The sequence below is a fragment of the Aphelocoma coerulescens genome, chromosome 7 (assembly GCF_041296385.1).
Source record: "Aphelocoma coerulescens isolate FSJ_1873_10779 chromosome 7, UR_Acoe_1.0, whole genome shotgun sequence".
Lineage (NCBI taxonomy): Eukaryota > Metazoa > Chordata > Aves > Passeriformes > Corvidae > Aphelocoma > Aphelocoma coerulescens.
This window is the reverse complement of record NC_091021.1, coordinates 36656526-36728614: the sequence shown is the minus strand read 5'-3', so window position 1 is coordinate 36728614 and position 72089 is coordinate 36656526. Positions and strand designations below refer to the sequence as shown.

The 72089-nt window shown below is 42.1% G+C and overlaps 1 long non-coding RNA gene across 6 annotated transcripts; it reads right to left on the bottom strand.

Moving 5' to 3' along the window:
• Positions 1 to 35851: 35851 nt before the first annotated feature.
• Positions 35852 to 64680, bottom strand: LOC138113408 (uncharacterized). Of its 6 annotated transcripts, XR_011152150.1 has the most exons (10): positions 64610 to 64680; positions 64214 to 64273; positions 59268 to 59439; positions 57696 to 57826; positions 56340 to 56398; positions 55907 to 56240; positions 55623 to 55816; positions 55111 to 55270; positions 46734 to 46839; positions 35852 to 36712 (listed from the first exon to the last, which is right to left on the bottom strand). It is a non-coding gene; the product is annotated as an uncharacterized lncRNA (long non-coding RNA). The 6 variants fall into 6 exon arrangements; XR_011152148.1 differs by having other exon boundaries at positions 55907 to 56398; XR_011152149.1 differs by lacking the exon at positions 64610 to 64680 and adding an exon at positions 64442 to 64510 and having other exon boundaries at positions 55907 to 56398.
• Positions 64681 to 72089: the final 7409 nt, after the last annotated feature.

The following is a 72089-nucleotide window of genomic DNA, read 5'->3' as shown; positions in this document are numbered from 1 at the left end:
AATCGTTATTCCCATCGCAGACGCGTTCACTGCCCACTCCAGTCAGAGCTCATTCCTCTTACATCAGTGACTCCACAGCAAGATTAGACAGACATGCAGCAGGGAAAAAGTCCAGCTCAGGACAGTGTAATCCCCGCTTTCCCAACAAACTTGTTTGTGCCAGGGCAGCCCAAAGCCCTGCAGGAGAAACGATGTGTATCCAGGCTGGCGGCCGAGGACAAACCGTGGGACACTCAGAGTACCCAAGATAGGGGGAAAGTTACTCCAGACATAACAAAATACAGCCTATAGGGACATGCCACTGGGATGGTCTTTAATGTGCAGCTTCTAGAAGTTGATTTATTAGCAACTAATTACAGAAAATACTGGGGGGTTTCTTCGCATCGCACAGGCCACAATAGATGCTCCATCCCTCAGTGCCTATGACACAGGCACCCTGTCAGAGCTGAATAGCTGCCTACTGACCCCTCCTCTTCATCAAGGGGGACTTGCTAATGTCCTGGGCTAAAACTGTGCCAGCACCAGCTGGCAGGCACGCTCGTGAACCCACGAAACCCACCCCGAAGACAAGCGAGACCTCTGCAACCTGCAGAGGCAGGACCAGAATTTCTCCTTCCTCCCAAGATTAACTGCAGGAGAGTGCTCCAACAGCTATTCATCACCAGCAGCACCTAAAGCCTTCCTTACTGCATATATCAACGTGTCGAGGGCTGTGACTAATGGAAAAGGCACCACCCTATAAAAAGGAATAAAAATGAAGGAACCATCAGTAACAAGCAGCAAGTCAGCTGTATCAAGCTAATTTTTTTTTAATGTAAAGATTTGAAGTAAATACACACTCAAAAAAAAAAAAAAATCAGCCTTCTTATTAATCTCCTGATAAAGAAATGCAAAATATTAGATCAGTTTAGGTTTATTTCAAGCAGCCTTAAAGAGATAAATAAAAATAAGCTTCCAAGACACCCAGGGAAGTGACACGAGCTTGTGATCCCACAGAGGCTATGAGGATGCTGAGCCACACATAAAATACTGTTTGCATATGTGAAGTTCAGCACACAACAGACTTCTGGGGAGAGGGTGATGTCAAATAAAAGAATAGCTGTATTAATAGCTATATTTACATTTGCTGGTGCTCTCCTGTAAGACTATGTATAGGTAGAGAAATTAATTTTCAGGGTGCTGGCGGGGGAGAGCCCACCTTCTGTAATGACCCACCCAACTGGGTCAGCCTGAGCCTGATGGCAGAAATGAGCAATAAAAAGTTTAACACCGTCTGAAATAATCCCGGATTTCATTTAATCTCCCTCCTAGTACTAAAAATAACAGAAAGCAATAAAATCTCAGATGGTGCATATTGCAAGAGCCCGCGTTTAATCTCGCTGATGAGAAAAAGAAAAAGCGACAGACCCCTTTCTCAGCTTCCCAAAACTCCCAATTTTGATTCTTTTCCTGCAGTGCTGGAATATGCACCTACTTCCTTGAATTAGCAGATCTCCAAATAACACTCATAGGGACTATTTTCCTACACATAAAGTTGCTTTCTCTGTTCAGAAGAGTATAACTGGCTTCGGGAAGAAATATAAAAGAGTTGCTAAAGCCAGTAATTTCCTCAGCCACACATATGGCTTCTAAGTTTAATAGCAATTATGTCATTTTTATATATGATTCACTTGATGTTGTTTTCATGTGAATCATTTGACATATATAACTCTGGCAGATTTCTTAAATAAGCATATCACCAGAGACTAAATTACTAATCAATTAACCAATTTCTCCCCCCCCCCCCCCCCCCCCTTTCCCCCATCTTGGCATGCAATTAGGAGAGAAAACTAAACTTAGAAAGGCACTTAGAGAAAATGAGGTTTGATAAACCATGAGGTTTTTATTCTGGGGGGAGGAAGAGGATGGCAGAGTGATAAACTGGGGCCTACAGCAAGCAAACAAATGCAAAGACTTTGCATTCAATGTCTCCCTGCTGCGACCTGAAGAACATCTCTGCAGCACCCAAGGTTTTGCCAGAACCCCAAATATTGTGCAGCCACCCTGGGCACGGCTCATGGAGCTGTAGCCCTTCATCCCTTCCTTGCAGGAACACAAACGTGGCCACAAACACCTGCTGTTCAGCACTTGAGCAGGTGCAGCAGGGACACCAACACCCCCAAATGCACAAGGTTTTAATTCTCACTTCTCTTCTTGCTGGGGATAACAGGGGAGGCCAGTGCTGCGGAGGGAACAGGGAAGGAAGCAGCCCGGTTGGAGAGGTGTTTACAGTTTCCTTGCCCGACCTCCCTGTGCTCTCACCGCAATACACACCCTTCTTTCCAGAAGAAATTTCATACCCTGCAACACCCCTTCCTCATTTTCAAACCGTTCACCACCCTGGTGCTCAGCAACCTGTGCCTCGGCCACAGGCACAGAGCAGCCCTTCCTCCCCTCTCCTGGGGACACACAGCTGGGCATCCCCTTCCAGCCCCACACCACCTCAGCTCCCCGTGCTCTCAGGAACAATGAGCACAGGGGGTTTATTTGACCAGCTTAGCTGTTTTTAACATATTTCCATTAGCTCCCAGCTCAGCATATAAATGCAAAATACCTGACTCATTGTATTTATGGGCCTCAAGTGAACCAGCCACAGGCATTTTCCACACCCTTCTTGTTACTCTGCTCGGGGACCAGGCATCTTTCAGAAGGATATCTGCTTCTCTTGCTATAAAAAAAGCCTTGAAAACTGGTTGTCACATCTTCAGCTGTAATTGCATGCAAAGGCTCTATACATACAGCAAATTTCCACCAATATTTTGTTTCCCTCTTATAAACGCCACTAGTCCTCACTCACAAATGTAAAGCAAAGATAGCTGCTCTGAGCAGTTTCTGAGAGCTGATATCTGTGTACTTTGGCTGGTATCAAAAGAACAATTAAACACACACTTAACATAATCACCCAAGTAAATGCACTAACTCCCTTAAGACAACCTTATTTGCTTGTTTTATTTAAGAACACATTCAAGAGATTTGTTTGAAGAAACCAAAGCAAACAGCCAGACCAGGGCTCAACCACTAAACATCCACAAGACCAACCACTCCAAATCTCTTCCAACACAAAAAAATGAAATTCAGTTTTCACTGGCCAGCTTTCAAACACAAAAAGTTCATAAGCCACCACGAGGTAGAACCCCAACTTTGTTTTCCCACCTCCCATAGCCAATTTTACCTTAAAAATGAACATATCCTCTCTGCTCTGCTTCCTTCTTTCTGTCCTTCACCCAAGAAAGTGGCCAGCCCAGCTCCTCTAATATAGCCATCTCCCTGCAGCCAGGTCCAAGTGAAGGCACCTGTGCCCTCTGGGGCAGCCAGAGCACACCTGGGAGCAAGGAAGGAGGTGAATGAAGGCATGAAAGGCAAGTCAAGCCATCTAAACTGGCAAGTGACAAGTGTGAGGTTTACACACCTACTGAGAGAGTAATAATCCTCCTGAGCAGGTGCCCTAATCACCTCTCTCTGTTATCCATGGTATTCACATAGAGTTTTTGTCTCCAGGATCCCCAGGACAGTGGTCACAGCACCAAGGCTGACAGAGCTCAAGAAGTGTTTGGACAGTGCTCTGGGGCACTTGGTGTGACTCCTGGAGATGGTGCTATGCAAGGCCAGGAGTTGGACTTGGTGACCCTGGTGGGTCCCTTTCAACCCAGCACCTTCTGTGATTCTGTGACACATATAATGTCCCTTGTTTTTTACAGCTGAAACACCCGAAGGATGAGATTAACTTCCCTGGTGAAAACACCCCAGAGACACCAGGATAAGTCAGCTTAGAGGTGAGCTGTGTTCACACTGATGTGAGCAAGCCCATGGGGTTTTTTTTCTCACAGCAGTGGTCCAACCTCCTTCTGTTCACTCATTATTTCAGGTGCCTATCCCAGCTGCTTGTACTCAGATGTTGCAGATTATCACTGATAGGAGCTCTTCACTCCTAGAAGTTTTGTTCATTTTCATTCAAAACCTGTTTTTTCTCCCTTTTCCCTTTGCTGTACAGATCTGGCAATCTGGTTTTATAAAACAAACGATTCCCCAAAGACAAGTGTGCTGACAGGAATCAGTAGAGTTGGTTTGACTCCCCTGAGACATGGCTCGTTCAAGGCAAAAAGCCTGCTGGGTTTTCTTTATCTGGCTGGTTAACAACTGTTATAAATAAGGAAGTTCTGAGCAACAGAGTTCATAGAATCACAGAATGACTCAAAGGGACCTTAAAGACCATGGGCAAGGATATTTTCTGCTAGTCCAGGTTGCTCAAAACCCCATCCAGCCTGGCCATGAATACTTCCAGGGATGGAGCAGCCACAGCTTCTCTGGGCAACCTGTGCCAGGGCCTCACTGTCTCCTTCCTGTGCAAACCTGGCAGGACCATCTTCCTTACCCAGGAAAGAGGAACTTCAGCTTCCAAGATGTGTCTGTATCATGGGGTACGAGCTTCAGAGCACCTGCCCAGCTCCTGGCCATGACACTCCTCCCAGCATTTTCCAGCAGGGTGTTGCATAACTCTGCCATCTTTCCCCCACATCATGGACATTATCTGTGCTGGTCTGGGTGCTTCTGGTCCAGCGTTCATCCAGAACCCTACCTTTGTTTTGTGAACACTCAGTTCCCTTTGCAGAGTGCCCAAAGACCTGCTGCCATCAGCTGTAGCTTCCAGGCAACCGCGTGCGCTTCCCCAAAGCCTCAGAAAACACCGAAGCTTAAGCACTTCTCAAAAGTGAATCCCCCTGCCTCCTTTTTTGATCCTGTTTACTCTGTGCACTTGATTAATACAACCACATTCTGAGGATGCATGTTATCAGCACCACATGCCCTGGCCTAACAGAAATCATGGCAAAGTATTAGTAATAAAAACCCTGCTCTGCAGAAAAAGTAACAGCAAAACGCTCCTACACCACGTACCAAATGGCACGTCTTCTGTGGCATCCCCACCTTCCTCGCCTCCCTCTTCCTGTGGCTGGTCCATCTGTCCTCACTTGGGAGCTCTGATTTCACACATCTTTCCCCATCACATCTCCCCAGCTCGCTGAGTGCTCCTCAGCCACTCTGTGATTTGCAATCCTGCAGTAGTTGCACTGTGTGGTTTCCCATCGCTCCCGGGCTGCCCTGACTTCTGTATTTCCTGCTGCCAACAAACCCACCTTGCACTCATTGCCAGGCCCCCCCAGGGCACTGCTCCCACTGCTTCCACCTCATGTGGTCTGTGCTCTGGTTGTTGGCAGTGTGAGCTCCTCACACGCTCTGCCTGCTGAGTTCCACTCACCCATTCCCTGCCATAACCAAATGGAATAATCCTGCAGGCAGGAGGACGGAGACAATTTTGCAGAGTGGCCAAATCCTTCCTCTGTTCCCCTGCCCATCTGCCCCTGTAGACTCTCCACACCAGGAAGGCTGCTGCTGATGCTCTGAGCTGTACCACCGTGGACATCCAGCTCGGGATCTCCCACTCTAGTTAACCTTAAGAAACTTTCCCAAACCCAGGTGAGTCCTGAGAAACATGGACTAAAAGAAGACTTCCCAGCTTCAGAATTCTCGGTGCCAGCAATCTCTGCAGTCCCAAACCTGATGTGATACAAGCTCGGGGTGGACCTGTCAGATCTGCTCTGAAAAATTCACAGGATAACAACTCAGTAGAAAAGAAGCAGAGCAGCTCTTTTGTTATCAGAGCAAAACAACATAAAAACATTTATGTTTTTTATCCTTGCTCCCCCATGAATTACTTGGCCAACCAGGAAACAACTAACCTGGTTCCCTTTAAAAGTTGTGGTACACTCTGTAACAAAGGTATTAAAATTTTCTAGGTTTTTCTCTTCCTCAGATTGACTGACACTGAAAAAGGACAGACAAAGCTTGGGCAAGAGGAATTTTCAGGAGTCTTTCTAAAGTAAATTTCCTACATTTAGTGAAATTGCATGCTGCTGATACATATTATTGGCCTACAGAATGAGACTCATCCACCCAAGGAAAAGAATTAACTGAAATACTGCCATTTCTAGGAATTAAAGTTATTGGAATTCAAGCCGAAGCCCATTTCCTATACGCAATCTTAATGTGATCCTCAGGGAGCTCTGAAATTATCATCTTCAAGTAAGTGATCTTTTCATGCAATTTTATTCTAGCACTATATCTAGGTATCTTCTCCATAACTTCTATGTCCACAAGCTTATTTATCTCCTTGCTAAAGTTCAAAATCTAATTTCCAACACAGGTTACTTACTGTAATAAACTGTACAAGCTTTAAAGTGACAAGTTGAAAGATACAATTTTTTAGAGTTATGAATTAATAGCCATATATGTCAAAGAAAGTGCCAACTTTTTCATATTTATAGATATATTATTGAAATGATAAAAAATGAACTGAGGAAAGAGAAAAGAAGTGAGGAGAACTACATATAATGAATCAAACATACTTAACAAGACATGTACAGACACTTTAGTGTGCATCTCTTTTATTACATTACATTAATCAAATTCTGCTAAAGACATCCATCTAAGCGAAGTGTCACAGTGATATTCTATAAAAACATTCTTTTGAAAAAGAGTCTTCCCTGACAGCAGTATCAACTCCACTGTCTTAAGTGATTGTCAGGACTGCATTACTCAGAAATTAAGAGAATTTATGTAAGTGCCTCATGAGATCCCCTGAAGAAAAAAAAATAATTTAATTGGAGGAAGTGTACAAACTCTGATAAAGGCTGGTAAAACAGGGATAAGTGATTTCACTTAGGGAAGCATGAATGGGAGTTTTTTTCTGCTTCTTCCTCCTTTGGTTCACAGCACCGACAGACTTTCTTAGTCTGGAAAATCCTGGAAGAAATTCCTCCCTTCTGCTAAAGCGGGCAGAATATGTGCACTTTTGCTAAATTATCCAGCAAGACCTGATCTTTTTTTCTTCCTCCATGTATTTATTTATTTATTTATTCTAATGAGCCTACAAACAGCCCTCAGGAAGGCAATGGAGGTTCCTTTGCCATGCAGATGTGAGGCCCAGATGTGGCACTGCTTGGCATGGCCCGGCTCTGGGGAGCAGAGATGGCTCTGGCAGGTTGGGCACTTGGGTCTTGGCCACATGTGAGCTCAGGTTTGCATCAGGCACAATCTTCTGCCTCCCTACTGCCAGTCAGATGCTGCAAACCCAAAGGAACTCAGCATTTTTTGCAACCTATTGTACCTGTGTGTTTCATAGTGGGGTTTATAACAGGTCTTCATTTGTTGCTTAAGAGGAAAAAAGTGTGGAGTTAAAATTTTGGTTTAGCTCCTGCATTATTTCATCTCCTTCTTTAAAACAGTCTAACCCAGGATTTCTTAACTTTGACAATATCTAGAAAAAAATATGAATGCTAAAATTCCCATCAAACAGAGAATTTGGATGAGAAGAAACTACTTTCAGACCCCAGTGCCAGCAAGCCACAAAGAACAAGGGGTGAAGGGTATTGCATCACTTCTCCTCCATTATTTAGATGCAGTGGGATTCATAAATCCACGGAGGTGACATCCATTAGGTAGCATTAAGGTAGTGCTGGTATTCCCACTCAGCCCTGGGCTTCCCACTGCATGTGGGGGGGTTGGTTTTACTTCCCTGCAAAGGAAGAGAAAGCTCCTCAGGGTAATCCCTGAATGATGTGGCATCAAGTGTCAAAATAGAAGACAAGGAAACGAGGCACAGGGAACGGTTTCATCTAAATGATTCACCAACAGATCACAAAAGCAATGATTTGCTCTTCCCAATTATTCTCTAATTTCACTAATCAAATTATTAAGCCTGGATGTTATTCAAAACTCAAAGTCAACACTACAAAAAATCCAAACATGAAATCCACCATTTGCATAGCTTATTAAGTGAAATATGGAATTCATGTGACAGACAGAACGTCAACTTCAAACTGTGTTTCCAGCCACAGCGAGAGCTGTTTGATCTACACGGGCTAGTTCCCTGCTCAGGCAAAAATCACACACACACACACACACACACACACACACACACACAAAATTTGCCAAACTAGTCAATGCAGTGCAATTTTGCAGTGAACTTCATAAATGCAGGAGGACTGTGAACACGCCGGATCAAAATTCTGCCACGAATTCAAACTAATATTTACCGAACATCCAGTTCGCTGCTCGCTCAGCTGCTCTTATCAATGTTATAATAAACTATAAATCCTAGCGAGCCCTGAGGCAACTTAACTGCTGTAGTGATGCTGGAGGGTGATTAGGAAAAAAACTAAAGATAAGATCCATTGTTTTTTTTCATGGTTGTGCACATCATTTCTCTATTTCTGATGCTTTATGTGTGATAATCTGAGCTTCCTCAGAGGTAAATTCTCATCTAATCATAAGTCCCCACACATCAACAGAACATATCCTATGTGGTCTAACAACAAAAAAAAACAGAGAGCAAGAAGTGCTTCATTAAAAACATGGATTTAACCTACCGTAAACTCATTTTTAGGCTGCAACAAAAGCCCTGGAAAAGGTGAAAATTAAAAGATGCCACCTAAAGAGCTCTCTAAAATTAGAATTAATTTTAATCTGCCTGAAAAAAAAAATCTGAATGGTGCTGAGAGCTATGAAGAGGAAGGGTTGTTTTAAAAATATATATAATATCAAACAAAAGGGACAAGCAAACCTGTTTTAAAAAAGCAGGGCAGACATCGTGTTTGGCAGGTCAGATTTATACTTAAACCACATGAAAAGGTTTTGCCCATCCTGTGGCATTTCTGATATGTACAATGTACAGGGATGGGATCCCAGGTGCAGCCAGGGTCAGCAAGAGGAGGAAGAGCACGAAGGGGTGGCAAAGGAGGTGCAGAGGGATCACCTCACATTTTGGTAGCCCCACAGGTGCCAGAGACGGATCTTGGGTTTCAAAGGGGCATTAAAAAGCCATGTCAGGATGTTCTGCTCTGGAGCTGCTCCAGGCAGCATTGGGAGGCAGGAGATAGCTCCTCTCGCTATTTTTGGGTTGGAGCATCCCTGCTCCAGATGGTTCTGTTGCTTGTCTGATTCACCACAACCAGAGCAATAAACCAGCAGGATGAGCTGGCTTAATATCAGGTGTGTCATTAATAAATATTTTCCCCTTTCCCACCGTTTCTCCCTCTGTCCCTGCCTGGGTCTGCTCTGCTCCCCAGGCAGCCCATCCCTGGCTCTCACAAGCCAGGCTGACCTTTCTCTGCATACACAGCCCTGCCAGGATCAGCCCCAGCAACTGGAATTTGTCTCCCTCTAAGTGACAGCTGCCATTTTAATGATCCAGCAGCAAAGGTGAGTTTCATCTCAGGAGGCAGAGAGGGAATGCAAAATAAAGAAAGGGAAAAAAAGTGTTTCCACGAGAAGCTCCTGAAGATGAGATGGTTAGGAAGTGATTTGGGGGTGAATTCTATATTTAAAAAACATTTTTAGCCAATTTAACAGATAACTTAACTAGTTCCTACATTGCACTGATGTATATTTATAACTCCTTTTGAATGGATTTGTATTAAACTGCCGATTTTCAGTGGTTCTCAACAGAACCCGACTCTTCCCTGTCCTCATCTGCCTGGTGAGCTTGCCCAAAGGCATCTCTCTGCCAGACTATTACACTTTAAAAATAATTTCGGTGACTTTCTCCCTTGGTAATGAGATGGAGTGATTAGAAGAGCTCTCACCATTACCCCACCATTTTCCTTTAAGACACATATGAAAATTCCTTCCCTTTCTCAGCCCTGGCACGTTCAGAGTTACTGTTCCCACTCACAGCTGTCACTACCATGCAAACTTAATAAATTCCATCTATGCATGACTTACTTAGCTAACCTCCATCCACCAGAGATACACGCTTCTTACTCAGACAAGCAGGACAATAACATAGTAAAGCTTCAAAACAATAGCTCTCATGTTTCAAATATGTATAATATTGCAAGGGGCTTATCCCAGCCCTGGTGATCCTACCCGAACAGAAAGGAGCTTTGCTTTCATACTATTCAACTTTGGGGATTTTTGTGTTTGGAAGGGTGGTTTGTTTTTTGTTTTTTTTCTTTTAATGGGGTAGTTTTGGTTCGCTTTTATTTTTTAATACAGAAGTAGTTTGTAAATTATCAGGACAGGCAATTGAAATTTAAAAAAAATAAAATGAAAAGAGCCCTTTTAAAAGGAAAAAGGTAAGTATAAAGGAATAATTAAATAAAGAAAGAGTTAAAATGGGCAGTGTTTCTCTCCCTGAGCAGAATACACCCCAAAACACAGCCAGGCAGATTCTGACCTACCCCACCTTTGAAATTTCCAGTAACAGATGAACCCTCTGGAAGCGCTGCAAATTCAAATCCACATAACCCAGAGTAAAATCTGGCCCCTGAACAATTTTGTTAGCAGCAAATTTGTCATGCACATTAAACCCTCCCCACCAACAGCCTCGGGCCACGTCATCTGGGACCCTGCACCTTTCCCCTTTGCCACCTTGTCTGTCAGGAGAGCAATCAGCACTTTTTGGAAGAGCTCAGCGTTTTTCAGAATTAACACCGCAAGAGAAGTAATCATGCCTGTGTTAAATAAATACTTCCAAATGCCAGGTGAAATGCACATCAGAGTGCATCAGGCAGCCACACAAGGTATCTGGAGGCAGTAGAACAAAGTATGCTTCACTTTGCATTAGAGTGGGCAAGCGCTGAAGCCCACGAGCAACAGAAAAAATGCAGGATGAGTAATTTTGCTAGGTGCTTCCCTGCAAGATTTCCTGGGGCCAAGCACTGTCCTGGCTGCATAATTTTGATTGAATCAATAGCTTTTTATCAGTGTGCCATAAAACGACAGGAACCAGATGCAACAGGACTGAAACTGAGCACAGGTAAGTGAGGATCAGCGGCAGGGCTGATGATAACCAGTAATTCCTAGGCTGATTAACTTGGGCTTGAGGACGGGCTTTGGAAAGGTTCACTCAAGCCTTTCATCATTCTGTTTCTCCTGCTGGATGTCCTTTAGATCATATTAAATGATGGATTTCCCAGCAGGTTTAGCCTGCTGAACTCCTCATCCCTGGAAGTGTTCAAGGCCAGGCTTGGAGCAAGCTGGTCCATTGGAAGGTGGCCTTGTCCTTGGCAAGAGGGTTGTAACGAGGATGGTCTTCAAGGTTCCTTCCAACCAAACCATTGTGGGATTCCATGATTCAACAATTGCCTGGGTGCTGTGATACCGTGATCCAGTGCAATTTTAAAAGTGTGAATCCAGATAAGTAGGATTTGAAGCACAATTCCGATTATCAGAATATGTCATTCTGTTCTCTTTACTTTCTGTTTTAGAGTTTTGGGGCAATAAAGGGGCCACAAGAAGCAACGTGTGCTTGGCTCATCTTCTCCTGCCTTTGCCCTGAGCTGCTGGTGGCAGTGTTGACTTGATCTGGAATCCACGGTCCTTGGATTCCAACCCCTTGCCCCAAACAGATCCTGCCATGTGCCTCCGCTGGAGGTGGATCAGGGGAAGCTCAAGGACATCCTGTGAGTCTAGAAGAAATCTGGACTTTCTCCTAGACCAAAGCCTGTCCATGGTATCTGTTCTAATCTCTCAAAGAAAAAGATTGCACAACAAGTGGGACACACAAACCTTTCAGAAAGGTGTAATGCGTAACAAATATTGTTTAAAGGTGCCATTTCTTATGGAGCATTCATACAATTAAGTTCCATTATAGTCTCGACTTCCACGTGGAAAATGGATGTCATAAGAGCACCTATAAATTATTCACATGGTTACTAAATGAAGGGCCATCAAAAAATTGTCATGGGCTATCCATATACTGTATGGCTTGAGCCACAATTGACAACCTAACTAATATTCTTAATATCTCAGTTATTTCATAACTACAAGAACATTGATATTTTACAGCATTAGTTCAAAGTGTGAAACTAGGAAGACAAGTAAACTTGGTGAAAACTCTGAGCTGGATCCTGCATCCTTTGAAAAGCCCAAGCTGGAAGCTCACGGTGTTTTTATGGACCAGTGGGTACTTTTGGGTATGCACAGAATGAAGAAATAGAGCCCCACAGTGGTTAATCCCCAAAGCTAAAAATAAAAACAAAACAAAACCCTACTGAAACCAGAGCCTTTTAAGCCGCTCTCATATTTTAAGCGAGTTATTAAAATGTTAATTATCTGAATAACATTATGCTTGAACACAAGGGGAAAAGACATTTTGAAAATTGTGCGCTTTTTTAACTGGGAGGGTAATTCACAGATTTCTTCCAAAATGACAATTTCTTTTTTATTCAGCAGCTTGAACACTAAGTCAGAGCACTCTTCAGACTGCAAATATAGCAATTATCCCAAGTAATGCTTTGACACTGTTACCACAGGCAAGTGGCCAAAGTGCATCAGCAGTCAAAATATCTAAGCAAGTTAACAAGCTCCTTTTACTCTCAGCAGAGCAGGAGAAGAAAGGGAATCCAACCCCTGAGAAATGTTAAAATAAAGGAGAAAGAAAAGCTGCTGGTGTTTGTTAAAGAAAATGGTGTCACTGTCTCGGCCTGATCAAGGTGTAATATCCGAGTCCCTGACAGATGTCCCTGGCTGTGTGGGATGGGGAGGGCTCTTCCCCGGCACCGCTGCCGCGTGTTCCCGGCTAATGACTGGCGGCAGCCCACCAGGACCCGCCGTCAGCCCACACCTTGCTCCTCGCTTTGGTGCTCTTTCTCCTCTCTCTTTGCCCCATTTTTCTTTCTTTTTTTTTTTCTTCTTTTTCAGCTCCATTTGCAAAATACCCCCACATGTACCATACAAAAGACATCTAAACTCATTAAGGAAATTCCCAAAGAACTATTAACAAATCATTTTGCTTCAGCCAGAGATATCAGATTTAATTAGGTGAGCAGTGTTGATGGGGTGCAAAAACAAAAGCCATCTCCTGTCTGAAAAGGTTCAGGTCCTGTGTAGGCCCCATTCTTTCCTCCATGGCACAGACAATAATTGAGCATTTTTTTAAAGGACATAGGGATGAAAAGAGGAGTCTGTCTCACAGACAAAAGCTTTCAACTAAGATTTGTTTTCCTTTCTCACCAGGTGACTTAAAGGGAAAAAATCTTCAGCTGTAAAGAAATGGCTACAACCTACAGTGAGAACACAGCGACTGAGAATATAAAACAGCTCTAACAAGCATAATTTTTGCAAGTGATTAATCAAAATGTATTTAGCCAGTCATTTTCAATGATAATCAAAAGACCCGCTTAAAACAATAATCATTTTGCAATAATAACAGTTATGTTCATTCAAATGCAGGCAGGCTCCGCTGCCTGGAATGAAACGTCGACGCTGGCCCTGATACAATGCCCTGAATCACTAAAGGGTTCCTTCGAGTGGGAAATCACCAGGATGGAGACTACAGGTTGCACAGATTAGGGTCCTGCACAGCACAGGAATGCAAAGCACCGGGGAGCCAAAGGTTTATTTCTTCCTCTCTTGTTTTAAATCTTTGAGTTAATGCTCTTTGGAGGTCTGACCAGTTGTCATTTTAGGGCAATATTATCTGGGTGGTAGGATAATACTGGCACGTTACTCAGTGTGTAATGGGAATGTTTTTCTAACAGCTTCCAGAGGCTCCAGAGATCACATATTGTTAAAGACAAGACTCATTTCATTTTAAAAAATACATCTTCAAATTAAGAGGCTTAAGAAATACTAACAATTGACATATGCCTTTGTGGTACCAGCTATTCCTCCAGACCTTTAAGCATATTCCTCATCTCTCCTTCCTTCTTGTACTGGATGAAAAAAAAAGCAAATCCCACATTAGTCACTGGCATATCAGAGCTGAAACCACTCTGGGGTCTAAGAATATATCTTTATCATTTAAGGCTTACAAGGAGCATGCACCAATTAACACCGTGGAGCAAGCTTTTGATACAAATCATCATTAAATAAACACGCCAAAGCTTTTCAGAACCAGGAGCTACAAATGATAACAAAAGAAGTCAGCAGATCCAGCGGGAAAGAGCAAAAACCTCCTCAAAACACACTCTGATGTCACTGCACAAAAAGCAGCGGCTGGCAGAGATGCCATCAGCAAAAAGGGGAGGAAAAAAAAGAAGGAAAAAAGTTTAAAATCTGCCACTCTAATTTTTAACAGTTTGAAAATGTTTAACAGAATATATTTTATGCCTGTGGGAGATAAGGACGGGAAGAGTAACAGGACACTCTTCTAGTCTTGAAAGCCACCAAAAAAAATTTTTGGAGGTATTTTCTACTTTATTTTATCTGAAGCCCTGACAGTTAATTTGGTGTGAAAAACTGCAACAGTAGAAAACAGATGTTAAGGGGCAAGCATATAGTTAAGGTCAAAACAAACATAAAACACCGCTTCCATTTCGAGGGGAAGGAAAAAAAGATTTGTCCAGCAACAGGTTTTATGCTAAACCTGGTTTTTTATTGTTCTGCTTGTGATATCTGCAGACTACACAATGCAATACTGTCTGCCACAGCGCAATACCTCTCAGCACCAGTAATTTAAGACTTTCTTCTCTGTAATACACTAAACCATCATAACCTGTCTCTTCCTATTTAGTTTAACCTACAACCACCACATACTGATTTGGCTGTGTGTGGCTTTCTCTATTGCCATTTATTACTCCGCTCGACTCCTGAAATTCTGTTTGCAATTTAAGGCCACAAATTAGAAGCGTAAGTCATCTGTTTCTTATAATCCCCCTGTCAGGGCTGGAATCGCATTTGGAGCTCAGCACCAAGCGCGGTCCTGGGCCGGCGCTGCCGCCCCGATTGGCCACGCGGGCTGAGAGCTGCTCTGGGAATAAGGAACGGGGATGGGATCGGGGCGCGGGGCTGGAGGCGGCGCGGGGAGCGCGGAGGGAGCAGCAGCCGCCTGCGCAGCGCTGAGAAAGAAATACTGTGTTACAGCCGTAACCTTTCGGAGATATCCTAACCAAGTGGTGGGGGGATTGCTAGCGGGGCTTTTAAAGATACGTTTTAAGATTTTTTTTTTTTAGTACATGTAGTTATTATTTTTTAAGCCGTTTCACAGGGATGGTTGTAACTTCCTCCTTCAATCCGAATCTTTGGCGAGTTCTGCCACCTTTGTCACACAGCACATTTTCTGTCTGTGCTGTCTTTTGCTGTCCTAATTAACTGTTTTCCCCCCGCGTGGCAGGCAGTATACAGAGTTAAAATGGAGATTTTTAACACACTGGTTCCATTTTCCTCCTTTTTTTTTTTTTTTTTCTTGTAATTATTCTAATGAATCCATGCATTTGTTCCTTTGATGCCAGTGGAAAATGATTTTTAGTATTTAGATGAGAAATCTTAAAAGTGAGGTTTTTTCCTTCCTGACAACAAAACCTTAGTTAAAATTAAAAAAAAAAAAAAAAAAAAAAAAAAAACACAAAACACCCCACAATCACAATTCTTTCATGCAACATTTGGGGTTATGTCCACAATTTGAATATTATTTTCTTTCCTTTAAGATATTTTAATGCTAATTCCTGATCATCACTGCTAGGAGCAAAAAAAAAAGTCAGTGTTTCATACTTCAGATTATTTTAAACTTTCTCTTTATTGCACTGAGAGTGAGACAGTGTATCCTGTTACAATCTGAAAAGAGCAAGATAAAGCCTCTAAAAAGACCCCAATTCAGAGCAACAGTCAGCAGGGAAAATATCTCTAGTTAATAGTCCAATGGGAGAACTGCTCTGCTTGGAGGGGGGGTGGGAATAAATAAATAAAGCTAGATTCCATTAGTAAAAATTCCTCTGACTGCCTCATATTTACTAATAGATTTGCTTTTACATGGGCTTTGAACTTCTAAGGAGCAAATCAACTTGTTTTAAGTAGCACACTCTGCTCGTGTAGGACAGCCAAATGCTGAACTCTGCAGTGAGATCCAGGCTGAGTTGCAGCAAATATTTTTTTTCCCTTGGATTTAAGCAAAACAATAAAAACCTTATAATTTTTGTTTAAGTTAGAGGAGTCCTAAAAAAGAACATTCCACTGCTCTTTGTGCTTCTGTAACTTAAAAATTGGCTGTGCTTTTAAGTGAAATTTGGCAGGCTGTTAGTCTACAATGTGACTAGGATATTTGGACATAACAAAATTGGCCAAGATATGATATTTTAAATGGAACTACTGTTCATGTAATTTCCTAAGGTTTGTTTTTGGGTTGGTTTTCTTTCTTTTTTTTTTTTTTTCACTATGCATTTGGTATTACGGTTTTATACACACAAATAAATACGTATTATGAGTCCATAATCTACAAACGCAAACTATTGTCAAGATGCATTTACAGTGTGTACTGTGATGATTCCTGAGCAAAAAAAGCTCCCTCATAATAATGAATGCCCATTATTATAAATAAGCACACAGTAGAAATAACTCATGGCACACAAAAGCACACGCAAACCACTTGGTTTGTTCCAGAGCTCAGACACCAGCACTACTATTGCCGAGCTCCGCGTTGGAAGAGCAACTGGAGTCCTGCCATGGAAATGAGCAGCATGCTAAGGAGCAGATGTTCCTCTTTGGAGGGGTGCGGGGGGAAGTCTTGCACCAAAATGTTGGTGGCCCCTTCTGGGTTTACGAGACAACCCAACTGCTGTGATGCTGCCCTGAAACTGTGAGGGACCTGTCTGCTGAAATCTGGAAGCTGTAGGAGGTGAGCCTACAACAGCACTCCAGAAACGTTTTGAAAGTCACATTTAACCACCATTTTAAACCTGTGTCAGGGGCCAGAAGGATTATTCTCCTTCACCAAAAACTCCATGTGCTTCCCAGTTCCCAGAATGCCGAAAAATACACTGACCATCGCGCTGGGTAGAAAGGAGGATTGCGTGTGCCAGGTTCCACACAGACAGACACATGGTATAAAGTCAAATTGGCCATCGCTCTTATTAATTACCAATTGAACCAAACTGAGCAACTTAACCCCAGGCCTGGAAGCTGTGCCAGCTCCACTGCAAGCTACACACAACCTCCCCCAAAACCAATCCAAGCGAGCACGTCCGCCTCGCCTCTCGCTTCACCAACACACTCGACAGCCCCAGACACTGCAATGGGGCTCTGCAAACAAGAAACCCTCTCCAGCTCTACTGTGTTTACTCTCCCACTATAAAAATTGAAGAAAATTTATGTTTTTTTTGGCTTATCTCAGGGATATGAATTAAAAAAATATTTTGCTGCATGAACAATGCAACTGTATTTTATGTAGAAGCACAGAAACTGCATCTCAAAATTCATTATACATTAAAATACGTGGCAGCAATTTCAGATGTAAGTTAGAGGCCAGAGTGGTGTAACAGCACCATATAGGGAATAAATTAAAATATTCCAAAGGACACCTGGGAAGCTGGTAGCAGAGGCAGGTGCAGGAATTGAGTGGTTGCAAGGCTCCAGCTCAGGCCATGGCACAGCACTGGAAGGTTTGAAGAGCTCTGGAGATGAAATCAGGATCATGCATAAAGCAGAGTGCCTTGAGAAATCAGAGGAAATTCCCTTGGTTTGGAAGACAGAGAAAATTAGGGAGCTGAGCAACTGTGAACGGTAGTGCAGGAAAAAAGACAAGATAAAAATGACTAAAGAAATATATAATTATAGAATAAAATTATAGAATCATTTAGGTGAGGAAAGACCTCTAAGTTTATCGAGTCCAAGTATTCCCCCAGCACTGTCAAGCCCACTATTAACCATGTCCCCAAGTGCCACATCCACATGGCTTTTAAATCCCTCCAGGGACGGGGACTCCACTATTGCCCTGGGCAGCCGTGCCAGGGCAGGACAAAGCAATCTTCCCTAATGTCCAACCTAAACATCCCCTGGCACAATTTGAGGCCATTTCCTCTTGTCCTATTACCTTTTACCTGGAGGAGAGACCATCATCCATGTGGCTACAACATCCTTTCATGAAGAGAAAAGAAACTAGGAGAAGAAAAGGAATCTGATCCATGGTTGAATCCCTAGATTAGCTTTCAGTATTCATAGTCTGATGCTCAGTTTATGCTTCCAAAAAACCAGACAAACCTCTGGTGCTTAACACAGATTTAAACACCCCTTGGGGACTGCTATTTGGAATAAACTGGAGGGACTGCACAAGCAGTTTTAAATTAGCAGTTCTGAACTAAAAAATGTAGGTTTAAATTAAGAATGAAATCTTGAAGCAGAGCCTAAAATCACCTGTGAACAGACGTGCTTTTGTCCTGTTCCTTGGAGCAGAGGGTGATGGGTAGGGAGGAGAGAAGCCTTTCGTTCTTCATCGCTTCCCAGCTCCTACAGGAAACATCCCAAATCCACACAATGTTCCCGAGCTCTACATCTTGCCTATGGATCTCCAAGCGATCTGACAGATGTGTAAATTCACACCAAGCCAAAAACTGCCCCGGGATAATACAGCTGTGCACACTAAAGAGAGCAAGTTATTCCAGCATGAATTCGTGGACAAAAAAAAAAGTCATTTTAACCCACCTTTGGCTTCAAGGTGTACATTTTCCTGAGGTCATTTGGGGCTGATTTCACACTGTTGTGGTCACACTGACCCCTTTTTTGCTTATTAAAAACTCAAATGCAAAGAGGATTATTTTCTTCTTTTTCACTTTCCTCTTTTTTTTTTTTTGCTAATAGAGTGAGTGTTTAACAGGCGATGCGAGGATGAGCAGATTTTCTTAAATGCCAAATGTTGATGGATACACAGCACAGATACACCAGTATCATAGGCTGCAAATGTCACCTAGCCTCAAGAATTCCTCTGTCCAACACTGTTATAACAAGGTGCTTTTAAAATTGGAGCAGGATTTACACCAGCGAGGTGTGAATCAAGGATACATTTTTTTTTTTTACCCAGTGATAGCTCATCATTTCTTACAGAAACCTGGCATGGTTTAGGCAAAGCTGGATACTTACTCAAACCCACAGTGATTTACAGGGGTTGCTCTCAATGCTTTCAGAAGAAGCTATTACTGGATGTCCCAAAAGTAGCTTTGAGCATAATAGCCCAGTTTGTGATGCACTGACCAAAGTAGCCAAACAATCCGGAACATATTAATTACAGACAGAAAACAGATTGTTCTTGAAGATACAGTCTAATTCTCTGTCTTTCCTTGGAACAGCTGTTTCTGAGTAGGTGAGGCACACAATAATTTGCTCTCCAAACCAATGGAAACATGTCATTAACAGGGGCACAGTCAGCAGCAGTCACTCGTTTACACCAATATTCATCGGACAAAGTCATTAATCCCACATTAATCATTGGATAGAGTCACAATGGAGTCATAGTGTAGCTGAAAGATTGTAAATTTGGAGATGGGATACAGCAATAGAAGTGGAAATAAATATTTTTATTTCCAAATAAAAATGGAAAGAAAAAAACAAATGTTATATTTAATGAGTTCTACGGGGTTATTGCTTCATATTAAAAATTTTGGTTTTCCAAAGCTTCTACATCAATGTTTCAAAAGAGAATGAGAAAAGAAGCATCACTGTCAGGTATTTGGGGTAGAGGGAGGGGAAAGATAAAGAGGAAATATATCCCAATGATAAAAGCATGAGATGAGAAATCATCAGCCCCCTCCTTGCTGCATTGCCTTTCTTCCACCTGCAAATCATGTGGGGAGAAAAGGGAGATCCTGAGGACACAGAGTTTCCCTTTCTCTTTACTGGGTACTGAACATTCCTCTCTCTAATACTTTTCTATACCAATGCTAACCTGGAGATAACACAGACCAATTTCTTGCTCTCTTCCCAGAGTCACCTGAAAACAGTGGATCTCCTCACTCATTTCCACATGGGAATATTGATACTGAAAGACCAACAGTGTACAGCTCTGCATGGCTGCTCTCCACACCAAACCATCTCCTGAGCACTCCTGGGGAACTCTGTGTCATGTGCCATGGTGTGGCATTTCCCAGCATGCTGGCATGTGCCATAATGCATCACTGAGCGTGCAAGAGCACACGAAGCCCCCATAAAACTGGAATGTTTGTTACTGTCTTAAACACAAGGATAAAATTGCATAATTGTGTATAATTGCATTTACATTGCTTTAGTCCACAAAGCACAGCATTCCTCGTGATGGTTTTGGGCTGATTCCCAAAAACCTTGCTGCAGGAGCAGTAAAGGTAGTTCCCTCTAATAAGATGATAAATATTTCTGACTGACCTAAAGTGGTGCTCAGATTACAACAAGAAAACTAAATTCCAAGAGGAAAGGTACAGATGAAGCAAAAATCCCCACAGATTATCCTCAAATATTTTGGAGGACCTCTCTTTGGGTGCTCAGCATAAACAAACCAAAACTCCACCGTGGCTATTCAATGATGAATTTAAAAGGCAGAATATTCTCTGATCATATTTTTATGAATAACTTTCCCTGCTGATAACATGCCTGTACTTAATGCACAAAAATTTCTTCACTGAGATTTTGTTTCTACAAAATGCTTTGTGTTTTAATATGAATTCCTGGGCAAAACTGCACTGTGGGCAAATGCTTTGTTGGAGGACTGGGAGTGAACCTCTCCTTCAATGAGGTACCTTCATGAGCCAGGACTCTTTCTCCCTAACCCCACTACTTAACCAGGCAGCCTCTGTTCTGTCTCACCTCTGCCTTCTCTCACCTCCTCTTTATCTCCTAAATTGGTTTAAATCCTTATGTCTGTCCACATGGCCTTTCTGATCCCCCCAGGCATCTGTTAGCAAACCAATCCAAAACTCCCCTCACGTTCTTCGCTTTTGTGAAGATTTTTTTTTTGAGGTTTCTGTACCTGACAACACAGTGAGCAAATTTTAATAGGGGAAATGTCATCTTGGAGCAATTAACACCTTTTGGGGCTACCCAAGGGCAGCTCCCATCCTTGCCACACCCTTCTGCACTTCACTCTTGGGGTGATTGTTGTCCCCTGAGTGCTTCCTGGGTCTCACTCCCTTGCTGTGCTCAGACAAACTTCTCAACCCTTGTCAGGGTCAGATTCTGTCACCTTTGGGATTTCAATCATTATTCTCTTCAGTGCCAACTCATTTCAAAGGAAACAAATACAATGCACAAAGGAGAGAATGAGGAAGAACACCCGGCTTTTGATTTTATTGATATAGATGAATGTAAACAACTTCAAGGACCACTGCTTGGGGAAAATGTTATTTGTCTGCTCTTTTTTATACATATAACTTCAGATTTTGTGAATATTTTGAATTGGGTTGGATCTTCCAGAGTAGAAAAATAAAAAATATAATTCTAGGTGACCTGTATGATCTTCTACAGATGGAGAAAAAATCTGCTAATGGACCTCACAGCCTCAGATAACTGACTCAGATTTCTTAAATCAGACAGAGTCTGGTGTTAATGACAACATTTATTGCCTAATCCAAAAGCCAAAGTGTGTTTTGCCCATGCTATGCAATCCATAATAAATGTTTAAACAATCTATGTGATTTCCAAAGTCCAGGAAAACCTCTCAAACATGTTTCATCTCTAGGCACCTCCTCAACGTGGAACAAGATCTCCTGGAAATGATTAACACCAGCCCTCATTTCGCTGCTCTCCTCTTCTGGAGAGCCACGTGCTCCACTTGCTCCGGTGGCAGAGGGAAGCCAACCCGTAGGAAATGGGTCTGTTGCAGTTTACAATGCCTTTTAGCATGGCAACAGTAAAACCCAAAATAGATTTTTAAACCAGAATCACATTTACATATGTATTGATTCCTTTCCCTTTTGTAGTGGTGGTTAACGCAATCTGATGAGCCGCATGCTGAATATTTGAACACTACAAAAAATCTGCTTTTTAGGATATGTGTGTGATAACTTGGATGCCACTAATGTAATTTTAAACTTTTACAGCATGCCAAAACATCTGACAAATTTGGTACCTTATTTCAAGAGGATTTGGCATTTTTCTGTGCTGGTTTCTTCAAACATACGTAGCAGATTCACTTACTACTGAAGTGCAGCAACCTCCAGCTCAGCATGTATTAACTCTTTCACAGAACAGGAAAATGCACTATTACTTTGTACAGGAAGTGAAAAATATTGTACCCAATTAAAATTGCATGGAAAATGAATGTAGGAAAAAAATTAATTACCCAAGTTGGAGTTTGTCTAGGATGTAAAGGCTAACACCCATACAGTTTTTTAAAAAAAGCATAGCCCCTATAATGGCTGTATTTAATATTTTATACATGACCCTAGGTTAAATCTGAAAGATCTGCTATAGATCAATTATAAACCACTGATTTATCCTTGAAAAGGAAGAAAACAACAAGTTTTCTAGTAGCGCTGAAGAATGTTACAAAACATCAAAGATCTTGCCCTTTTCCTGATAACACAGAAATCAGGCACTGATGGAAAAAAGCTCTCCTGATCACCAAGTAATGAAACAGTAATGAGCATGGCAGCCAGCTCCTCTGCTATCTCATTACAATGCGGGGTATTGTGGTGTGTTTGCCAGCGTTTGAGAGAAAGGGAAAAAAGGCTGACAGTCTCTCCTGTGAGGAAAGGCTGAGAGAATTGGGATTCTTCAGCCTGAAGAAGAGAAGGTTTTGGGGTGACCTGATTGTGGCCTTCCAGTACCTGGAGGGACCTGACAAGAAAGATGGAGACAGACTGCTTACAAGAGTTTGGAGTGACAGGACAAGGGGGAGTGTCTTCAGACTGAAAAATAATAGGTTTAGATTGGATATTAGGAAGAAATTTTTCTCTGTGTGGGCAGTGAGGCCCTGGCACAAGTTGCCCAGAGAAGCTGTGGCTGCCTCTGGATCCCTGGAACTGTCCAAGGCCAGGTTGGACAGGGCTTGGAGTAACTTGGGATAGGGGAAGGTGCCCCTGGCCATGACAGGGAGTGGAATGAAAGGATCTTTAAGGACCATTCCAACCCAAACCATTCTGGGATTCTACGCCTATATGTCTATATCACTTTGCATAAGGAAAATGTTAATTAATATAGGACAATTTTATTTCTTCTTGACAATAATAATCCTCCAAAAATTGCATTCTTGATTTAAATGTTCATGGATATGGTTGGTGGCTGAGCCACAACACCAAAGGCTGACTTGCTTAATTGTTAAATTTGCAATTACTCCAAGAGGAAACAGTCCAACACAGAATTCCATTATAAAATCCTTTTTTCTCTTCAAGAAATGAACGTGTGGCAGATTTTGTTACCTATCTCCTATTCACCTGGAACTGAACACTATTTCTCAGAGGTCCACTGAACTCAGCACAGAAGGAACCATGGCACTGGCAGAGGAGTTTCACATGAAAGAGTTAATGCATTTGCTACCACCAGACGCCAACACGAATCTTTGCAAGTCCTGCTGTAATGCGGCTCCCCTGATTGCCTCAAAAAGACAAATTTCTGTTACAACACGGAAGCATTATAAACTAAATTCACCAGAGTCCCGTTGTGCCTTAGCTAGAGAATATGATTCCTGTATTAAGTGCTTTTAATTTCAGTGCTTGGGAGCTGGTTTAAAACCGTCTGCTAATTTGCGGCGCTGTAACAGTCGCGCTCTTGTCTTTGCAATCAGAGGCAGAACTTCTTTAATGTGCCTCTTCTCATTCCACTTTGCTCAGAGATAAGCCTGGGCAGCTCTCCACCTGTCTTGGCAAATAAATCAGCTGTGTGAAGCCTCCGACAGGTGAATTTGTCAGGCCTTGATATGCTCCTGGTAGGAGCGAAATCCTCCCATGACAGGTGATTGTAGAATCCCAGAATGGTTTGGGTTGGAAGGGACCTTAAAGACTATCTCATTCCAAGTCTGCCTGCCATGGGCAGGGATGTTTCCCATTAGACCAGGATTCTCAGAGCCCCATCCAGCCTGGCCTTTAACACTTTCAGGGATGGGGCAGCCACAGCTTCTCTGAGCGACCTGTGCCAGGGCTTCACTACCCTCACAGGGAGGCATTTCTTCCTAATATCCCATCTAAACCGCCTCTCTTTCAGTCTGAAGACACTCCTCCTTGTTCTGTCACTCCAGGCCCTTGTTCTGTTACTCCAGGCCCTTGTAAAGAGTCCCTCTCCAGCTCTACTACTCAGTTGTAGCACCTTTAGGTACTGGAAAGTGCTTTAGGATCTCCCTGGAGACTTCTCCAGACTGAACAACCCCAATGTTCAACCTGAACTTACCCCATCTCTCTTATCTCCCAGGGTGACCATCCTCCTGCTTCATTGCATCAAGTTCTTGATGCACTGACCCTCAGGAACCCAAAACTTCAAAATTATGGACCTACTGGGGACGATCTTGCAAAATGCATTTGATGGCACCACGCACCTGTCCTGCAGGCTGACACAGGACCGTGCACTCAGCATCACCCCTGCCACCACCACTCCCTGCAGCTGGAGGCATTGCAAAGCAGAATGAACATGTCCACCTTTCTCATCATCAGCTTGCAAAAATAGCCAACAGTTGTCCTAGGCCCTGAACATGACAAAATACTTGAAAAACATCCAACTGGCCAAATCCTGAAAAACTTCCTGTGGGGAACATCAAAGAAATTTCAAGCGGATGTGGTCCCCTGCTCCATGCATCCCATCCACTAAAAAAAGTCACAGCACTGTTGAAGGTTACATGACATAATCTGGCACAAGGTGGTAAATACTGAAGGCTTGGGAAAAAGAAATCCCCAAGTTCAGTACTCAGTAGTAGATATTTCATGGGAATTTATTGCGGTAGGTGGAAGTAGGGTAGATGACAATGACCTGCAAACCATAAACTTGTAGGTATACTTTTTTTCCCTGTGAAAGTGAATTATTTTCAGGTAGTTTAACATATCTCTGATTCTAATTAGTAGGCAGACCAAGATCACTCTGAACATTTGACCTAAGTAGCTTCATTTCTTTGTTTAAGAACAGATTTACTTGAGGCTGGTACAATATGTGAAAGGAGCTTGGCTCCACTGCTGGGAACAAAAATGGAGTATTAATTAATTATTTAATCCCTTTTTTAATTACTATTGTATCAGAATCTTAAAGTGGGGCATTTCCCTATGTCAGGAAATGGCTTTTAAAAATGCATCTCTACAATAAAAAGTAAAAAAAGAAAAGGAAGAAGAAAGAAGAAGAAATCATTCTTCTTCAAATTGAAACCAGCATAAAATATTACCCGAAAAGGCCTGGGCTGATTTCTTTATAAATGAGGACAACGTTAGAACCATGGCAAAGGCAAATTGGCCTACAAGAAAACTGACAGCTTTATAGCCCCTGCCTCTGATTGAAATGTTGGGAAATCTCTTGGCAATTCTCCCAGACATCCAGGTAGAACAGTGAGTTCACTGATTATGTTAACTAAAACAATCTGCCTTTGCACAAACGCACCTCGAGCCCAGCCAAGTGTGAAGGCTTATCAACGTGCCAGACCAAGAAAAAGACCTATTTACCTGCAGAGAGCAGCTAAACGACAGGGCTCTGCAAAACAACCCGGGGACATCAGCGTGCAGGGCTTCTTTTATTGTCATTTTTTAATATATGGCCTAAATGAAGGCCTCGGCGGTACCGCGTGGGTGTTAAACAAGAGGATTCCGACCGATGTGTTTAAACACTTGGTAGTAATCATTAATAACAAGAAACACCATCCTCAGGAACATGGTAGTAAAACACATACAAGCAGGGAGAATAAACTTACTTCTGGGAGAAGGCTCAACAGAGTCCTTAGCTGTTATCTTTTCGGCCGGCCATGGCGCAGAGGAGGCGCTGCCAGGACACAGGGATCCCGCTCGCGGGGCAAACAAGGGAATTGTTTATGTTTTCTAAAGGGGGAAAAAATGAGAGCCATAATAAACCTAAACAATAAAGATTACAAAAAGAAACAACGCCGTTAAGTGGCAATCTTTTGAGGTGAATGCATAGCTGAATGTTATTTTAAACAGCACATAACCCAGGGAATTATGATGTTGTTTACACAGGCCTGTCTCTTGGAATCTGTATATGTTTAGAGTTTGGTTTGTTATATGTCTTGGTTAAGCTCTCCAATATGTCTGTCTTCTGAAAAAGAGCCCTATACTACGCTAAAACTTAGCTCCAGCAAGTTAAAAATACGGAGAAAGTACCTTAAGTAATGTCCCTTTCCCCAGAGATGTCCTTGGTAGCAGTCAGTAATGCAATCAGATATCCAGGGTTATTTCGATTGCCTGCCAAAACATCACTCATGTCTATTAAAGCATCCTGAAAAACACCATTACATCAATTCCAGCAACGGCATAATTATTCTTCTTTCTGGAATGTCTTCTGATGTGAGTCACCCTGCCGGCGTGGGATTTCTCTGGAAAGCGGCTGTAGGAATGTCCCAGAGGCTGCGGGGTAGGGTGGGGGCCGGCAGCAAGATGGTCTCATCCCAAAATTTGGTGGATGCCCAGGACGGTGGCCGGATGCACCGTGCAGTGACACCCCACCAATGACTTAGACACAACCCCTTTTTTCCAAAGACACAAAGCCCCAACAGGTTTCTTCTGCACTGATACACTGAATTTTGAAAAAGCACATTTTTGCAACTGCAAACCAAAGCAAAGCACTGACAAAGATATTTTTGCTGAATAACTTGGGTTTCTCCTTAAAGATGCAGGCAGGAAATTTCTAGGAAGCACAAGGCATAGTTACAGTAGTTTATGTATTAATGAGCATGTCTCTGCTCATTCCAGCTGCAGTTATCCTAGGACTTCCACATGGGCAATGCAAGCCACACCTCCTCAATCCAGTGTAACACAACTGCCACGGGGATTGTAGATAGAGAATCCTTAGGAACAGGAGGAATATTATCATTCCATGTTTTAAGAATTAACAAAAATCTATAGAAAATCCATGTGAGGAGTTCTGCGTTTGATTACACTAGTGTAAATCCCAATTTCTTTGAGGTCAATGGATCATCTAACTCAACACTCACAGGAGAGTTTGTCCCTCTGCCTTCTCCTTTAATCTTCCTGACCAAAAAGTTTGGCTTGATGAGATTCTGCTTCATTGCAGGAATAGTACTGGTAGAATCATGCAGAATTAATTTTGCATTTTGGAAAAATAAAAAGCATTTGATGTTATCACTAAATAACAACTAGACCAAAAGTCATTCTTAAAAGAGCTACTTATAGACTTTTTTTTTTTCCAGGAATGCAGAAATGGACAAATACCATTGCTAAAAAAAAAGTGAGTAATTTTTTCTTTTATTGCTTTGTATGAACATTCAAACTGCTCCTATATAGCTCATGAAGCCATGGCAATACTAACAGACTCGTGATGAAGACCTATCCTCATTGAAATCAGTCAAATATCCAGAAAATTCAAAATCTTTGTCTTTTAAGCTACATGCTGCTTGCTAAATATCACTGAGTCCATACCAACAAAACACAAAGCATTTAATCAGCTATCAAATAAATCCTAGAGTCACAATCTAAATGAGAGCATGGGAAAGGCTCTTAAAAAAGACCCTTTGAGCATGAAGGAAAAAAAATAATAACTGAAATGCTGAATAGTCATTTGTATTGCTCTTCTAGGCACAAAGATAAATGTGACATTCGTCTTCATCTGCTGCTTGATGCTGGTCATTAGACAAATAAAACCTCTAAAATTTCTCTCCTACCTTTCAATAATGCTCTCCATTGCATTGGGTGGGATTATTTGGGGTGTCCTGTGCAGGACCAGAACAAAGCCTCCTCCCAAATTTCAGTCATCATCTCCCTGCAAGGAGAGAGGACATGAACAAGCCATCAGCAGGTCCAGGCTTAGACTGTTTGTTACCAAAAAAAAAACTCATAAGAGAAGTGAATGTGAATAGATTCATTTTATCAATGAAAAAAAATGCAGGCAGAGAAGCATGAAGAATTCTCATACTTTTCAGTAGGATATTTTCCTGCATTTGGCATTTATCACAGTTTAATCTATTTTATGTTTTCTTGATTGTTTATTGTAAAATGGGATAGATACTTTGAACAAAGCTAGGGCAGGACATGAGTCAATATCCAGCAGCAACAAATATTTAGAGGCAACAGATTTGTAATAATTAGATGGAGACAAGAGATGATGAATTGGTAAATCTGAAAGTCTTTACAAACTCTGAAAATCTCAGATGATCGTTTAATCCATCAACTATCTTCTTAAGAAATACAATCACGGAAACTCCTGCCAAAAAAAAATCCTTACTGTAATCCTACCTTTATCTCATCCACAAATATACGTTTTCTATATAAAGACACGATCCCTCTTAAAAGGTCAGCGTTTGTAGCTGTCCACCAAACACCCCAATATGCCCACACAGCCCTGCAAGGTCTCTGCTGTGTCTCTTTTATAACCTACAGCCACTTCTATGGCAAACAGGGGGAAATCTCCCATCTCTACGTGGCACACATATGTTTCTCCGTGTACCAACTTCCACTTCTGTTTCTCACAGGTTACACATGGCTTAGATCCCCTTTCAGCCCAACGTGTACTGAACTTACTAAAGATGAAGTGAACAGGCATTTCCTCATAGCACTACCTCACACTTGGGACAGCTTAATGGCTTTGCAATTAATATATGCATAAGTACAACCTGCATTAGTGGTGGTAAAAGGCAAGTTGGCTCCTTGATTACACATCATTAAATAATACCAAGGTTCTCGGGTTTGGTGCAAGCGTGTGATGTACCTGTTCAAAGGTGGAATATTGTGTGGGTCTGCACATACTCCCATCCCCATACGTGGTTAAGCTTGCTCTGACATGATCCTCTACTTTTATTTCAGCCTATGGAAACCACCTGGTCTCATGTTTCCTGGTGACAAGCAGCAATTTTAAAATGATGCTGCACCAAATCACACTAACAATAAGAGAAAGCCTGGCTCAGGAGCTATTTACTTCTGAAAATAAAAACAAAAACAAAAAATAAAAGAGGATATTTAATCTGAACACATTACAAAGAACTGCTGCACGATGGCAGTGGGGCCCCAGAAAGGGAAAAGCTGAGGAAATATTGCTTTATAGAAATCAAGGATAAATATCCTTTTTTACATTAGAGGAATGAAAATTGGTTTAAAAATCCTGAGGAGGGTTGGGGAGCTGAAGTTGGTTTCTTTAAGCAGAGCCTTCATATAAATTCTAACTCTGCAGTTAAATGGAAATGCTTAAGCCTATAAAACTAGAAGGAGATGAGGAAAGGGGGGAACCCATATACATGAAACCAGCAGATACAGAACCATTTTATACAGTTCAGTAGGCAGGCTAACATGAACTTAATAGTGACAATTGTTTTAAATTGATTCAAATAACAAATACACATTTCAGAGATTATGAAGTTTTGCACTGCATTTTTCTTTTTATCTTTCAAAGAAAACAATGCTAATAGTTTCCTTTTTCCTAAGCTCAATGACTATTTACTACGTTCTTGATGTGGACTTTCAAAATACAAAGAAGGTTTGGCAAGTTTTCAAAGTCTTTCTTCAAAGTCAGCTCTTAAGTACTTTTTACAAAAACATGAAGAATACTTCTTACTACGGAGAATTGATAATGTACTGCTTTCGTTATTTGTATATGAAATACTGTCAGATAAATGCACATGGATTCATTTGTTTGGACCTTCTCTGTTAACCTTCTGTATGAAATTGATTTCGATTGATCACAAGAGTCAGGAACGTAACAATTGCTTTCAACCAAAAAGCTGCTTCAGACATTATAGACCCAAGTTTCAAAGAAAAAAAAGTTACTGTACTTGCAAGTTTAGAGTCAAACTTGGCAGTTCTTCCAAACAGAGTGGTCAGAAGAAGAAAAATAAAAACAAACCTCCTTCCAAGATTTTTTTTTTCTTCAATTGCCATACAAAATAATGGTACAAGTATGTCACAACCCTTTCTGAAAGTTATTCATGAAGACATAAGCAAAGTGTCCTAAATACTTTGTTGCCAGAGAGTTACCATTTGTAGAGCATTCTGAGGATTTAAGAAACTTTAGAAAGTTGTCAGCTCTTTGCTGCTGCACAGAGCTGAGCTTAAAAACAGACACAAATCAAAGCAGCCCCCTCAAAGGGACAAACCCGAGCAGTCAGACCATTTGTAGGCAAGCACATTGGTCTGTTTGTTAGAGGTGAACTGAACTGGGGGCCAAATCCAGAGGTGATTTGTAAGGTGGTGCAAAGTAAATTGTGTAAGTAGGAGTCAGTAGATGTGAGTGTGAGAGCGTGGGCTGGTGGTGCTCACACGGCAAGGGGCCTGGGAAAGGTACCAGGAGAGAAGCAGCCCCTAAGGCTAAGGGGATGTCTCATCCCAGATGTGTTACCTAGAATGGCAGCACCAACCTTGTGCACTCCTTGTCACCATCCCGCAGAAGAGGCTGCAGGGAACATGCCCCGGCCCCGCTCAGAAATACCCTCTGGGTTGTTCAGGGGGTGCTCTGTCAGCAGTGACGGAGCTCAGGTTATGTTGGTGGCAGTGGGTAACGAGCATCTCCACCACCTCCTCCTTCCTGCTGAGCCCTGCGGGCAGTGGGGACGAGCAGGACCATTTTCAGCTGCCACAGTGGGTTTCCAGAGGAGTGGGTCTCTGCTTTTACCCCAGTTGTGGGTCTTTCTCTGATTATCTCCAGAAATTACACTCTGGCCTTCATTTCCCTCCCTATCCCTAATGCCCCTGTTCCTCCAATTTCCTGTCTCCAGTGCTGACACCTCTTTGTTCATCTCCCATCTTTTCTCTGTCTTGTCTATTTAGACCGTAAATTGTTTGATAAAGGGACGATGACTTAATAGGTGTTTGCACTACATATGGCACCATTTGGTCTTACTCTCAGCTGGGACATGAAGTCTCTACTATTAAGTGAATAATTAATAATGATTAGGTCCTAAACCGGCAACGTGAAACTCCACTAACCTTACTCACTATATGCTATCACTCTTCCATTTCTTCTCATGCCTGCTGGCTTCTGCAGGGATTGTTCCTGAACTGTGTCAGCCGAGGGGCAGCAGGCATTGATGCTCAGTAGCCCACTGGATACTTTGGAAAAAGGGAAATTAAACTGGAAATTATTCTAAACACGAGGGCAAGGTCTCACAAAACTTATGATGTATTCTTATGACAGGGCTGTGCTATGCATAATATAAACAGCTGTGTGTAAGGGAGATCGCTGCTCTGTTTCAGGAAGTAATAGCTAAAGAAGCATTTATTTCTGACAATTAATGGACATAAAAGCCTATGTGCTATCTAAAGAGGGGAAGATTAAAGGAGGGAAGTAGCTTATGCTATTGGATCAGCTGCACCAAAACAAATAACCTCACAACTTCATTTTGTACAGAGCCTTCCATAAAGTCTGGATAATAAAATGCTTTACAGCGAGCAGAGAGGGAGGGAGGAAGCAGAAAGCAGAACAGATATGTTTTGAGCCGAGATTGGATCCGAAGCAGCGAAGCCGTGCCAAGCAGCAGGAGCTGCAGAGGAGAAGCTCTCACCCCAGCGGCGGCAGGAGCCCGGGACGAGCCAGGCAGCAGGCTGGGCTCAACCTCAGCAGTGTCAAAAAATAAAAAAATGGAAAGAGGAGAGGGGGAATAAAACGACGAGGAGCCAAATTTTTCTCCTGATTCCACCAACGCAACCCCACTGACATCAATGGGTGTAACTGAGAACAGAGCCAACCCAAGGCAGCCCGACAGACACGCAGGGAGAGTTTGAAAACAAACAGGATGCTCCTGATGGGTGAAGGAAGATGGATGGGGAGCTGGCGGGAGAGCTCCCGGCTGCCCTGCTCCTTGGGAGACCCCATCCCAGACCCACACGGCAGCAGCTTGCTTCCCACACGGGAAGGGTTTGCTGGGAGGCCCCGGGATGTCCCCAGGGCCAGGGCTCACGGCTTGGGGCGCGGGCTGAGCAGGTTAAAGCTCCTGCTCCCCGCAGACTGGTGTGTCAGAGCCTGGGAGGCGGCGGGCAGATCTGGACAGAGGGCTGTTCCCTAAAACTTCCCTGATTTTGCAGCAAAAGCCACATTTCTGATCAGCACTACAAAAAAAAAAAGAATCTTAGGGAGCCCACTGCCAGAGATGTTTATCTGCCACATGACAGGACCCCCTGCGATTATTTCTGGATCCAGTTGTAGCACGTAAAAAGACCAGATTCAATAAAGGAGCCGATCTCCAGCTTCCCCAGCACAGAGACCCATGCAAGACCTAAAATAAAACCCGATTTCCCCAGGCTTGTGTAGTCTTGTGCTGAGCTGGGTAACATGCAAAGCAGACAGGTTTTTATAGAATCTCACCCTAGATTACTTTCAGAAGTAGTTTTTTCACAACATATTTGTTTGGAAGATTTTGCTGTCTCTTCCTCTTTTTCTATTTTCAGACAGCTTTGTTTAGTGGGAAATAGAAACAAAAATGCAGCTCTTTTAGCAATTACTCAATATTTCAAAATTGATCCAGTAAAATAAAGAATTATTCGGAGCTCATGGGACACACACACACACACACACACACACACACTCCTTATTCTCTAATCCTTCCAAGGAAAAAAATGTCCAAATAGTCATTTTGAAAAGTTGCTGGGAGTACACAGACAGCTGTTCCTCATACATACTGCAAATGTTTCTTTTAAATTCCTACGGACGCAAGAGTTTGATACCAGGCCAGTACCTCTAGAAATGGAGAAAACTAAATACACCCCATACTGATGCTTTTACTGTCCCAACAAACTTTCTCCCACAACTAAAATGTTAAAACTTTTACCCCACATCCCACATTGGGAGATTAGTCCAATAACTAATGTTCTGTCCAAGTAAAATACATTTTGTCATTGCTTGAAAATGTTACCTTTCACAGAAGTATAGTATTTCTGACCAGCAGGGAACATATGTCAACATTATCTATTATTACACAATGTCAGGACCAGAAAGGGAAGGTGGGTGGTGGATGTTAATAACAACTTAAGCGATTTTCTAAAAGAGGCATTTGAGAAGTACAAAGCCAGAAGTTTTGAATGTTTTGTCTGATTGTAGCTGTGTCAGCAACCTGCCCCCACCACTAGCACAAACCTAATTCTGCCTGTGACCCAGTGCCTAGTTCTCTTTTCAATTTGAGCCAACACATTGCTAAACTGGAAAGTTTGAAAAATACCTTCGAAAACTTCTCCACCAAAAGGAAAGAGGAAAAAAAAAAAGAAAAGAAAAACTTATGATCAGTCCTGGTGGAAGTGTTAAGGCTGCAATTTTAAGACCGAGATTTTTCACTTTGATTTTCTTTAACACTGTGTTAAACTGCTTTTCGTGTGCTGCTACCCATGACTATATTTGTCTGCAGAGTGTCTTCATGTTAAACTTTTTTTTCTTGGTGGAAAGGCACAGTCCCATGAGGCAGACTAACTCAGAAACCATCTTCCTGTTCTAGACAAGGAATTTGAAAATTGGGGGTCACCCCACATCCTGCCACAGATTCCTCATGTGGCCCGAGCCATGTCACTCTGCCCCCCTCACTCCTCGATGTCCAGGGTGCAGCCTCTCCAAGGTGTTGTGGGATGCCTGTGCCAGAGACCAGGACACAACTACAGCAAAAAGACCTTCCAAACACCTGAGGTAAACAGCCAACTGCAGTGTGTACTTACCCCATGTGTGTGAGAGGTTTCCCTTCCACAGCCAAACATGAACTGCTCATTCGGGTGCCGGGAGATGCTCGGAGGCAGCATCAGGATGTTGAACAATCACAGAATCATAAAATCCCAGCATGATTTTAATTGGAAAAGACCTTAAAACCCATATTATTCCACTCCCTGCCATGGGCAGGGACACCTTCCATTAGACCACGTTGCTCCAAGCCCTGTCCTTGGCCTTGATGATGGACCCTTTGGATGCTCCCCAGGGCAGCTTTCATATCCCTCTGCACCACCCAGGTTTCAAAGCTGTCTGAGCAGTTTTAAGATGACCAGACAACCATTTTTGGCATGGACTTGTGTATAAAACCCTTACTGCAGGAAAGTTTGGGAAACTCTTATTTCCCACCAGCATGCCTGCAAACAGAAATGGAACAGGCAAAAGTTGGCGCTGAATAAATCAGAGGGAGACGAGCAGTGATGCTGTTATTCAGCCACGTTTCCAGCAGTAATTCTGTTACTGGAAATGTTGAAATTAATGTCTTCAGCATCTCCCTTCCACTGTCTAGTGCTAAATCAGAGAAAAAAGCTGGAGGAGGGAGGTCTGTAGTGCTTACCTGTGTGGAAGCCCATACAGGACCGCTCCCTGCCGCCAACACCGCAGGGCAGTGAACAAGAGGGACCCCATGGGCTGAAAAGAGAGAGGAAAATGGCACTGGCCTTAAAATAATTGCTGTGTGTGAGGCAAGTTTGGTGCAGGTATTTCTTAAGCAGCACTTTTCCACTGTGTGAGAAGAATGTGGTGGTTCCAATCTCACCACTCCATGAAGATCAGCCAGCCCCTCAGCATCATTCTGGTATTTGGGTAGAGCTGCCATTAAACCCTGTTTTACACACAACCATGTCAAATAATGGGCCTCACGTTCAATTTTCCAAGCTGGATTTGGGTGCTGAGAAAGGAAAATTTCTTCCCCCACCACAAACACGCTAGTGTCAAAGCTGCTGGGCCCATATTTCCTCACCTTTTCGTTTTGTTTGTTTCATTTTGTTTTCATATCTGTTTCAAAAATCTATGTAATTTCTTTGCAGTGTGTTCTTTCCCCAAAAGCAAATCCTTCAGGGTATTTATTCCCCTCAAAATACAAATTATTCTGTTCCCCAGTAATTATCTGTTTTGCATATAGTTACACAGCTGAATCAGAAGCAGCAAGATATGAATAAATATATAAATAATGGACACACCGAGGTGTAGTTTCTCATGTTTAACATAACACAGGGGAATACATTTTTATAACAAGCCAGTAAATGTTGCAAACTGATGTTTTCAATTCCAGTGACTTAGAATTAACTTCTAACTGTGAGAGCTAAACTAGCTGCAGTCTTTTATAATCTCATGCTTTAAAGTTATAATGGTCTTTTTTCATCTGCTGTGAAAGAAGAAATTATATTTTACTAGGAGATGGTAAAGGTAAACCACGGGAAAAAAAGTACACTTCAAACTGCTTAAATATAATTATTTTTGTTCCATGTGATTTCACTCAGTGATATAAAGGAGAGCTGGGTTAGCCTGTTGGAGTGGGAACGTGCTGGTGAGTAGAGAAAAGCACATATTGTTTGGCAATGCTTGAGGCATTTACATGAAAAAAAAGGAGAAATATAGCAAAAACTGTAGAAAAACTGGAGGAAAACCACTTCTTTTTCCCCATAAGCAGCAGTTCAAACACCTATCAAAAGCAAAACTTAGCCCTGTGTCTTTTTTATGAGGCCGAAACCAGTACATTTAGAAAAATTTTCATCCAAAAAATCCCCAAATCCTCTTTGGATGCACACGTTCCTCTAAGCTGTGGCAAGAGGTTGTGTTCGCCTTGGGTAGGTTTGGACCAGACCAAAGCTGCCCCCAAGATATTTTTAATGAGCATTTTTTTACATCACTGACCTACAGCACTTTTGTGACCCCTGCCACCCCACCTCGGTGCTCTGCAGGGCTGGAGGCACCCCAAGGCCACCACCACTTGCCCCACAAGGCTCCTGAGAATCCACCACTCCTGAACATGGGCTGCAAAATTCAAATGCAGCCTGAACAGGAGCTTGCTGGCCTGACTCTGCTTCTTTGGGAATGAGGTTGGAGCTCTGAACTCAGATCTGAACCTGGATCTTGGGTTTAGATCCAAGGGTTTTTGGGTTGGGCCCCATCTCTAGTAAAGAAAAGCATAAAAAGAGATGAAAAGATAATTGTAGAAACTTAAAAGCCAGCACTGCATTCTTTTAAAATTACAAATTAAGCTATAAGCGATTCCAAACTATGCTGTTTTTATTAAAAATGACTTAATAATCTAATCTTCCTTTCCTTTCTCTTGGAATTTATCCTATATCCCAGTAATCACACATAGAAATTACACAACACCACGTTGGATACCCCTGACAATATAAACACAATTGTTTATCCAGAAGCATTATAGGTTCATGCAAAAATACAGCATTTAAAGCTTGTGGTCAGATCAAGAAACCACAAGTATAATTGTTTGTTTATCCAGCCAAGCATTACTCCACTGTGTAAGTTTATGGGGGGGGGGTTGAATTTATTTATTTATTCCTAACCTGTTTTAAAGTTGTGGAGTGAAGGCAGATGATGAAAGGCGAAAGGGAACATTTTGAATAAGGAAATCGCGCCTTTGTCGTAGCTCATCTTACCCTGCTTCATCCTACCAGGGAAGCCTCGTGATAACAAGGCCCTTTGGTGGAATTTCGACATATTTTTCCCTTTAGTTCGGGGCAGCTGGTTTCTTTCCTCTCGGAGGAGAGAGACGAAGTATATTTATCACTCCAGCAGTGACTCAAAACAAACAGGAAATCTTCATCAGCAGGCTCCTGGGCAAGGCAGATACCAAGGTACTGGCAGAAAGGAAACAGAGGCTTTGGGCTGTGGGAGTCCGACACGCAGCATATTCTGCAGCAACAGCAGATAACTCAGCTGGAGAGCCACCAAATTATTTTTAAATTACAAAAAAAAAATAATAGAAAGGTGATCCTGAAGTAACTGAGAGCACTCATGGCATCCATGGGGGTGGCTGAGTTGGACATCCAGCCTGGACACGTGCTGGGAACCTGGGAGAGGGAGGAAACCTGTGTGCTGGCCGGGCTGGGAGGTTTTGCTTTGATCCCGTGGCTTAGGAAACCCATTCCTTTTGCCTCAGCAAGCCCTTCTTTAAAAGCAGAGGTTTCCGGCTGGGATGGTCACCCTGCAACCAGGAGGGAGGTAAAAAGCTAAGAAAAACAACAGCAAAAAAACCCTCAACTGTTAATAATTTTAACCTTTGATAAGATTATTCATATTTATTAATGGTGTGTTAGTAATTTCAATTGTTGATACAATTATTTATGCTTATGGGTAATTTTAGAAAGGCCTCTGAAAACAAGATAATAAGTGGTCCAGCAATGATGATTCCTCCTGCACTGGTTAGAGACAGTCCTGACACAGGAACTGTTCTGTAGGGTTGGTTGTGGAGTTTTCTTCCCTCTCTTTCCCCACCAGCGTCATGAAACATTAAACTCAAATACTTCAGTCCATCTGAAGAACAAAACACAAGGACAGCACAAGACTGACCCTTGTCTGCTCCTTGGAGACATCTCTGCTAAATGGCTGCAAGGACACTTCGAGGCTGTAGGGCTGACACCACACCAAACACGGACTGGGAAAAGTCATAATCTGCATCCCCTGCTCCTCTGCATCTCCCCAGGCATTTGCAGTTTACTGTGGCCAGAGACGGGGCACGATGATCCCTGGGTCTGACCTGCTGTGGGCTTATCTCCAGAGCTGGCAGGAGCTAGTGGGGCTGGCCAGGACACTGTTGGGTGGTTAAAAGGAGACTCGTGCACCTTAAGATGTGTGCCCACCTTCCCTTGCTCCTGGCCAACCCTGGACAGCTGCAGCACTGAGAGCCTTCCACACCAACCTGCCCTCTTGAGCCAGATGCAGCCCTTGACCTGGGAGGAGCCTGGAAGGGTGAGTTCTGCAGGGACATTTCTACATGTCCAGGCTGGGCTTGGTTGGAGCTTTCACAGCCAGTCCTCCAAGGCACCAGATGCATGCCCTTATCGCTGAGCTGCACCCTGTGACACCAACCTCAACGTCTCACCACAGAAATCCAGCCTTCTATTAATAAGGATGACTGGCTTGGCTGCGAACCTAAGGTGCAAGGGGCTGATAGAGGGAACACCAGACACCCACATCCTTGCAAACAGTTGGAGGGGCAGCGTGCTCACATGCAAACACTGTCTGACTATGGAAATGACAGCATGAAATCACCATGGCCTGAGACATCCCAGACACAATAAGCATTAGCAGTGAAGGAGCCAGTGTAAAAGCAAGTGCTTCATCCTGGCTCATTCGCAACCTCCACGGGACTGCCCTACAGAAAGCTGGCTAAGGTCTATGTCAGAGATGACTACCAAAACCTCTGGGTCGGGACAACTCTTCTTGGGAAGCATCTGGCTGGATGTATCACCACTGTGCTGACTCACAGATGTGTCAAGGCATAGAGTCAAGCTAGGTGGGTAGTTCTGGAGAGTTTCTCCGGAGACCAGACTGTCTGTATCATCCTAAGGAACTGTGTGGTCTAACCAGCACCTCAGTCAGTGCCAGGCAAGGGAAACCTGGTGACAGTCTCTGCATGGTGTGCTGTAGGTGAGAAGCTCAAGTTCATGGAATCACAGAATCCCAGAAAGGGTTGGAAGGGACCTTAAAGATCCTTCCCAGCCCCTGCCATGGGCAGGGACACGTTGCACTACACCAGGTTGCTCCAAGCCCTGTCCAAGTTAACAAGGAGAGAAAACACCAGGGTTGTAAATAAGAAATATGTGGTACAAGAGTGCTGGAGGCTCCCTACTGCTTGAACTCGTCTGTTTCCAGCACAAAGCAGTTTTGTTTCAAGTGTGTAAGCTTTACTGGAACATTATGTTGACTGCATACCTACCAGATCAGGCAAAACTCCCACACAGCCTGAACTCCAGAGCATCAAGAGTTTGGAAAGGCCACGGTGAGTGGGGCTCCCAGCCCACCCTCATCATTACAGCTGGCACAGACCATGACAAAGCAGCATGGCCAATGTGCCGTGCCAATCTCTGCTGCTGAGGGAGGTGACACAGCCCAAGACTTTCGCCTTCCTCTCAGAAGAGTCAGCTGGAAAGCAAGGCACAGGAAAGCCCTCAGCTGTGACTGGATCACGGGCAGTAGCATGAGGTCCAGAAAGTGATTGGTCAGGCACTGGAACAGGCTGCCCAGGGAAATGGTGGAATCACCATCCCTGGAAGTGTTCCAAAGGTGTGTGGATGTAGCGCAAGGGGATATGGCTTAGTGGTGAACACGGTGGTGCTGGGTTAATTGAGAGGCTCAATGATCTTAGAGGTCTCTTTCAGCCTTAATGATCCTATGATGTTCATGCCTTAGTTTGGAAATGGCCCCTTGCCTTACCGATGAGTCTTTGCCTGCTCACTGACTCAAATGAATGGCACACTCACTTTTAGTTATTCACCACTAAAACTAAAGATCCAAAGGTGTGAGATAACTAAAGAAAGTGTCACACTGAAGATGTGACTTGCAGTCACGAGGAGCAAGTGGCAGAGCCAAGAGCAGAGCAGAGATCCATAACTCATACTCAGTGCTGTACCTACCTCCTCAGACCTCAGCAGGGTTCAAGCAATTAGCACTAACTCTGTGCCTAAAGGTCAGCTTTGAAAGGATGCAAGAACAGTCTTTGGTCATTCTGGCTAGCCTGTACTAGTCTGGAGTTTGCCATCTGCAAGCCAAGGAATGCTAGAGTGCAACATCTTTCCACCACATGTCTTTCCATCCCTTTCCTTGCCTCTGGCACAGCCTTAACAGCCAGGGCTGGGGTGAGCAGTCAGTGTGTGACAGGAGGGGTGTGACCTTCCACATGGCAGCAGAGCAGCCCAGCTAGGCAGGGTCCCTGCTCCCAAAGTGAGGTGCAGGCTCTGTGCTCTCACTGATCTTCACCAGCTACACTGAAAATACTGCACAGCACAGGCCTTTGGAATCTGCTCTCCAAGTGAGAGAGGATTATTGGCTTGGTGATGAAGTGCACTAGTCAGGACTGGGAGACGAAAGGAATTATTTTCCCTTGGTATTGCTCTGTGTCATCTTGTTTGATTACAATATTTTTTCCTTTTAAATGTGTGTTTTCCTCCTCCTAACCTTTGAACAACTTTGTGTTGAAACTGAAGGTCTATATGTTATGCTATTACATATTGCACCGTGTCCAGGATCCAGATCCTGGGCATTTGCCCACCTGCCACATTGCACCACAACAAACCTAAGGTGCCATCCTGCTACAGATCCATCAACAGGCCAGAAAGATGCTTGGATGGCCCCAAAGCAAAGCAACACACACACACATCTTCCCTAGGAGACAGCGCTCCAGCAAAGCACTCAAAGCCACAGGTGTAATTGATTTTTATCACGCTTCCTTTTTAAAATCAAAAAGGCACATTTTCCAAGCTGATATTCACATGGGATATATATAAATCCTGATTCTTAAGGAGGGTCAGGAAAACAGATTGGAGGAATCAAAAGGGGGGAATTTATGCGGAATCCAGAAACACAGAGAGGCAGCAGAGAAAAGCGTTGTGCATTCAAGTGCTTAAGTCCTGCTCAACTCCATGATGACAAACAAACAAACAAACCCCGTGTCTCTTTTTCTCAGCTCAGTGATTACAGCAAACCCACAGTGCCAGCTTCAGACTGGCAAGGCAACTAGCACTGCTCACAAAAACAAATTCGATGCTTTTTTTTTTTGCTTTTTTTTTTGCTTTTTTTGTTTTGTTTTGTTTGTTTTTTGTTGGATGATTTAATTATAAAGATCTTCCACACTCTCACCTATTTCCTTACCATCAGTAGAGCCACTGCTATTGTTTCAGGCTTATGAAATAGCAAAAACTGAGGAATGAAGGCAAAAAATGAAGAAAGCATACTGCACACACAGAAGAAATGAAGTATTTTCTTTCAAAGTGAGAGTGCAAAAAGGAAACTCAGGAAACCCATGTTGCCACGGTAATTCTGCTCTGCCTCAGAGCTCCCACCCAGGAAAGGTGTCTCTGATGTTACCTAGGTGTCATCCAAACAAAAATAGTTCCAAAACAGATACCTGAAACCCCTTTTTTCTCCTAACTCAGCACTTCAGCTGGAAGCAAGAAATAAATGAGAGTAAAAACTTCTAACCAAAAAATTAATAAAAAGTTAATTATTAGGAGAGAGGTGAACTCCTAGGATGCCTTAGTGCCTGGATCCTAACCTGGCTGCCCTACTATTCTGGGCTCATCGAGATATCCAGAATACTAATTTAGAATTAGGGCATTAGGGAAAAAAAATCTCCTGCTTTAAAAACGGAAAACAGTTATTCAGTTATTTCTTGAACAAATACACTTCAAACAATGTGAAGGAAATGGCACTTCCCATTTATATGAGTTTACCAACAACAAACACGATGAAAAGGACAAAGACTATTTCAGGTTTGTGAGGGCTGTCTGTTGTAGCACACTGTCCCATGCTGCAGCCAGTACAGTACTTGCAGGATCTGAGAAATTTAAATTCTCAGAAATCCCCAGCACAAGCCACTGTTCATTATAAATGCAGTAGGAGGTTATTGTGTCCCAGAGCATCATCCATAGAATCCCAGAATGGTTTGGGTTGGAAGGGACCTAAAAGATCATCTCATTCCACCCCCTGCCATGGGCAGGGACACCTTCCACTATCCCAGGGTGCTCCAAGCCCCATCCAGCCTGGCCCTGGACACTTCCAGGGATACAGGGAGAGCAACAGCTTCTCTGGGCACCCTGTGCCAGGGCCTTACCACCCTCACAGTCAAAAATTTCTTCCTAATATCCAATCTAAACCTGCCCTCTGTCATTTTAAAGCCATTCCCCGTGTCCTATCACTGCATGTCCTTGTAAATATCTCCTCTCCAGCCTTCATGAGGGTAATTCTGCCTCTGAGGAACAAATCAGCCACTACTGCACACGAACCTCCTGTGAGTCCCTGTCCCTACACAGCTCAACTCCTGCACCACCACAATTCGCTCCTCCTCCTCCTGGGCCCACAAAGGTGGGTTCTGAGCTTTTAAATGCTACTTCAGTCAAGAAAACCCCACTCCTTCAAAGCAACAGGTTGCTCTCTTTGGGGCAGATTTAAGAGGAGCAGAGCCTGCACCAGAACATCCAATAGGCAATGTCTGCTCTGTGCTTAACCTATGCAAATCAGGAGCAAATGTAATGATGTTAGCAGCCCATCAGCAGTTTGGCTGGGGTAACAACAACCATAGGGAGATAAGATAAGGCTGTAGGCTTTCAAGGTTGGGAAATAAAGTATCAGGATTACCAGAGCGGTTTATAGAGACTGTTCTCCCACCCTCTTCTAAGAAACAAAACTGATCCTTTGCACTTCACCCCGAGGGAGGAAAATAGTCATTAGCTTTACATTACAAAGATACATACAATAACTGTCTCTCTAAGATCAGCCTTGCCTACCCCGAGTAGCCACATGTGTGTACAGCTGTAGTTTTTTCCATTGTGACACAACCTACCCTTACTGTGACCCTCTCTCATCAGGTCATTTCTAAAACGCAGCTCTCTGTGAACTGGGACCATGTTCTGTTGGTTTGCACAGCTCCTACTTTTTTGCCACTATAAATAGAAGAAACAACTTTGCCTGGCGTGTTCTCCTCCGAATTATTTTGTCGGTTAAACAAACCTTTAACTGTTTCAGATAAAGCCAAGCAGAAGGTGTTTTTTCCAAACATCCCAAGTGAAGGAGTGCATTTCCTGCTTCCCTAATTCAACCTACGGCATCAGACATCTGTAACTCTGTTTACATTCCAGCCCTTCACAACTTAATACCGCTTGAAGCATCAATAATATAGGGCACATTTCTGACTGCTCTTTAGATATTTTTTTATCTCCATGGGACTTCCTGGTTTGGGATTTTGTAGTTTACAGTTTCTCACTAATAGTAACTAGCTGCAGCATTTGGCCTTAAGAGTTTACATATTATTTAACTGGATATAAGCAGCCTATTTTAATTACAGTAAAGAGCCCTGTAGAGGCCTTGTCTGTTTTTTCCCCCTCCAACTATATCAGTTGGCTTAATAAAGATATTACCACTCCCTATAAACCAGGCTGTGATCAAGCTCCTAGATATGCTAGGCTTTTATAACATACTTTTACCACTTTAAAAAAACAAGTCCTATCAGATCTTCAAGCACTCAGATGTCCATGGCTTTAATGAAGGCAGTGTGAGCTTTCTGTAGCTCACACACATTTTAGTTTCTGTGTGTGCACATTCCAGCACTTCTAAGAAAATCACTCACCCCCCCACAACCAAGAGTCATCTACTCCTGTCACTGTAGTACAGCTTAGCTTTGCACTGTATGGGCTGCACTCCTAGGACAAGCTGCCCTTTCCCTGGGAGATGTAGAGCTTAGGCTTCCATCTCCCTTGCCTACAGGGCCAGGAAGAGGCCTGTTCCTACAAGGGACACCTTTCCATGAGCAGGGACACTTTCCACTAGACCTGGTTGCCCCAAGCCGCATCCAACCTTGGACACTTCCAGGGATCCAGGGCCAGCCCCAGCTTCTCTGGACAACCTGTGCCAGGGCCTCACCACCCTCACAGGAAAGAATTTCTTCCTGGTCTCTAATCTAAACCTGCTCTCTGTCAGTTTGGAGCCATTGCCCTTGTCCTGTCACTCAAGGTCCTTGTCCAAAGTCCCTCTCCAGGTCTCTTGGAGCCTCTTTAGGCACTGGAAGGGGCTCTAAGGTCTCCCCAGAGCATTCTCTCCTCCAGGCTGAACAACCCCAACATTCAGCCTAACCCTACCTGTATCCCTGATGCCTCTCTGTCCTCATCTTCAGGTCCTATCTTCATATTTCTCGCATGCTGTCACTACACATGCTCTCTCACCTTCATTTAGATAATTCTCCATAATTTATTCCATTCTATTTGAGAGCAAAATTCATGCCCAGTGTTGGCACTATGTGCAACTAACCCTTATTCACACCAGCCAGCATCTTGCTGCTGTTGATGTTTCATTGAATCCTGCATGTGAAGCCAAGGTGAGACACAGAGACTTCGGTTGTCTTATTTCACAGGGCTGCTTTCCTCTGCAAGGTGTCAAATTAGTACCTGAACATCACCTACCAAATCAGCCTCGCATATTCACGACTCTTCTAACATTTGCAAGCAGCATTACTACAAAGGAAAGCTGGAGACAGCTTGATTAAGCAACTTGCCCAAGGTCATACAGGAAGTTGTAGAAGAGTTGAAAACAAAAGCCAGATCTTCTTAGCTCCTCTCCAACCCTCTCTGGAATGAAAAGGCCAAACTGCTGTGTGGAAGTATTAGCAGAGTCATAGATCTCATCCTATAAATTTCATAATGAATTCACAGCTTAGCAAAGAAAATGCACAGAGCTCCCAGTACTTTTTTCCCAGGAAAAACGTGCAACCCCACGGTGGCAGCTGGGAAGTGTTCCCCAAGCTCTGAGTGGTGCTGGCTGTGGCCACAGACCCTCTGCTTACACAGAAAGAGGAAAACAGGGAACAGCACTATCCTGCAAGGCTACTTAATGCAAACGGGTTCTGCCATGCTTTTTCCAGCCACTTCCCACCTCTCCAAGAAAGTGAAAAAAGTGCATCTACTGGAAAAGCTACTGAAGTCACCCAAGAGCGAGCATGAAATCGTTCGGGATAGCAAAAGGAGCATCCAGAGTGTAACAAAGGCGGTATTTATGTCTATACTTCTCCCTGTCTGCGTGGCTCTCAGTGATAGCCACAGGAACAAACAATAGCCTTGGCCCCTTGGCTGCAAACGGTTCGCTGCAGAGGCCCAATTAGTCGTGGAAAGTCTAAACACAGGCACAGGAATCCGCTAATGCGGACAGGCCTGCACAATAGGGTCTCATCCTGGCTCTGCCCTGCTCCTGCTCACCACAACCTTGCTGGGAGGAGAACCCCCCACCACCAGCGAGGCTCTTCCCACAGAGAGGTCCTGCTCCACCTCAAAGCCCAGTGCAAATGTGCACAGCTCCACTTGCTTTGGGGAGGATTCTGGCTCCGGGCAGCATCAAGCTCATGCCCAGCAAGATGAGTTGGGTGATCTCAGGCTCGCTACCCGCCCAACAGGCCACACGTGTGTGCACATACAGGCAAAGGGCACTTTAAGAGTGATCTCCCTCCCCAAATCTCCATCAGGTTCAGGCCCTGCTGACACAAACACTTCAAACAGCCCAGGCAGCCTCAAGAGCAGTGCCAAGAGCAGATAGAGGCTTCAACATTGTCTCGGTACACAGGATGCTGGCCTGACATCATTTAGTGGAGACAATGCTCGCCCTCTTTCTTTGGGAACCACGTAAAAAAACTTGGCCGAATATAAAACAACTTCAAAGACACATTTCTGTGCCAGCCAGGATGCATCAAAGTTGGGAAAGGAACGACCCGATTCACCTGATCCAGAGAGCTGATAGAGAAGCGCGGGGAAGCGGCTTTTATCGATGTACCTTCCCAGCACTTCCTTCCTGCCCCCGATGCTATTTAAACCCCTTGCCTACCTCCAGCCAGACCTGCCCGTCCTCCGCTCTAAGGAGGAGAAAGGAAAAAGCAAAGGGAAGCCCTAAAAAAAGGCGTCCCTGCAAATTTCTGTGCAGTTACCGGGCAGTCATATCCTTCTGCTTTCCCCTGAAAAATCAAGTATCACCTTATCGTTTCCTCACCAAGATTAACTCCTGCTTCCTGAAGAGTATTTCTGAGGTAGAAAGCAGAGGTGGTGGAAAAAAAAAAATAAAAATAAGGAGGGGGGGGAAGCTGAAAAGCCCAATCTGTCAAGCTGCATTTTAGAAGAAAGGAAAACTGAAAAGTGAACGTATTTAACATGAGCTATTTCCTGCACTCAGGAGGGAAGAAAGCATGCTACTAACTGTGTGCATGAGGAGATCTGCACTAGTGTTATCTCTGACCTGCAGCTTAGCCCTTGTGTCTCAGCTGCCAAAAAGCTCCTATTCAACGTTATGCTGAGTTCATCAATGCTCCACGTGTCAGGATCCTAACAGGAAAAAGCAGGACAGACAGTCACTCTATTCAACTGCCTGGGGACCCCATGACAACTAAAATCCCCTTGCAGACTGTCCATATCAACCTACGGCAGGTCAGAGCGCATAACCCCTCCAGAACCGCAAGCCTGGGCCCACACCCTTTCCCCTTGTCAACATTGTCACTTTAAAACAGCCCATCTAGCCTTATCACCAAACCTGGAGTAAGTATGACAATTAAGATGGATTGCAAAGCCTGCATGCGCTTTACAATTAACAATAACTTGGCAGCGTGTCCCACGCAACTGTTGGGTGGTATGGTATGGCAAGAACTTTATCCCTGCTTAGTACTGCATTAGCATATTTAGTAGGCTGCAAGACATAATTCCTCAGATATGAACATATTTTTGTCTTTTCAAAAAATCTGCAATTAAGCCATAACGTGCAGGCAGTGTGCAGCCGGCGGTAAACTTTGGTATTAGGGGGACTGTGCTGAAACGGCCTTTTCTGACCTTCTGTCAATTATCTATTTAATAAGGAATATATTCAATTTTTTTTAAAAGTGTCTTAGCAGGCTCTTTGCTAGGAAGTGACAATATTCAGGAAACTACAGCTGATATTCAGCCCTGTATTCCCTGTGAAGAGCACAGTGCTTAAGAGGGTCTGGGGGCAGGTATTTGAAAGCCGGGGCATTTTGTTGGGGGGCTTATCTCAATTTTTGGTTTAGAAATGGCAAACTCTTTCTTTCTGCTTTGAATTTTTAAACTGTAGGGTTAACTAATTGTTTGTGGAAAAGAAATACACCCCATTTAAGAAGCATCTTCCTTTGTGTGTTGCGTAGCTCTTTTTATCCTGTCCAGGATTCTCATGTTTATAGGTAAATTAACAGCCTTCCAAAGTAATTAAATGCATTTAAGGAGCAGTTATTTAGCATGGCCTAACTTTATCGATTTCCTCCATGCTGCACAAGACACTCTCAACCCCACTAAGCTTTTTAAGTCTGTTTACAGTGTACATTTATCTAGAAAATCTGATCAGGTGGGGGGGGGGGGGGGGGGGGGGGAGGCAAAGATCTTGCCTCGATAACCCGGACATTGTCCCCCTTGACATCTGTGTTGCTGGTGGACAGGATATCCTGCCAAATGCAAGAAGACAACTGCGTGACCCACCTTGGGCGAGGGGCACCGCGGGCTGATGCGAGCACAGCGGGAGCGGGTGCTGCCTCTCCCCTCCCGGAGCCACATCCTCGGCACACAAAGAGCAGCCAGAGAACCTCTGCAAAAGAAAGCCAGGGGAAGGCAAAGTAGATAAATAAATAAATAAATAAATAAATAAATAAATAGGCAGTTTAGGTGAGTAGCACATATTCGATAAGGGAAAGCAGATGAGGGCAACAAATGCAATTCAGCAGACAAAGTCTTTCTTCATAAACCCGGCAGAGGAACGGATTAAACCACCTGGCAATCTTGGCAGGAAAAAAAGAAAATCTCAGGCGGTGACAAAACCAAACAGGTGGAACAGGTATAAAACTTTTGCTTCCCAATAATACCCCTCTCTTCCCTGGAATGCTTGGACAGGTGCAGAAGTTCAAGTTACAGCGTGGAAGTGGCAAATAAATACACAGCATTAGTGTCTGACGTGCTCGGCGAGCAACCGGGGATGTTAATAACTGGCAAGGTACACTAATCTCTGATTGCAACATTTGGTTTACCTTAATCTGGAGGGACAGCTGTATTAAAGAGGGAATTATACTAATCAGTTCAAGGCCCTTGCATATAAAACTTCCCATTAGGCTTAAAGTACAACAGCTTACGCTCATTCTCTAGGAGCCTTACATCTGGTTCTGAATAAGGCTGTCTCTCATTTGCAAGGTACAAACCGAAAACAAGGGAGGGGGGAGCTGACAGTTGCTGGAGGATGGTTGATAGAAGAACAAGCTACTAATTCTTTGAAATTTTTTACAGCACAAAACTGGCTGTAAGGCATCTTAATACTAAAAAAACAGGCATGTGTTATCAACCCTAGGCCATTTTTTCCTGTTACCGGAGGTGACCAACATAAAATAAAATTGATGATGTCAGTCAAAAACAGCTAAGCACAAAGCTTGGCTTTGTTATCTTAAGTCAGAAGGTATGATAGGCCATGCCATATGGCTGTAATCCTCCTATATCTCCCATCACCTAACAGGCAACCTTCATGTAGCATGACCTTATTTGGCTGGTCTCAGGTTAGGGCTGCCCAAAGGGGATTTTTCTGTTTCTGCTATATCCAAAGGTTTATGTTGATTTTTTTTTTCTCTTTTTTTTCTTTTTTTTTTTTTTTGAGCCCTGCAAACTATAAATCCGACTGATTACTCTGCACTCTTTTGCTTGACTGAGCCTTTACAATCAGACATCCCCGTTAACAATAAGCTCCTAATGAATCAAACATCTATGGCATTAGTTTCACCTAGCTGCCTCTTTCCCATGCACTGCAGCTCTTTGTCAGACCTGGCTTGATGAGAAAAGCTAGTGACACTTGGTGCACCTATTGATAAACAATTCAGTAATGAGGGGCATAACAAAAATTACCTAAAACAACCTGATTAAAAATGACAGGCAAAGGGTACTACAGAGCTTTGCAGTTAAGGTAACTCCTGTATGTCGGGAGGGATGGAAAAAATAATTAGGTGCAACACAACTTGCTTTAAAATTACAAGTTTGAACTCACATTTTGGCACTTTTTTCTTCCCCCCCCCCCTTTTTTTTCGGGACTAGGAGTTTGATGGGTGTTAAAAGGAAAATGTTCCATCATACTTTATAAGAGATTCATCTTTTTTGCAGAAAATTTGCAACTCAATAAGCTTTTTCTCTCTCCTTTTTGAAGCAGCACATTAATGGCAAAATGCACTGCTATTTGCAATCCAACTTTCTATCTATAGCAAATTCCTATATTATAACTCAGCATTTTACTTCCTTTGTTTAAATATTGGTTTTGTTGGTTAAAAGAACATGTGGGCTGTAAACAAAGGATAAATAAGCTGTGAAAATAAAAGCAAGCTCCAAGGAATAAATAAGAACAAAATGGAAAAGACTGCACCGGGCTCCTGCAATGAACACAGGGATCTCTTTGTGAGAGGGGAAAAAAATGTGTTAAAAGGGCACATACTGCAACTCTGAGGCAAACTTTGAAATGGAAGTGTGGAAGCATAAGAGCATTTGATTCCAAATCAGCAATGTGTGGGTTTGCATTTGCGTAGCAGCATGTTGGGAGGGTTTCAATCAGTGCACAGATGCACTTGAAAATCAAATATGGACATGGGGAATGTTTTTGGATATAGCAAATGAGGACTGATGACATGTTTACACTTTGCACATGGATCCAGTACAAAACCATACCCTGCAAAAGAAACAATAACCACCATTTGCTGCTTTTCAGGGCTGGAACAAAATGGTGGCAAAGGAAGGGAATACAAGGGAATGTCTATTCTCACCTGGGAGAGGGCTGCACCAATTCCCTGCCTCCAGGCTCATTTTGCTCATCTATCACTTGAGAAGGGGACTTTTTAACCAATATTGAAAAAAAATAAAGATACATAGGCTTGAAAAACAACAGTGTGAGAGGAAAAGGGAAGAAAAGGCAAGTTTCAAACATCAGTGATGCCTTTCTATGCTGTCAAAATATTTTCTTTACAGAAGAATTAAAATTATAGTTGGAATGTTGCTGGAATGAAATAGGGAATAATTGTAAGCAAATGCACTTTCATCGTCTCCAATGGAAAATTGCCATTTTGACATTATTTCAGTATCTGGCTCTATAGCTCCTTAAAGGAGAAATTCCTGGCTTATAAATCACATATTCCAAGCTATGCTGAGTTGTTAATGAAAGTTTATCAAGATGGCAAAACTTTTTTTAAAAAGGAAATAGTAGTTGCAGGCAATTGCATCTGACCAGACTACAACGTATCCCTCTGGAAGGCAGCTCCAGCTCACAGTATGAAGTAATGGTTTGTGAATGTTTTCCAAGCCCTGATGCATATTTTACATTTCAAAGAAAGGGACAAAAGTTAGCTATCTATGAAAACAGGGACAAACATCTGTTCTACACTTTCTCCCAATCAGACATTAAAGAAATGCACAGGAACTAATACCCCGAGTTTTAAACTTTTATGAAGAGCTGATTCCAAACTTTTAAGAGGGTATCGTTACAGTTCAAATAGTCCTTCAGACATTTGACTTCTGCTACTGATTATTAATAATAATCATCCCATTTTCCCTTACACTTTTCAGCATGAATTCAGAATGTCAAAGCTAATTTTCTCATCAGCCTCAGGCTTTTTTAAAACGTCGCAAACGTGAGACTTCAGTTCTCTTCTCACACAGTTGGGGTTTGCCACAGCAAGGGGTTAGAGTATTCAACTTCCACAACTGTGCATGGGGTCAGCATCTGTCCAACTGAGACCCAACAGCTGGATTTTTACAGAAGTACCTGAATCTGAGGTCTCTTGGCCCTCTTTCTGGCACATGTCCAGCCTGAAGCCCATGGTTTTGTCTTGGAGGTTTTGGAACCTGGCTGGAATTGTGAACGGAATGAAAATGGAATTATCTAAACAAAGTCAAGCAACAGATTTCATGAGAAATTTGTGCAGGTATTTAGGTATTTAGATAAGATGCCAAACCATTGAATTTTAACACCTTCCTCTCTGTGTGTTGCTAGAGAGGATTCACAATTATGCTTTGCACCACACTGTCCTATCTGATGCCCTGAAATGATAACAAATAGCTTCAGTGTGAAGCCATTCCCCCTTGTCCTGTCACTCCATGACCTCATCCAAAGTCCCTCTCCAGCTCTCTTGTAGCCCTTTAGGTACTGGAAGGTATCTGTGACCAATCAGTGATCACAGGTACAATATATCTATCAATTTCTTCAGCTCTGTCCTTTAAACTTCTATTTTCTGGATATATCCTCCTTTCCCTAAAGGATTTAGCAAAAAGGCAAAACAAACTCCAGCAAGTGATGCTTCCTTACATTACAAGCTCAGTGAGAGGTGCATCTAATCATGGCTTCCTCCAGATTTGGCTTCAGCCCCCCTGCCATGTTTTTTGTCCAGTGTTTGTACATCCAACAGCAAAAGGAGGAACATGTAAAATGTCCAGGTATGTGTGTGACAGCATAAAAGTTATAAGATATTATTCTTATTAAACATCACCAGCCTTATAAAACTATGCAAACCATATTTAGGAAAGTAATTTCTGGGTTGTTTCCTTTCTAGTACAGAGTAAGGCATTTCCATTTGTTTCTCAAATAAGAACGCAAAGTGTCATTTCCTGTTGATAGCCAACAATAAATACATTTGTGCTTTGGAAGCCCTTTCATGCTTCATCTTTTTTACTTGGGAAAGGAACAGACAATCCAATTGCTATAAATTTATCATGATTTCCAGCTGATAGAAGTCACTGTAGTGCCATGGTTGTCACCCAAGTGAGATTCTGAGTGGAAGCTAACACAGGTTAACCTTCCAGTCATACACAGAGCCAGAACTGACTCCATGGAGCCAGGGCTGAGCTGGTGGATACCAGCACTACCCCCATCATCATGGGACAAAATAACACATAGAATAATTCTATCACTTTCCCTCATGCAGCTTTTGAGCATGAGCCTATTTGATATTAGAGCCAGCTTAGTCAATTCACTGTAAGGGCACTCTTATATAAGAAAGCAAAAACTCATCAAATTCATAATTCAGCTTCAGCTGGTTCTGATGCTCAGTGGGCAGACATGAGCTCAGCTGTTTGCCTCAACAGAAGAAACTTTATTTCCATTGACAGTAAATTTGGCCTTTACTTCACGTTTTGGGAGAGAATCTTGAAAAACAACTTGCACCAGGATCATCTTTTTTCCCCCTGTTTCTGACAGCTTCATTGGAATAGACTCTTACCTGACTATGCAGTAAGGCCAAGGTTGAAATTAAAAACAAAATAAAGGAGACATATCAAAAAATTCAATTCTCAGTTTTGGTTTTAAAATTATTTGTTGTAAAGTGAAACCTGAAACTTACCACCAATATTAGGGCAAGGTTTTTCAAGGCTGTAGGTGAGCCAGAATGTGAACCTGCTTAATATTGAAATTCCCTTAGAATGAGACAGTCAGAGCAGTGAGGTTGGTCCCTTTGAGGCATCTCACTATCAGCAATGCAGTCAAAGGGTACTCTTACCTTCTCTGATATTTATCAGATAAAAATAAAATTTGTAGCGCTTCAGCTGCCCCATAGTTAATGGCAAAGTTATATTTATTTTTTAGCACTTGAAGATCTGTCCTGATTAAATAAAACAGCCAATTAGGAAAGACGACAAATTTATGTAAGCCATATAGTCAGTATGTTCTCCCTATCACCACAGAGACTAGATGATTTTTCCCACCACAGGTCTCTAGTCCAACACTTGCACAAAATTCTGAATTTGAGAAGTGCCACAATTTTAAAAGATTTTCCTGAAAGCCAGGCATTGAGAATTTAGGTGCCTTTCCTCAGGGCAACATCTTGTTTAGATCAGGAGATCATTTTCCTTCCCTGCTCTTGAAAAACATTTTGCTATTCACTCGGTGTGTCCTATTAGCAGAAAATAGAGAAAGTTCTGATGCATCATAGCACGCATCTGAAATTCTAATTAACAAGAAGTCATCTGTAGTTGTCCAACATCATATTATTAATTCACAAAGCAATAAAGGGATATATTTCAGACTGAATGAGAAAATAGGTACGGAACGGGGTCAGGGTATTTCACTACACATAATTTGTCATGATCTTTAACTATTTCGAACCTACAAAAGTCAAGTTGTACAATGCCTTGCCATGAATAGAATTTCTCACCTATATAAAGCAGTTACACCACTATGATTTACTCTCGTGAACTTAAAACCTAAATTAGTTCTAAATCTGTATAACCCAGGGTTGCATAAGGAAGTATATTTTTACTGTGAATATGTAAACTTTTGCCCTTCATGTATTTCTGAGCAAGAAAGGCTCTTCTAGGGCCACTATAATATATAATATATAATATATAATATATAATATATAATATATAATATATAATATATAATATATAATATATAATATATAATATATAATATATAATATATAATATATAATATATAATATATGACATATAATATATAATATGTATACATAATATATATATATAATAATATAAATATATAACATGTAATATATAATATATAATATATATTGTATGTTTTTTGGCACTATGATCAATACCCAAATTAATTAGTTGGAAAATTATATTTGGTAACAGGAATGGTAGTTTTGACAATTAAAAAGGCACATTTCGGTTAAATTCTAACCAACTTTATATTCCAAAAGTCTTAGGAATACTTCTTTTTATCCTATACACTGAAAATGCAGGTTTTTCAAAATTCCTGGCCCCTGAGTAAAACTTTCTTCTTCCTTCTTGTTTCAAAAAATTAACTTCAAGGTAAAATATTGGGAAATGCAGAATGATTCATTCATTCAACCAGTACTTTTCCAGCAAGAGGTTGCTCAGTTACTAGAATTTTATACAATTAGTGCTCTGAGAATGCTTTAAATGCAAACCTGCAAAAGGAAAGTAAAAGCAAATCAAAGTTAATCTTGACTGGCTGGGACAAAATGCTTAAATCAATATGGTGATGGCTCATCCATCATCATTTAGCCATTCACAGGGAGAGGAGGACCTCCTGCTACAGCAGATATTTTATTTCTTTTTAATACAGATTTACCACTCCCTCAGTTCATACAAAGCCAAAGTCATTCCAGACTTGCCCTGTCACACTGTTTACTCCTCATATTTTATTTATCCCTGTTTGCTCTTTACATTGGTTGCAGAGATAAACACATACAAATATTGTGATGTTCAGCAAGTTTAGTGCAACAAGAGATGGCAAAAGCCACCATGTCCCATTTAGAACACCCTGGAGAAAGAGACAACACCAGAATTCTCCTAAAGAAGAAAACCCATGTAATACAAGATTTCCTTTAATTTAAACCTTACTTTGAAGAGTAACTCTGCCAAGTTTAGAAATATTTTGAAGTGTTCCTTCACCCCATGCAGAAGTCAGGTTAAAACATGTTTAGAGTATAATTTTAGAGGTAGAAATCTCTTTTTTAGGTGTTCAACATAAAAAAAAGCTTAAGGACATAAGGGCTATGACAGAGGAAAGGACGCTTTGGGGACCCCATGGACATGCAGGGCCTGATATTTAGATCCTACTGGCACAAACAGAAGAGCCAAATCTGTTCAAATCAGTGGTGTTTGACCAGGGTTCAGAAGCAGAGTTGTGATCTACGTGTGACTTTTACTGGAAACCACAAAACTTCCCCAGAAAAGTAACCCCTGGGGGGTTTAGGCAATGCACATCTGAGCAGCAAAGGCTACTTGGTCATAATTGTGACAAAGCAAAGTGTTTCATTCTGGTTCCTGAACTGGAACAGATGACTATTTCTTCTTTTAAGGAGATGAGAGTAAAAAAGGGAGCCAATCCAATCTCTGGAAGTAAAGCCTACGATGCAACCTCAAAATAAATACACTTATTTGCATATACAAACACTAGATGTACCCACTAATATCCCTTCCTTAAACCGTGAGGAATATCACATATGCTACAGCTCACACCAACCAGAATAATGAGGGAGGTGTTGGGTTTTGATATTTTTATAAGTTCATATAACTCTACAGTCGAAGCAACTGTAGGTTCATCAGAGCTATCACATAAGAAAAAGGGACTTATCACAAATAAGTTTGTTTAATCATCAGCTGCCTTCACTTTAGTCCTTTCTCTCTGACCTGCATGTCTCGTCTGTGTTACAGTCTGTATTGCAGCCTAATCACACAGAAAGGCAAACTCTGAACAGCTACTGTCACCTCCCTCTCTCTTTTCCTTTCCCAGCAGGTTAAACGTGGAAAACGCTAAAAATCTCCTGGGAGTGCGTCTAAAAATGAAGTGTAAATAGGTACGGGAAAAAAAACCTATGAGAAAAAGTGTTATGGAAGGTGCCTGAATGGCAAAGTGCAAAGGGTGACAAGAAGAAAATTGTGATGGCACACAAAAGGCGAGGGAACAAGAAAGATGCGATACAATAGATAGCTGGTGAGAGCCTATCCACTGCCTGGTCGTTCCTGTTCCTCCCCCTCAATACCTTCATTTTTTTTGTTATGATAAAGGACATTCATGATCAGTAACAATGTTATAATGATAGTAAATGAGGGATTTAAGGTATATAAAAACCTTCAGCCAACATTAGAAAGCCACCAAGGGGGAGTTACCTTGCTCGAGGTTCTATTTAGTGATGGCTCCACTCTTTCACTGCCTGACTGCAAATCAGCATTTTTAGTGGACAATAGGCTCAGCAGTGGCCTTATGATTGCCTCTTTTCAAATGGAAATGGCTATCCTAACTCCTCTGCCAGGTTTTTCTTACTATAGCACAAATTGCAGTTTACAAGGCTCTAAGGGGAAAAAAAAAATCTTAGCTGAATATCTTTTTTTTTATTCGACAAACTGACATGTAAATTACCCTTTAAGTGCTCCACTCTAGGGCTCTGATCATCTCCTAATTGTCACAGTCAATTGTAGCCAACAGTCTCTTCAATCCCAAGCGCTTTGACAACAAGCATAAGGATCAAAGCAGAATCAGCTCCCTTCAATATCCTTCTGTTTAGGATGCTACAAAAAGCCTGAAAAAGAAAGGTGTAAGGGCATTAGTGGAGAAGGAACTGAGAGGAGAAAGTACTACAGCAGTCATTTTCTTCTTCACTACTATTATATATCCTCTATACTCTGTTATCCCATGTTCAGCATGAATACATAAACATCCCAGAGAATAAACATGGTTTAAAACCACTCGGATATATTACTACTTAAAAATAAATGCATAATACATTTCTGCTGCTTCCTGCATGCCTCCCTCCAACTTTCCCCTCGACTCTGGGAATGAATGCAGCACCAATTATTTTTTAAGCAATTTTTTTTTTCCCAACCCAGTCCTACAGTGTCTTCCAGGATGAGCTGGGCTGCAAATCAGCCTACCCCGATGGAAACCCATCCCAAGCTGCATTCATGGTGCCGGTGTGACTGAGACATGAAGCAGGTTGTTTGTGCAGCTCTGCTTTTGCTTTCTGAAGTGCCTATAGCCCAAGGTCAGGCAGAGGCTGGAGGAAAACCCTCTCATTCAGTCGGAGTCCAACTCTGAGAACAGCCAGTTTCAGTCACATCCAAAACGACTGGGAAGAAATACAAGAATAAATTCAGCAGTTCTCACAGCCTGCCCAGGGGGAAAAAATTATTTCCTATAATTCCGAATGAAGATTCACCTTTTATTGTATCCCAGACCACTTTAAATCAGCGCCACACTACATCGCTGAAATTTTTGTACTGGCTGGCTGTGTTTGATGATACGAGCTTGCTCGCTCTGCAATACACTTTCATACCCTCAGTGCCTCACAGACGCCTTGCTGGAGTCGTGTTTCCAGGGAATAAGAGTAAGGCGGAGCTATTCTGAGTCACATTTTTACTTCAAAACTTGTGCGTCTTCACAAACGTAGCAGTAACTCCCACAGAGGCTCGCAAGCAGCTTCTGCCACACGGGCTGCAGGGGAGGAATCGCACGGCTCCTGCAGGAGATGTGCTGCTGGAGTGGGTGAAAGCCTGCAGAAGACCAGGGAGGCAAGCTGGGGATGTGCCAGAAGCATCTCCAAATGGATGACCAGGTTCTGCAGGGTTAGGTAATCGGAGCCTTTGGGCTACCTTAGAGAAAGCAAGCAAGAGACTTCATCCGTTTTCCTGGAGCTGTGTCTCTCCTACTCCTGAAAAAGATACAGGTTAAATCCCTCAAGTAAAACAAAATGGGAATTTAGAGGTGAAAACCTATTTACTCCTTCATAAGAAATTAACTCACTCCTTACAGCTGTTTTTAAGGAACTTAATATTTCTTGAAGATGGTGTACTTTATCCATTGTCTCACATGACACTGAAGGAATGAGGGGATGAGACAGCTGGATGAGCTTCACAACCTGCTGCCCCCATCCTCCTTTTCACACCCACATTCTGTGCAGGAGATGAGCTGAGTCAGATTTACAGGCCAGCAGAAAACCAGACACTTGTATAACTGGACACCAAGACAAGTGTTTAAGGTAGATCTTCCTGAGCCATCACCTACATCACACTCCCCAAAGAAGACCAAAAGGTTAAAGATGCAAACAATAACCCTATTTGTACATAGAGAACACTCTGAGTTTGTAGGGAAGATACAGCAGAGATACAGCAAGTCTTCCTACAGAGCTGCCTCTTCACCCAGATGTGGGTAATACAAAGGTACAAAGACTGGTGAGAGAGTGTTTTCAATAATGAATAGGAAAAAGAAGTCAAAATTTCTCATGGGAAAGATACTCCAAAAAATTATGATTGGGAAACATCAGAAGCACTAATTTAAGTGATGTCGAAATAATATACAAGGTTAATCCAATATATAATTTAAAATAAATACAAACCCAAAATTGCAAAATTAAATTGAAACATTTGTCTTGTCAAGCTGTTTTGTTTCCATAATATCAAATGGAAATATTTTAACTCTTTCTGACCAAAAATTTCACCCAAAAAAATGCATACTCTGATGAAAAATTTCCAGCTTAGTAAGCACATTTTTCCCAACAGCAAATTTACAAATTTTTTCAGCCTTATATAAAGATCAATATCTTCTCCAGCTAAATTTTGACATGACTCCAGTTAAAACACATACAATATTTTCCTAGATATTCCAATATAAAAGGTAAGTCCCATTATTTTTTAGGAACATTATTCCAAGACACTAGGAAACCTTCCAAATTAAACCTTCCCAACGTTACCAAATTTGTGGCTGTTTAGCTCACTAAAATTAACTTGAAATATAATGATATTTTCACCTCCTTATTCACACACAAGAAACGTCACATGCCAAGAAAAACCTGCAAGGTCACCTGGATTGTAATTAACATCATTGTATTTATATTTATATTTATATTTATATTTATAGTTATATTTATAGTTATATTTATAGTTATATTTATACAACAGAGGCATTTCCTAATAATAGGAGAGCTAACACAGCCTGGACTGTTTTCTCACCTTGCTTGAAAACACATCCAAATAGTTATTCCATAAAACCATTGGTTCCAAGCTCAGTCAGGTGAGTTGCTGCTGATAGACTCCAGCGAGCTGAGTAGCACAGTAATTCTGGAAATTTTCCTTGTTTCCAGCTGGTAAACCACAATAAAAAAGATTAAAAAATGTTATTTCCCTATCAGAACATTTTTGTGAAGATAATTGCTATAGTGTCTTGCTAAGTACAGATTTCATTACCAGAAAGTAGCAGAGGGTCCATATGACAATGAATAGAAGATAAGCTCAGTGAGAGGGTTTTCCCTTAAAATAAGGGACACTTTTATGAGAAAAGTTTAAAAAAACCAGCCGTATCACAAAATATATTCTTTTTTTTCAACACATGGAACAACAGTTGAGATGTTTGATGCACTGAGCCATTTGCTGCACATGACTATTTCATTATACTCCAGAGCTGCACTTTATTCCAGGTGATTAACAACTGTCTTGCACGACTGTAATGAGGGAAAAAGTGCCACGATGTTGTTTGTGCGCTGGAGCAGCCTGCAGGAAAGTGGCTCCTCCAGCTGCCTCCCACAAGTCATGGGTCTGCTGGGGACAACAGGGCTTTCTCTGGGTGTGGTACCCCAAAAAGGGAGCACGGAATGCTGATCAGAGCTTGGGTTCTGAGAGGATTCTGGTGCCCTTTCCTACAGACTCCAACATAACCCCCCAATGTGGTTGTAAAGGAGGGGAATAATAGTGTCCATTGTGCTGCTGACATTTCTCTCAGAGGGGGTGGCTCTTCACTAAGCAGTTGTGTTTCCTTATTTAGTGCTCAGCCACAAGCATGGATTTTTGCAGCCCTTTTCTTTCTTATGTGCTTCTGGAAAGTGAAAGGATGAAAAGTTTCATTTGAGAAGCCCTGGAGACAGTCAAAGCACATGCACTGATGTGAAAGTCCGTGGCCACAGAACCACTTCAGGACTCTTGCAAGGCTCCTGATACAGCTCTTAAATTACTGATGATTAACTGATGTGCCCTGGTCATTAAATCCTTGTTCAACTCAGCCTTTCAGGCAACAAACTGTTTCCCTTGGGATACCTTGCAGGTGCTGAGTTTGCTAAGAATGTACATTAAGTCATTACTTCTGCAGCAGCCAGGGCCAGGTGAAGAGCCTTCAGAAGACCTCAGGAAGCCACAGGCTAACACCTCAGCTGGGTCTTGTTTTAAACAGCTCACATGCCCATTTTTAAGTGATTATTTCTTGCTGGTACTCAGAGTGGGTTGGTGATAACAGCTCCTCCTGTGCAAAGGCTGAGGTTCAAGCCAGCAATAACAGGACTTGTGCTAGAGGAGTCAAATCGTACACAATTCCTTGCTCTTGGGGAGGAGAGGCATTTTTTGGGTGTCTTCATAGCTCATTAGCACAGTTTCTACTGCAGTTAACTCAACTACACAGCTCCCACTCCAGCCACATCCTCCTAAGCCCAGGAAAACATTCCAAAGCTATTTTACAGAAGAGGACATAGAAGCTCTTTTAACAGTGGGATCCAAGTCTATTAAAAGCTAATGAGATGTGCTGTCCAGCGAACTCACCAAAGTCATGAAAAACTGATGTCAGAGCCAGGGCCACGCCACAGCAGCTCCCAGGGCCTAATCTGTGCTCGGGCAGTTTGGTATCACAGAGACCTGCCTGCTTTTAACTCCTGAGAGGTGACCTCCAGGCAGCTGAACACACACCGAGGACGTTGCGCTCCCTTCCAGGCTCCTGCATGACAAAATCCAGAACAAGGGCATCATTCACGGGCGCTGCCATTGGAACTGGGTTGTAAAGAGAGCTGTTTCAAATAATGACCAGAGTGTCAGAAAAATCATGTCTAACCACATGTCTGTTAAGAAGAATATTATGCAGCATTTATCAGCCCAGACAGGAGCTTGCCTCACAAAACTGGTTTCAATATAGGAGTTTAAGTATATGGCAACTGAGAGAGGGAATACAGACATTATTCTACACAGGGAGAATTTCTATCTATTACTAAGCTGCAATTTTAATTGACATTAAGCAAGCAGAACCACAAGAATAGAGCAAGTGCCCATTTCTCACAGCACATCTATCTCGTGTAGAGTTGCTCAGGGCTCATATACCACCAGTTTAGAAACATGTGTAATTGCTTATGGTCAGCATCGAACCACTGCCAGGTCACACATTAAACAGATAACCACTATTATTATAAGAGCAACTTCCTTGACCTCATATTTTGGTCTGGCTCTGAATTCCTGTACTTTACCAGTTTGGTTTGTTGCATTTTGCCAGCCTTCTGCCTCTACATGTCATTTTCTACTCCTGTAAGTGACCGGTGCACTGGAGAGCTCACTCTAAAAATGCATATTTGAGCACATGAATAGAATAAATTCAAGAAATATGATCACAGTTGCTCCTGTAATGTTTTTATAAACACAGAGTCTCTGCTTTTTTATTATAGTTAAGGTACAGTGTGTTATTTGGCAGTGGAATCTGACTTGAAAATGTAAAAGGTTCAGGCAACCACACATTTGGAAGTAGAAATCTTTCCTTAAAACAAGGCTCTGGTGTTTAAACATAGCAAAATTTCTGGAAACTTCAGTTTCTCAAAGTCTGCCAAAGCTCCAGTCACATGTAACATATTCTTGGGGCTTACATATAATGCTTCAAGTAATAAACAACATCTTGTTTAGAGCAGGATGGAAAAAAAAAAAGGGAAAACATTCATTAGGAGTCAAAGCTCTACACCAATACTGAAAACAAAACAAGTTTCTTGCACTGAAACCTCTGAATAACTTTCATAATGGATTAAAAAAGATTCAAGTACTCTTCACACCTCTAAATATTGCAGTTAAAATTGTAGGTTAAGTTCTTACAGCAATTAAATAAAATATTCTATAAAAGAAATAAAATACACTCATTGAAACGCACTCAGGTTTTCAGCAACAGAAAGAAAAGTTCTGATCATCCTCACTGGGTAACAGGATGAGTTACACACTGTACATAACTATAGGTCATCAGTAGCCCTTCAGTGCTCCCTGTACAATTCATTTATCGCACATTTTTTATTCAGGAACAAGGCTGGATTTAAAAAAAAAAGTCTCTTCCATATGAAGGCTCATCGTGCAGAATATTCACAGCTTAAATATATGCACAGTCATCTCTACTAGTCAGACACCATTTCAGGCCTCTCATCAGAATGCACATTAACAGAATGAATTTGAGATACAGAAATAGCACACCGCAGCCAGGCCTGAAGTATGGGCCCTAATACCTACCTCACTGGGATCTAGTCAGGTTTAATTAATTAATGCTTATGGAGCACTATGAGCTCCTCAGATCATCACTTCAATTCATTATCACCCCCATTTGTTTTGTGTCCCACTTCCCCCCTTAATTCAACAGTGAATTTCTTTTGGAAAGTGTTGCATTTACAGAGTAATGAACAGATGAAAGCGGTTGGAGTGATTTCACAGGAGTATAAAAGGGAGCAGGACTCCTTCTCCTTCCTTCCTGCTGGAGTCATTTAGCATCAGGTCTGAGAGGAGCATGAAGCTTCAGGGTGTGTAACGTTCTTCTAGAAGTCACCCCTGACCAAAACTGTGTCAAAATGTACCGGAAAATGATGAATGTAAGGATTTAACATTAAAACAATTGGGTTTAGTCTGGGAAACCTCTCTACTTGCATTTATATTAAAGATGGGCATGAGCCACAATGCTCAAAGGGGTGTGGATGCAGGCACTTGGTTCTTCCCTCATCTCTAATAATTATTAGATACATTGGATGGAAATAGTTGGAAAGAAAATCAATACGAGAATGAATCAAGAAAATTAATGGCAATTTCAAATACTTGCAAGTATAGGATTTCACTCAAGGCCAAGACAAGATAAAATTAGTAGTCTGTATTAAAAGAAAACAAAATACAGTTTGATCAAACTTCTATTCAGTGGAATCTTCTTTAAGGACTTCAGATTTTGGCATTAAATAATTTGGGTTACACAACTTAACAGGGGAAAAAAAAGAAAGATTATTTGGTGAACCTCCAAGGCTGCTATAGACTTTCCAAAGAGAAACCAGATTAAGACAAAAAAATTACTGGTGGAAGAAAAGCTGATAAAGAAGACTTGAATTTGATAATGGAGGAATTTAATTATTCAGGTATTGATTGCTATGATAACTCTGTGGAAGCTAACAAAGTTTGTTTGTAGCTGCAATGCTATTAGTCCAGCAACTGAGCCCTGTGCTTGGAGCTGGGCATGTGTGCTGTTATAAAATTAATTTTAATTATAAAATTTAACTTTAATCACATTTCATGTCAATATAAGTTTAAAAGTTAATGATAGAGAGTTCAAACTTCACTATGATAAAGATCCTCATAAATTTAAAGGATAGATCAATGGAAAACATTCTTATCAAGAAAAGCTTGGGAGACCCACAAAGTGAATAGACTTGGGTCAAAAGAACTGTTGAAGTCCACATATGCTCTTACTGTTCATTTAAAGAGAAAATCTTACTAAAAACAAAAGAATTGATACATCCAATGGTGAGGGAAAATGTGACAATAATGAACAAAAGTGGCAATTGGAGAGTATTGAACCAGGGAAAAGGAGATATGCTTTAGGGGGGGGTGTTTTGTGGTTATTCCAATTTAAAAATTCTTCCTACTGGACTTCAAAGTTGGGACCTCATCTTTCAGGACTCGCAAATACAGTTTCTCATTTAGTTGTTTTTGTTGCTGACACAACAAACCAGGAGCTTTGCTGTTTATAAATGGAATCGGCCTTGTGCAGAGAGCAGTCCCCAGTTCCCTGTGCTGTACACATAAACACTGGGATTTAAGCAATATACCTGTGAGCAGGTACTTAAAATCCAGTCCTCTCCCAGGATGGAGGAGTTCTCCCCTAGCAAGAGGAGTGGGCAGCAACCCCAAAGCTGTTGAAGGTGAGATCTCCTTGGTTTAGGTTTCCTTCAGAGCAATGTTGAAGCTGACTGGGTTTTCCATGTGCTGGACACACATTTCCACCACCAGCTTAGGTGAAAACAAGCCCTAGTGGCTGATCCTGAGCATTTTACAACACAGCAGCCTTCTCCTCTGCCACTGGGAGAGGTGTCTGTCCCTGCTGGGGTGCAGGTTAAGGACCACCACAGGATTTGGCACATTCCCAGGCTGCTGTGTGATGCATGTATCACAAGTGAGAGTCTGCACCCTCCCAAAACCCTTCCTGGCTCAACTGAATGTTGTTTTGCCTGGCTCTGCCCTTGCATTGCACAGAAAGCTCCACTCAGATCCAGTTGCCATCCCATGTTTTTGCCACAGGTGAGTTTAGGGTCCCAGGTGGTTCAAAATCTTTCCTATCAGACTTGCTTTCTCATTGAGTCAAAAAAAAGATTAATTCTTTAATGAAAAAAATCATCACCTTTCAGAGGAAAACCCAATTTTAATTAAAAAACCAAAAATAAATTGGAAAAAAAAACCTAAGGTTTTGATTTTCCATGAAAAATGTTTCTGTTTGGAACCATAACCACAATGGTTTTTCCTCACCATGATTTTTAAAGCAGACTATAATTCAGGCAGAATATCAGCTAACTTCAGCAGGGAGGATGTGGCACCCAAGTTACAGCTCCTTTTAAACAGTTAAAGTTAGAAATAGATTATTCAAACACCATTTGTTTTAGTCTTAAATTTTTCATTTGGTTTCAACTCAAAGGGAGGGACTGTTTCCTGTATAAAATGTTAGCTTTCTGATATTAAAATCAATCTAAGCATGAATCTAATATTAATCAACCACTTACTGTATTTACCAGAAATTGCCAGGTTCATCATTGTAATAGAAAGATCTGCAGATGGGAACAGAAAGCTGGGAAGGAGAGTAAACATCCTAAAATAGTGAAATAATGGAAAAATAAAGCAGAAGAAACTGCTAATCCAAAACAAAATATTACATACTACATAAAATTTAGAATTATGAATGAACAATTTAGCATGAAGAATTATTTTTGCAGCAGCAAATAAAAATATACTTCTTAAGCCAAAGAAATCCATAAGAAATGTGGGTAGAGACCTGTAATAAATCAGAAATGTTAAGAAGCATCCCAACAGTCATTTTGATCTCTTGGCACTGATGTAAAGTAAGCACAGTGCATAAGGGTTAACTCCTCAGCTCACATAAATCAAGTTAACACCATTTAAGTTAGCAAAACGTATTCAAAGTCAAATTCATTTACTCCAGCCAAAGATCTGTCCCTAACTCTATCCTTTGCATTTTATACTGCATTAACAATTTTAACATATTCAGCTTTAAAGCCCAATATACTTCAATATAATCTCCATTACATACTCACACTTTTATGTACACATGCATATGCAGAGGAATATATACATATAAAATTATTTTAACTTATAATATAAACAAATTAACATAACACAATTTGTAGCTATGAAAAACAGAATAGGAACAGTTTTGCCGGGTTTAGTGAGGAAACACACTGAAAATCCTAATTTGAGTAGAGTCAACCAACCTGGATTTATGAGCAGGAAACCTTGCTCAAATAATTTGTTGGAATTTTTCAAAGCTATCCCTGCCAAGGTAGACAAGAAAAATACTGTGGATGGTACACAATATGCCTAGACTTTCAAAAGAGAGTTTGATAAGATCCTACACTGGAGATTACCAGCAAGGTACAGAGCCACTGCATAAATGATAACAAACTTTAATGAACTGATAAGAGTCTGCAAACAGCATTCACCGAGTGACTTAGAGATTGGCAGTCAATACAGGGTAGTGCCTCGGTCAGGTTAGGAGCTTGTCTGGCCTCTAATCTATGTAAAAGAATTAGATCAGAATATCAAAGGTAACATATCAAATCGTGCCGGGGACATGAAAGTGACAGGGGCTGTAGCAGCGATTGTCTCACTCGGGCTATAAATGCGAGATCCAGATCAGCAGCAACTGCAGCATCAGCAGCACCGGGATCGCACCGCTGTGCCGGAGCCCGCAGCTGAGAGAGCAAAGTAAACAGGTTTTTCTCATGCAGGGCCAAATGTGAAAACAAGCTCCACGTGGGCATCGGGGTGGGAAGAAATTGGTGGAGGGTGTAATGGAAAGGGCAGAGGGAAATCCAGGTGCTGCTTGGAGAGAAGGGAAGAGCTTAGGGAGCAACTGGAATTACAGCAAAAGGGAAGGAATAGATAAGAGGATGCTTTGAGTCTTTTAATCCTTAGGAGATGGGGAGTTTAGAGGAGATTAAAATCTTCTGAAATTAAAAAAAAAAGAAAAGCCAATTTTTCCTATCCCAATTTAATAGGTAAGTGTTTGGGTAAAACTTTCTATTCCAGGAATATGATTATGATTTGCTGTCAGGATGACAAAATCAATCCTGGGTCCCTTGAACCCAAGTCCCACATAGTTTTGGAGCCCTGCAGTCCCTGTCTGCCCCAAGGGTGGCAGATCTGGCCAGAAAAGCTCAGCACAACCAGCAGACCAGGGGACGGGACAAAAGCCTCAGTGTTCATTTCTGTGCTGCCACAACTCAGGGCAGCGTTGGAGGAGCTCGACAGACCTCCTGATGTTTTTTCAGAAGCACCAAAGAGATTATAGCTCCTAAATCCTATTTACAAGAGGGTCTCCTCCCCGGAAAACACAGTTTGCAGTGAATTTCAGTGGTGACTGAAAAAGAGATTTTGGGGGCCCTGGACCTCACTCCCAGTACAATTTTTTACACAGCCAATTGACCAGGTCCATGAAATAAGCTGCCACAGAGGCAAAAAAATCCAAGAAGAGGACTTGAGTCCAGTGGATAGGTCCTTCACCTGACAGAAGGATATGTCCTCCAATAAATTTTGATGAAAAAATGAAATGAAAAAATTCCTGAACAAGGCCAAACAGACACACTCCAGCATCTGAGGTTAACTAAAGAGTTTTCAGTTTCATTTTGTCCTCTGAAAACTACACAGAATTTCACCAGGTATTTAAATTAAACCAGCAGCAGCTAAGAATGGGTTCTGCTCCTACAGCTTTCCTACTTTTATCAGCTTTTACATCCACATTTCTTCAAACAACTTGCCCAGCATTAGATCCAAATTCTGTTGGCTTTATTGCCACATCTACTTCACTCATTTTAATGGATCTTGTTTCAACAGCTAGACTGAAAATGTTTGGCCTCATGAGGATTTATTGTAACTGTACAAAAATTAAAATTTCAGCTTATTATCACACACATTTTACCAATTATTCCTTTATTGCCTTTATGGAAGGATTATCACAAAAAGCAGTCTGATGTTGTGGTAGTCACTACACTAACTCCCACTTTTTCAAACCTGTATCTTTAAAAAAGTGATTAAAAAAAATCAAGAGATTTTAAGCTGTGGGTGTCCAAGAGATGCCATTAGAAATTTTTTTTACATCCTTCATTGCCTTTGTCCAGGCCTAAAGTGGCATTTTTGATTTCTCTCTGGATCACCAGCTCCCTGTAAGGTTGGATTCATCCCTCAAAATTCAAAGGTAAAATGTTTTTTAGGCTTTTGCAGGGGTTTTTTATCACTGTGGATCCTGGATATAAACCTGAACCTTTCTGTGGCTCTCAGATACTGTTTACTGATTAAGTTTTTTAACCAGCTGCATGCACATGTTTTCATTTCTGTCATAACTGTTTCTTCACCTGCCTGAAACCAAGAGATTTCTAATTTTTCTTCCGTTTCCAAGTTTCTCAAAGTTCCCTGTCCACCCAGTACTGCCATCGTAGTTCCTGAATAAAACCTCAGTGTTTCTCAACAGGGCACAGAATTTCTTCCCCTAAATAACCTCTGCTAGCAGTGCCTCTTTTCTCAGGGGAAAAATCTCTAAATAAATAAATAAATCGAACTTTCTATCCATCGTAAAAGCAAGTTGCTTTCCTCAGCAAGAGGACATGGTTAGATATCAGAAGCAATTGTTAATATATTGGTTTTCTGGCATTTCAATGCACTTAAACAAGAATTTTAAGAGTTTTTTCTTGATCCTGCATTACAGTGATCTACTTTGCCTACTTCCCACTTCATGCTTCACACAAAATGTTTTTATTTCACCAGCCTATTGATCTTTGAAATTTGAAAATCACTCAGGTTTGTCTGTGACTTGTGTTTCTTTCCCCATGGTTTGTGTTGAGAGCTTTAATGACATTCTCCTTTGAGTTGCCTCAGAGGAAAGGAAAGACCCAGGTTTTTTCACATGTCTGAGGAAGCATCTGTATGCTAATTCCCTCTCAACTTTGCAAGCAGAAAATTTAAAGGGAGATGGTTTTTAGCAAACGAAGACCAGTTAGCAGTTAGAAATCTTTGTAATGGTACCAGTTTCTTGGGAGTTTTTTTTCCTCCCACCAGCCTTCAAGGCTGTTTCTTGACTTTACAAGATCATTATAAGTTAATACTTGACTCCCAGACGTCCTGCTCCACCTTAAAAATTGTACTGAATCTGTCAAACATCAATTTTGAATCAATGCCAATTCAGTATAAATAAAGTGTGATATGGACACTCCAGCAAAGGATTGCCTGCAAATCAAAAGGGCTCTTATCACACAAGGAACATGATAGATTTTTCTCCAGTAATTCCAATTCTGATCACCTTTTCCAGAGAGTAAGTTTAGTGACTGAAATAAGAATAAGACATGAAGCAATTGTTGTTTCTGGCTGTTAAAGATGCTACATATAAACGAAGGCTGAGCCTAACCATTTTTCAAAAAGACCTAAACACTAATATTTTCATAATTAGGATGAGTGCTGAGGTAATGGTTGTATCCGGTGAGTTTAGAAAGTGAAAAACCCCAGATTATGCCAATTAAAAATGAAAGGTCTAAGAATAAACAGTGAATTCTTGCAGAGGGATCCAATTCACAGCGTAGTAGGCATTATGTCAAATAAAACCACAGAGTGAACTGAAGTATTAATGAACAGAAGAGATAGCCAGACATGTTTACACAGGCAGACAGGGCTGGAGGATATATTGACAACGTGGGGAGGTGTGTTGTAATAAACTTGAAGGGGGACAGACTTGTTGGGCCAAGTGTCCCTTTCCTGTCCAGGAATTCCTCATGTCCTTATTACCCTTTCAACTCTGGACAGCTGCAATATTAAAATCTGGCTCATATCTTAAGGAAATTGAGTTTAATGTCCTTAATTTAGTCCCCAGTCCGCATATATCCATATCACAAAACAATCATGCAGTTTGGCTCGACGGACAGCGGCTGCTGAGGGAGGAGGCCCATCCTGGAACAGCAGGGCTGTTGCAAGGCAGGCCCAAGGCCTCTGTAAAGCAATACATGCACTGTACATTCACACTTGTGAGAAACCATCTCATTTCCACTTCTTTCTTTTTCTGGTACCTTTTGCACACAGAGTTTTAATTACCAAAGCCGTTGTCACATTCCGGTATCATGGCAGGGGCCAAGCTGGACAAGAGCAGAGGTGGTCTCTTGGTTTTCTCATGTTTGCTTCAGCTGTAAGTGCAGCCTCAACAAGGAGCTTGATTCAGCACATCTCACTTCTCTCTGAAGCACAGAGGAGGGCTGCAGGGTTAGGTGCTGCATCCATAGATTACATAGCAGGGAAAACATGAGTGGCATATTTTGGTCCTGGGGATTGATATGCAACACTCCGAACACCGAAGTCAACTGCTAAATAATCTGGAGTCAGAAAGGGGCAGAGCAGCTGTGGAGGGGGAAGAAAAAAATGTGAAGGGGATAAAAATTAATCATCAGAAGAGTGTTATGTTTTATGTTAGTAAATCATGTTAACTAATTGATTACGTCATATCTCAAGCCAGGCTTCTGATTTGAAGTCTTCAGGAATCGGTGGGCAGGGATGTAAAAGGCACTTGTTCTCCTCATCTGGAAAACATCTATGTTGCTCATTTTCCAACATTAGAGGTTTTTTCTCTGTGTTTTCCTTTCAGAATATTTTTATGCCTTTGTGATGATTTTCTTCTGATCTGTTTGCTTACCAACATAAGTGGCATAAAATAGTGTAAAGATACTTGAAGAGTATTGACATAAATGTCAGTGTACTGGGTGCATTTTGGGATGGAGAGAGGGGTGTAAGATGGAGGATAAGTGTGTCAGCTCACGGCAGACACAGCTGATTTGTAAATAACAAAATTGTAGGATTTATTCCTTTTGATGCACTACACTTTTATTAAAAGAAAATCCCCTGGAAACCTCTGTAAATGGCACTAAACATATAATTAGACTTAGCTTTTTTCACTCTCTGCTTATTTAAGTGCTCCATAACTTCAGCGGTGATTCAGTAACAACTGATTTTATAGAAACATCTGACAATGAGAACAAATATTTGCAGTGTTTTCAGTCTCTGCTCTGTATTTCTCCCTACGAGGCAGAGCTTGCCTTCCTTGTGCACGGATCAGTGTTGCTTTCCCTGCTGCTCCCACCTCCAAACAGATCCACTTTCCAACACTAAATATCAGATGTGGCTTTTTACCCCTCTCTTCCTACCTCTGAAGTGCCACCCCACAAATTCTCGTCTCCAAATTCCAGGCACAGACCTCCCAAAAATGAGTGCCACCACCAGGCAGGCTTCGACATAGGCAAAGTCGTGGTGGCCAGGCACAGCTGGTGGGTGGTGGTGGTGGCACGGGAGCTCTCCCAGGCACTCATAGCAGCCCAACCCCGACTTCCAGAATTATTCCAGAGACCATTTTACCTCCTCCCTAGCCCAAAATTTAGGAAGTCAGATCCATTTGTGGTAGGCCCATTGGCAGGTGGATCCACTGACATGCAGACCCTCTTGGTGAACATCAAACAGTATTCCCCCATTCTTCCTGGTGCTTTTTTTGGACCCATTTCCAACCTGTCAGAACAAAGGAAAAGAATACAGACACTTCTGAATTTAAAAAAAAAAAAAAAAAAAACAAACATAAAAAAAGTTAAATATAGCCATTTTTAGAGGGTTTCAGGTTGAAGGTTGCTTGTCAGAATCCAAGAAGAGAGCAGCAGTTGTTCTGACACTGTGGTTTTCACATCCTTGTCAGAGATTTGAAGCAGGATAGCTGATGTGTGTTAAAAAGGGATGGGAAGGTTTAAAATAGTTTAGATGCTGCCTGGAGCAAGTTTGAAAAGATATAGTAAGGAGCATTGGTAGGAGTGTACGTGCACCTAAAACCACCCGTGGGGGGAAACAACTTGTCCAGATGCTGGTACCTTTAATGCAATTCTGACCTGGAACACCTCAAATGACCCAGAGAGGCATCAGCAAGTTTCCCAAGAAACATTTTTAAAACATAAATCGGGGAGGGAGTGACAACATGGAGAATACTTTCATTGCAAGGGAAAAGAAAAAAAATCTCTCTCCGGTTTTTGACAGCTCTAATAACCCAGAGTCTAAGATTTGGGCTTGGAAAGGGGCCAGTTGGCCAAGCCTCTATCCACAGACAGGCTGGAGATGATGCTGATAGTCAGAGGGAAGGAAACAGAAGACCTGGCAAGTCCGATGCCACCCCTGACGAAGGGGATGTCTGCCAGCTCCTGGGTAAATCTGCAGTTTAGGTGTGCAGCAGTCGCTGGATTCTGCCTCTGCTTCTCCTGGAATCTGATCCAGTCGGCAGCCACCCGCAGAACGGCAGCAGTTTCCCAGACATTGGGCAATTCTGTACACAAGGAATTTCTTTGGAAACTATGTTGCAGCGGCTAATGGTTTCAAATCATTTGGGATTTTCTAAATATCTTTGTAACCCTTGTGTTTCGGTAGATTTTAAAATATCCAGCTAATCTCCTGAAGTCGTGGAAAGAAAAACATGTTTTCCCCAGGGCAGTGATAAGAAATAATTGGGGCAATCGACTGACTCTGAAACTTTCGGATGGACATCAAAATGTCAGCTTTGCACCCAGATTCTTTGCTGCTAATTTCACCTCTATTAACTTAATCAGGAGTCAGTGGGAAAAGTCGGGTGTCACTAAGAAAACCAGGGAAAAGGAAATTTGATCTAGTCCCAAACAGGTAGCACAGGGGCTACTGTGTAACTGTAAGATTTGTATTCACCATTCAGCCTTAAAGCCAAACAAAAAAAATCTCCATGTTAATAAATCTAAAGTTGTCCATTGATCTCATGAAGGTACGACAATATCTGAGGGGCTTCAGATGATGTTCTTGATGCCCCATCTCTGGAAGTGTCCAAGGCCAGGTTGGACAGGGCTTGGAGCAACCTGGGATAGTAGAAGTTGTCCCTGCCCGTGGCAGGGCATGGAATGGGATGAGCTTTAAGGTTCCTTCCCACTCAAATCATTCTGGGATTCTCAGCCTTCACCCCAGAACTGCTGCTGGGTGACCACAACCCCATAAGGGATGTCCCCCTTTACAAGGAATTGTGGGAGAATCTCAGGGATGTTTGCTTTCTCTCCTGCTTTTAGAACCAAACCAGCAGACGTTTAACCCCAGCTCCCACCTCATCCTTTTGCAGAGAAGTCACTGCCATTGCCATCACCCTGATGGCCAAAGCAGTGGCAGTTTTGGCCACTGGGCTCAGAGCTCGGCCCTTGCATGTGACAAGGATTGCTCAAGTTTACCACTCTTGCTCTTACAAATTCAACCCCTCCTAGGAAAAAAAAAAAAAAAAAGAAAAAAAAAGAAAGAAAAAAAGATTCTGTTATCACTGAGCAAATGCAACTGCTAAACATCCTATTCAGTATAACTTCAGCCTGTTCTGAGAACTGCATTTCACAGTTTCTCTATGCAGTATCTGTCTGTCAGATATTGCCCACTACATTACCATAGTCTATATAATATACTTCCACCATAAAATATATATATATATCTTTATTTTTAGGCGTATTTGTTACTACCTGGTGTGAAAGAAAAAAAGATGTTAAAAGCTTTTATTTTCATTTTACATTGCAAATGTCCTATGTTCCTTGTATTAATGGCACTAAGGAAATTCAAACACTGTGATGAATTTTTGCCTCCGTTTTGGTGTAATTTCTCTAACCTGCTAAATATAAATAGTGCATTAATTTTAGATATTTCTAGAGCAACCATCACCTTAGTTGTTCAGTATGACATCAAGGAACCAACAGGTTATACACAGAATATTTGGGCTCCCTGCTCATTTAAAGGTGCCACTAAACAAAATTCTCTAAATTTTTAATTTCTTAATAAATTCTCACAGAAGAGAAGGCAACTCCTTGGGAGCCAGGCGGGCGGTATTGCTGTAACAATTAACCCATGGCCAGAAGCAGTGGAGCAAAGGCCACTTCTTTCATACCTTTATTTAATTTTTCTACCTTTTGGGTTCTGGTTTTGTCCAGCTGCCCCTTCCTCCTTTCTGTTCCCTCTGTGGCTGAGCTGTGCTCACACCAACCCAGCGCCGAGCGGGGTTGCACAACAAGCACCATCCCTTGCACCCCTTTGCTGACC